This window comes from Fusarium vanettenii, assembly GCF_000151355.1.
Source record: "Fusarium vanettenii 77-13-4 chromosome 2 genomic scaffold NECHAsca_18_chr2_1_0, whole genome shotgun sequence".
NCBI classification, from domain to species: domain Eukaryota; kingdom Fungi; phylum Ascomycota; class Sordariomycetes; order Hypocreales; family Nectriaceae; genus Fusarium; species Fusarium vanettenii.
Window position 1 is genome coordinate 2,982,658 of NW_003315867.1, and position 62,046 is coordinate 3,044,703.

The 62,046-nt window shown below is 52.3% G+C and overlaps 13 protein-coding genes across 13 annotated transcripts; 7 read left to right on the forward strand and 6 right to left on the reverse strand.

The window, feature by feature from the left end:
* Positions 1-10,524: 10,524 nt before the first annotated feature.
* Positions 10,525-12,325, forward strand: NECHADRAFT_76708 (uncharacterized protein; the record flags this gene model as incomplete). Its single annotated transcript, XM_003046105.1, has 5 exons — positions 10,525-10,695; positions 10,819-10,833; positions 10,999-11,450; positions 11,493-12,010; positions 12,090-12,325. The coding sequence occupies 5 exons, from the start codon at positions 10,525-10,527 to the stop codon at positions 12,323-12,325; spliced, it is 1,392 nt and encodes a 463-aa protein (XP_003046151.1).
* Positions 12,326-13,393: 1,068 nt separating this feature from the next.
* On the forward strand, positions 13,394-15,794 carry NECHADRAFT_76709 (uncharacterized protein; the record flags this gene model as incomplete). The annotated part of the gene is made up of 6 exons (XM_003046106.1): positions 13,394-13,588; positions 13,643-13,942; positions 13,990-14,479; positions 14,541-14,868; positions 14,930-15,617; positions 15,690-15,794. The coding sequence occupies 6 exons, from the start codon at positions 13,394-13,396 to the stop codon at positions 15,792-15,794; spliced, it is 2,106 nt and encodes a 701-aa protein (XP_003046152.1).
* A 1,447-nt stretch (positions 15,795-17,241) lies between these two features.
* NECHADRAFT_76710 (uncharacterized protein) lies at positions 17,242-18,268 on the forward strand (the record flags this gene model as incomplete). Its single annotated transcript, XM_003046107.1, has 5 exons — positions 17,242-17,524; positions 17,587-17,645; positions 17,691-17,795; positions 17,882-18,185; positions 18,240-18,268. The coding sequence occupies 5 exons, from the start codon at positions 17,242-17,244 to the stop codon at positions 18,266-18,268; spliced, it is 780 nt and encodes a 259-aa protein (XP_003046153.1).
* Positions 18,269-22,779: 4,511 nt separating this feature from the next.
* NECHADRAFT_76711 (uncharacterized protein) lies at positions 22,780-23,374 on the reverse strand (the record flags this gene model as incomplete). The annotated part of the gene is made up of 3 exons (XM_003046687.1): positions 22,780-22,902; positions 22,961-23,038; positions 23,237-23,374. The coding sequence occupies 3 exons, from the start codon at positions 23,372-23,374 to the stop codon at positions 22,780-22,782; spliced, it is 339 nt and encodes a 112-aa protein (XP_003046733.1).
* Positions 23,375-24,906: 1,532 nt separating this feature from the next.
* Positions 24,907-26,033, forward strand: NECHADRAFT_76712 (uncharacterized protein; the record flags this gene model as incomplete). Its single annotated transcript, XM_003046108.1, has 3 exons — positions 24,907-25,122; positions 25,168-25,700; positions 25,898-26,033. The coding sequence occupies 3 exons, from the start codon at positions 24,907-24,909 to the stop codon at positions 26,031-26,033; spliced, it is 885 nt and encodes a 294-aa protein (XP_003046154.1).
* Positions 26,034-26,537: 504 nt separating this feature from the next.
* Positions 26,538-31,023, reverse strand: NECHADRAFT_66683 (uncharacterized protein; the record flags this gene model as incomplete). Its single annotated transcript, XM_003046688.1, has 6 exons — positions 26,538-27,156; positions 27,201-27,340; positions 27,409-28,097; positions 28,146-30,102; positions 30,172-30,353; positions 30,400-31,023. 6 exons carry the CDS (start codon positions 31,021-31,023, stop codon positions 26,681-26,683), a joined length of 4,068 nt encoding a protein of 1,355 aa, XP_003046734.1. The 3' UTR covers positions 26,538-26,680.
* Positions 31,024-37,554: 6,531 nt separating this feature from the next.
* Positions 37,555-39,388, forward strand: NECHADRAFT_99332 (uncharacterized protein). The gene is made up of 2 exons (XM_003046109.1): positions 37,555-37,741; positions 37,788-39,388. Exons 1-2 carry the CDS (start codon positions 37,582-37,584, stop codon positions 39,278-39,280), a joined length of 1,653 nt encoding a protein of 550 aa, XP_003046155.1. The 5' UTR covers positions 37,555-37,581; the 3' UTR covers positions 39,281-39,388.
* Positions 39,389-40,044: 656 nt separating this feature from the next.
* NECHADRAFT_76715 (uncharacterized protein) lies at positions 40,045-41,017 on the reverse strand (the record flags this gene model as incomplete). The annotated part of the gene is made up of 2 exons (XM_003046689.1): positions 40,045-40,807; positions 40,869-41,017. The coding sequence occupies 2 exons, from the start codon at positions 41,015-41,017 to the stop codon at positions 40,045-40,047; spliced, it is 912 nt and encodes a 303-aa protein (XP_003046735.1).
* An 871-nt stretch (positions 41,018-41,888) lies between these two features.
* Positions 41,889-42,722, reverse strand: NECHADRAFT_76716 (uncharacterized protein; the record flags this gene model as incomplete). Its single annotated transcript, XM_003046690.1, has 1 exon — positions 41,889-42,722. One exon carries the CDS (start codon positions 42,720-42,722, stop codon positions 41,889-41,891), a length of 834 nt encoding a protein of 277 aa, XP_003046736.1.
* Positions 42,723-46,684: 3,962 nt separating this feature from the next.
* NECHADRAFT_76717 (uncharacterized protein) lies at positions 46,685-47,671 on the reverse strand (the record flags this gene model as incomplete). The annotated part of the gene is made up of 2 exons (XM_003046691.1): positions 46,685-47,184; positions 47,263-47,671. 2 exons carry the CDS (start codon positions 47,669-47,671, stop codon positions 46,685-46,687), a joined length of 909 nt encoding a protein of 302 aa, XP_003046737.1.
* A 1,536-nt stretch (positions 47,672-49,207) lies between these two features.
* NECHADRAFT_76718 (uncharacterized protein) lies at positions 49,208-50,633 on the forward strand (the record flags this gene model as incomplete). Its single annotated transcript, XM_003046110.1, has 2 exons — positions 49,208-49,607; positions 49,663-50,633. 2 exons carry the CDS (start codon positions 49,208-49,210, stop codon positions 50,631-50,633), a joined length of 1,371 nt encoding a protein of 456 aa, XP_003046156.1.
* Positions 50,634-50,988: 355 nt separating this feature from the next.
* NECHADRAFT_76719 (uncharacterized protein) lies at positions 50,989-53,204 on the forward strand (the record flags this gene model as incomplete). Its single annotated transcript, XM_003046111.1, has 6 exons — positions 50,989-51,226; positions 51,297-52,219; positions 52,512-52,602; positions 52,758-52,764; positions 52,818-52,974; positions 53,055-53,204. 6 exons carry the CDS (start codon positions 50,989-50,991, stop codon positions 53,202-53,204), a joined length of 1,566 nt encoding a protein of 521 aa, XP_003046157.1.
* Positions 53,205-55,741: 2,537 nt separating this feature from the next.
* Positions 55,742-60,082, reverse strand: NECHADRAFT_91240 (uncharacterized protein; the record flags this gene model as incomplete). The annotated part of the gene is made up of 7 exons (XM_003046692.1): positions 55,742-56,437; positions 56,491-57,503; positions 57,551-57,986; positions 58,308-58,445; positions 58,508-58,790; positions 58,844-59,696; positions 60,028-60,082. 7 exons carry the CDS (start codon positions 60,080-60,082, stop codon positions 55,742-55,744), a joined length of 3,474 nt encoding a protein of 1,157 aa, XP_003046738.1.
* Between the last annotated feature and the right edge of the window lie 1,964 nt (positions 60,083-62,046).

A 62,046-nucleotide genomic window follows, 5' to 3' on the forward strand; every position in this document is an offset into this window, starting at 1 on the left:
ATAGAATGGCTCGTAAGTGGAGGTGGTTGCGGCAACTCGCTCAACAGGGGTCTCAATGATGATGGTACCGGGCTGGTCGCCGTCTGGCTGGATAGTTGAAACGGTGATGGGAGCCGTGATGATGTCCACCCCAGAGTAAGGTCGATACACCGTGATCCACGAAGGAGCAGGGCCAGATGTGGTGGTGGCAGGTGCTTGACCAGGGGTCTCGATGATGACTGTGCCGGGTTGGTCTCCCTCGGGGGCGATCGTGGTGGCGGTAACGGGACCAGTGATGGCATCGGTTCCGCTGTATGGTCGATAGATCGTGATGTACGAAGGAGCAGGGCCGGCTGTTGTCACTGGAGGAGCCTGTGGGCCTGGGGTCTCGATGATGACCGTACCAGGCTGGTCTCCAGTAGGGGCAATAGTCGTGACCGTGACCGGCTCCGTGATAACATCAGGACCAGTATGCGGCCGATATACTGTGACGTAGGACGGGGCAGGACCGGCAGAAGTGACTGGTGCGGTCTGTTCCGTTGGTGTCTCGATGATCACGGTACCAGGCTCGTCGCCCTGAGGAGGAATTGTGGTAACGGTTACAGGTGCCGTGATGACATCTTGGCCAGTGTAGGGGCGCGTAATGGTGATGTACGAAGGAGCAGGGCCAGAAGTGGTCACTGGAGGCGCCTGAGGACCTGGGGTCTCGATAATCACAGTGCCAGGCTGTCCATCCGATGGTGCAATGGTGGTAACAGTCACTGGCTCTGTGATTACGTCTGAACCCGCGTGAGGTCGGTAAACTGTAACATAGTAGTCAGCTTGAGAGGAGGTTGTTGGCACAGCCACCCTCTGAATCGGAGTCTCGATGATAATCGTTCCCGGTCCGTCATCTGTAGGGTCAATAGTCGTAATCGTAACATCACCTGTGATCTCATCCGCTGCGGTGTGAGGGCGGTAGACGGTGAGATAAGAAGCGCCGGGGCGAGAAGTGGTCAAAGGTGGGGCCGGAGCCGGAGTGGACTCGGGGTCGGTGGGGGTCTCAATGATGACTGTACCGGGTTGATCTCCGGAAGGAGGGATCGTAGTAACTGTGACCGGCGCGGTGATGACGTCGGGTCCAGTGTGTGGCCTATAGACAGTTATGTAAGTAGCACCAGGCGAAGATACCGTAGTAGGCTCATCAGCCGAAGTTGAGGGCTCGACCGGTGCGGGAGTCTCAATGATCACAGTACCAGGCTGATCCCCAGATGGCAGGATAGTGGTAACAGTGACAGGTGCAGTAATCACGTCAGGCCCAGTATGGGGTCGATAGACAGTGATGTAAGAAGCACCAGGCGAGGAGACCGTCGAGGGCTCTTCGGTTGAGGTTGGCTGAGCCTCGACGGGAGTCTCGATAATGACTGTTCCCGGTTGATCACCAGAAGGTGGGATCGTGGTGACAGTGACGGGTGCGGTAATCACATCCACGCCGGTATGAGGGCGATAGACAGTGATGTACGAGGCACCGGGCGAAGAAACTGTTGTAGGATCCGCCGCTGGTGTGCTGGTGGTAGGATCCGGCTGGACCGGGGTCTCGATGATCACGGTACCGGGTTGGCCACCAGATGGAGCGATCGTAGTGATGGTGATAGGTGCAGTAATCACATCGGCTCCAGTGTGAGGTCGGAACACAGTCACATAAGACTCCTCGGGACCAGGAGGAATCGTCACCGTGGGGTTGGGCTCAGGAGATTGAGGCTCAGGGGTCTCAATGATAACGGTGCCTGGCTGACCATTCGTAGGAGCGATAGTCGTGACGGTGACAGGAGCAGTAATAACATCAGCTCCAGTGTGAGGTCTGTAAACCGTGACATAGGTCTCCTGTGGGCCTGGAGAAAGCGTGACTGGAGGAATGTTGACCTTGTTGCCAGTCTGCAGGCCAGGGGTCTCGATGATGATAGTTCCAGGTTGGCCGTTGGTAGGCTCAATGGTGGTGACGGTGACAGGCGCAGTGATCTGGTCGGGACCCTCGTGGGGCCTGTAGACCGTGACGTATGTGTTGTCAGGGCCAGGGGGGATGGTGACCGGAGGATCAGCAGTCGGCGTAGGTGTCTCGGGGACGGGAGTCTGAATGATGATAGTCCCGGGCTGTCCACCAGAGGGCTCGATCGTAGTGACTGTGACAGGGGCCGTGATGACACCAGGGCCAGGATACGGCTGATAAACCGTCACATACGAGTTGTCAGGACCAGGAGGGATCGTCACTGGAGGTTTGCCAGAAGACTGAGTCTCGGTAGGAGTCTGAGGCACCAAGGTCTCAATAATGACCGTTCCTGGTTGTCCACCAGAGGGAGGAATGGTAGTAACCGTGATCGGCGCCGTGATGGCACTGACTCCAGTGTATGGCCTGTAGATGGTGATGTAACCCTGATCGGAAACAGTGAGAGTCGCCGACTCAGTAGGCGCAGGCGTCTGAGGCACTGGGGTTTCGATGATAACAGTGCCTGGCTGTCCACCAGAAGGAGCAATTGTTGTGACCGTAAGAGGCGCTGTGATAACTCCAGGGCCGGGATACGGTCGGTAAACTGTGACATAGCCATCATCGCCCTGAGGAACAGTGACAGGCGGAGACTGAGTCTCAGTGGGGGCCTGAGGAACTGGAGTCTCAATAATGACAGTGCCGGGTTGACCACCTGAAGGGGCGATAGTTCCAACAGTGAGAGGAGCTGTGATAGAGCCAGGGCCTGGATAAGGCCTGTAGATGGTAACATAGCCACCCTGATCAGCAGGAATCGTAACTGGTGCGGGAGCAGTCGTAGTCTCAGGCTGAGTGGGATCCACGGGAGCTGGGGTCTCAATGATCACAGTACCAGGCTGACCTCCCGAAGGAAGAATGGTAGTGACAGTAATCGGCGCCGTAATGGGAGAACCAGTATGAGGTCGATAAACAGTCACATACCCATCCTGACCCTGAGGAATGGTAACAGCCGCATCGCTAGTGGTCTGAGCCTCAGTCGACTCAACAGCAGCCGGAGTCTCGATAATCACTGTACCGGGTTGCCCGCCTGAGGGGGCGATCGTAGTGACCGTAATTGGCGCAGTGATAGGAGTTCCGGTGTGAGGTCGGTAGATGGTGATGTAGTTGTTATCATCAGCTGGGATCGTGACCGGAGGCTGGCTGGTAGGCTGGAACTTGGTAAAGACAACAGGAGTCGGGGTCTCGATGATTATAGTACCAGGCTGGCCGTTCGCGGGCGGCTGCGTCATGGTGATGGGGTGGACAATGTTACCAGGACCTGGGTAAGGTCGGTAGATGGTGACATATGGCCGATCTGAAGCAGTCGGGATGGTGAGCGTTCCACCAGGAGTCTCGGTCGTCGAAGGAGCCGCCGACACGGGAGTCTCAATGATGACGGTGCCAGGCTGTCCATTGGCAGGCTGCTGGGTGTATGTGATGGGCGCAGTAATGGTTCCAGGGCCTGGGTAAGGCCGGTAAACAGTCACGTAAAAGTCCGAAGGACTCGAGCTCTGAGGAACTGGTGTCTCGACGAGGATAGTGCCAGGCTGTTCATTCGTAGGAGACTGAGTAATGGTGATGGGCTGCGAAATCGTACCAGGGCCAGGGAAAGGCGTGTAGATGGTAACCCATCGCTCAGGATCGGTGACAGTAGCCGGACCACTCTGCTGAGGCTGGGTCGGGTCAGGAACTGGGGTCTCAATGAGAACAGTTCCGGGCTGTCCTCCTTGAGGAGGAGTGATAATAGTGATGGGCGACGAGATCTTGCCAGGTCCTGGGTAAGGAGTGTAGATCGTCACATAACCATCCGAGCCAGACACAGTGGTCGCGGGCTCTGGGGTCTCGACAGGGGCCTGGGTAGGGGTCTGCGGCACAGGCGTCTCAATCAGAACCGTTCCAGGTTGGCCATCCCGAGGGGGGGTAACGATGGTGATGGGAGTATCAATGGTTCCAGGGCCGGGGTACGGGGTGTAGATGGTGATGTAGCCATCTGAACCAGAGACCGTGGTAGGCTGCTGAGTCGAGCTCTGAGTCTGAGCCCACTTGACCGGCGGAGGAGTTTCGATATAGACGGTGCTGCCATCCGTGATGGTGATGGGAGCCGTGATAGGATCACCAGTATGCGGACGGTACACAGTGACAAGACCGCCTGAAGAGGTGGGAGTCACGGTGACCTCGGGCGCCGGAGTCTCAATGATAATAGTTCCGGGCTGTCCATTGGCCGGAGTCTGAGTAATGGTGATTGGCTCAGTAATCGGCGATCCCTCGTGAGGTCGGTAGATTGTCACGTAGGGCCTATCAGAAGCAGTCGGGATAGTGATGGGCTCAGTGTTGGCCGGGGTATTGAACCTAGTCGCTGGAGTCTCAATGATGATGGTACCCGGCTGTCCATTCGCAGGAGTCTGAGTAATGGTGATAGGCGCGGTGATGGGATCACCAGTGTGAGGTCGGTAGATGGTGATGTAAGGGTTATCGCGGCTAGGAGGGATCGTGATCTCACCATCACCAGAATCAGCAGGCTGAGAAGTCTGAACAGACCCATCAGGTCCGGTCTGGACTCCAGGTGAAGTCTGAGCGGCAGAGGGGGTCTGGGTAGTTGGAGTCTGCTGGACCTTGGTGACGGGAGTCTCGATGATGATGGTACCGGGCTGTCCGTTCGCAGGAGTCTGGGTGATAGTGATAGCAGACGTGATCGGATCACCAGGGTGAGGTCGAACGATTGTCGCCCATCCGTTATCACCACCAGCAGGAATAGTGATGGTCTCCTGACCCGGCTGAGGAGTAGACGGAGCAGGAGTCTCGATGATGACTGTTCCGGGCTGGCCGGGCGCTCCAGTGACTGTGATGGTAGTAGGGACCGTGATGGGATCACCGGCATGGGGCCGGAAGATGGTTGTGGGAGAGTCTGGGCCGCCTGTGATAGTGATGGGCTCATCAGCAGGTCGAGTTCCCGTCTGAGGGCTGCTCGGACTCGGAGTCTCGATGATGATCGTTCCGGGTTGGCCGGGCGCTCCAGTGATTGTGATGGTAGTAGGGACCGTGATGGGATCACCGGTATGCTCCCTCACAATCGTCGTCATGGAGCCGTCAGGGCCAGGGGCGATCGTGATCGGTGAACCTCGAGTTGGAGCCGGCGCGTTGGGAGTCTCAATAATGACGGTTCCCTTCTCGCCTCCACTAGGCTGAATCGTGATAGTGGTAGGTACAGTGATCGTGTCAGTTCCATCATGTCCCTGAACAATCGTGACAAACGGGCTGTTGGGGTCTGATGGAAGAGTGATGACGCTATTGCTAGGCTGAGCAATCTTGTTACCAGGATCAATGATTCCAATATCACCACTATCGGGAGTCGGAGTCTCGATAACGATAGTTCCGCCATCTCCGCCTGCGGTCGCGGGGATGAAGATGGTAACTGCGGTGGAAATGGGAGTAGCTCCGGTGTAAGGACGGAGGACGGTGGTGAAAGAGCTGTCGCCACTAGGAGGAATTGTGACGGTTTCCCCAGCACCCTGAGTTCCAGGAGGAACTTGGATGACGACAGTGCCCTGACCACCGCCAGGTGCCGTGATGGTAGTGAGGAAGGGTCTAGTAATGGAGACGGTACCAGTGTAAGTCTGGATGATGACGACGTTGGAAGTGTCTGCAGATCCTGGTGATCCAGGAGAACCTGCACCAGGAGCATCTGCACCAGGAGAACCAGCGTCTGGAGAGCCACTGCCAGGCGAACCAGAGTCGGGAGAACCAGCACCAGGGGCTCCTGAATCCGGAGATCCAGAGCCAGGTGAGCCAGCATCGGGAGAGCCAGCATCGGTTGCACCAGGAGATCCAGGTGCAGCCGTGTTTGGTGTCTCAGGCCAAGGAGTCTGAATAATGACAGTTCCAGGGTTCGTTCCTGAAGCAGAAATAGTAATCGTCCTGGGTGGCAGAGTCGTAGGTCCAGGGAAAGCCTGAATGACAGTGAACATGGGATCCTCCAACGAAGGAGGGATCGTCAGAGCGCCGGCCTGTCCAGGTGTAAAGGCCGAGTAGAGTGTGCTAGCAAGCTCTACAATAACTGTGCCGGCTCGTGTTCCGTCTGGCTCGGCAATCGTGGTGACAACATTGATGATGGTTCGCGTCCCTGTGTACGCCTTGATGATTCTCTCGTAAGGATAGTCGGTGGAAGGAGGGATCGTAATAGTAGGAGGCTGCTGGGCCACGGGTGTGTTGGGAGATGCTCCGCCAGGGGCGGACTGATCATGAGAGAAAGCAGTAGCGGGAAAGGCGTCATTGTTGTCGTCGAGGGTGCCATGACCTCCGCTCAGGGTTGTCTCGGCATGGGGGATTAGAGATACAGCAAAGATGGAACCTCGGATCTGTGTTGCGAGGTCGGGGATATCAAGTGAAGGAATGTCGTTGTTGGTGTTATCGTCTTGTGCCTTGATGGCGGTAAGGAGTGTAGAGGCTAGAAGCCCCCGTGTCAACCACATCTTGCCAACAAAGACAAGTAGTTGGAGGTTACACGAAGCTTGGATGTCAATACTGTGCAAAGTATGAAGAACTTGGACTTTTCAACGTTCCCTCGGTGGTTTATAAACACCAGGCACAGGAACACAACCATCCCCGGGCTCCCATCTTGTGGCTTCATCGGGGCATCCGCCCGTCTGCTTTCGTCGCGTTTAGAGTTCCCAATAGTCTGCGGAGAGCTCATCACCCAAGAGAGTCCTGTTCTCGCCCATCGTCCGCATTCCCTGCCCTGGGGCTCCCCACGAGGTTCTCGACGAACTTGGAATGTCGTCATTGAGCTAGGAGCTTTGAACTTGGCCGGGAAGGCGATCGTGCCTTGCCTCTTCTCAGGGCGACATTCTTCGGCCCTGGTTGGGACCTGCATGACGTGAGCCGTGATTGGGTCTTGTCGAGGACGCTTGTGTCTAAACAGCAACTCACCAGGGACTGGAACGCGCCGAGCCGATCGACCAAGGGATCGCCCCTGCAGGCCAGACTATGGCTTTGTTTAGCTACCCTTTTTGCGTTTGTCTCAATCGAAAGCGTGTCAAGCCACATTCAGCCACCCATTGTCCACGGCCATAGCCCCATGGAGAAGGACGGATATGACTCGAGGTGGTCAGGGACCATCCGCAGTCTGGACTGTCTTTCACCTCAGCCCAGATCGAGGTTTAAAGTTGTCTCTGCTTAAAGTTCTAATCTGGTCCTGAATGCCAAGGTCGAGAGGACTAGCCATTTGCGTCTTACCCGGTCCTCCCGATAGACTCCAAATGCCCTCATTCGCCGGGGAGAGCAGGCGTGATGCAACTTGGCGCGAGCGAGTGGCCAAGATTCAAGGCCAGGTACAGCTCTGTAAACTATATCTGCATGATCGCTTCAACGAGGCTGATTGATAGATTCCTCGGTTATTGTTGACATCAGACTACCAACCCGATTGTCGGTTTGCCTGCTGGGGGTACCTGATCACGGGATTATCTGCAGCGGAGCTATCCATCCATCTCATGACGTTCAAGATCGTTGATCTCACGGTTTTGGGGAAACAGAGTTGACACAGGAACGCGATCATCGTCTTACCGGCTTTGCTGGGTTGCCCAACGAAGCTTCCGTTTGTTCCACTGGTCTTGAAGCCGTCAGTGGGTCGAATAAGAAGTGTCTCAGTCCACGATCTCGACTCAATCGAATGTCTCATCCAGGTGAATCGCCTTCCAAGGTCGTTAATACGATCGATCAAGCCGCCCCACGTTGACTATCTCGTTTGCCATGTAGCTATTGACTCATGACAAATCGACTAGACGCCTTCACTAGACTTGATGTTAGCATATCTGAAGATATCTCTCAAGGAGATCAGTAGTAACATTCACCTGGGTGATTTCCATCCCTCCGAGCCGTGTGCCAGGTTTGTGGGGTGTCACGAGTGTCGAGCATTTGTTGTGGTCGTAGTGTAGCCCTCGATGCGAAGGCCCAGACCATCCCCAGGTAGACGCTATTATTCGTGAATGGCGGTCGGTTGGGAGGATTTTGGCGCGTTCAGGCACCATCCGCCGCCTTTATCGATAGTGTAACTCTGTTGGGCACCTTGGCCGACAAGAATCGGACCACTGATTGCGGAGGCAAAGATTTGAGATTTTGAGGGAGGCATAGGGTAAGAGCGTGTAAGTGGGAGAAGTGCTGGCTCTCTGCGAGAACAAGATGGACATAGGTAGAAAACGCATGAATATTGCAATTATAATTGCTGGCCTTAAATCTGATGGTAAAATGTAATTTTTGGCAAATGAGACTGCTGTTGTTGAGCGCAATGTCGAACAAACATCTTCAAAGCCTTCTTGTTTAATGATCTAATGGCGTTGAGACAAACCCGCGACTCTGGGTATTGAGGCACCAACCAGTCAAGTCCAAGACTAACAAACCATCGACGTAGGATCATGCAAGCCTCCAAGGGGAAAGAGTGTAAGTTTATCAAGGCTTTGGTAAGGAACAATAAACTTACACATGTTTAATCGGCGAGAGCACTATCAGCAAGCCGCTTCAATAGTCACTTAAGCCATTTAGCCAAGCAAGACAGGAGAAACACGTGGTGGCGATAGTGACACAAATCTTCTCGGACCAAGGGCTTGAAGAAAAATGGACAAAAAAAGTTATCCGTAGTCGCTATCATGATGAATGAATACACGAAAGAGATCATAAGTGAAAATCAAGGTATAAAAGAAAAAGAAAAAAAAACAAATCGACGTGGGCCTGATTCGAACAGACGCCTCCGAAGAGAATAGATTTCTAGTCTATCGCATTAGACCACTCTGCCACCACGCCTTTCGATAGTGAGAATGATCTAATTTCGACTCATATTCAGTCGCTGCTTCCACAAGACACTCGCGAAATGGGCAAAGGCAATCAAGGTTGTTCCCGACAACCATGGCGTTCATCAGGAATTTGATGTCGCGAAATGCCCAGGGGATATCCGGTAGTGGCTTTACTGACCGACTCTTCTCGGCGCTTAGGATTAATGGACCCTGTCTCTGACACGAAGGTAAAAAAAAACATGAACTCGAAATAGAGGGATTCCCTTTCCTGCTCAAGGGTAGATGCATCTCCTCATTGTCGGGCGGAGATGTTTAGGTCCCGTTGTTATGACAACTCCGGGCTTCCCGACACAGCTCAGCGAATGCAGGTCTAAAAGTGCTCTGCTGCCTGCCTACCATAGGGCCCCTCCTGTCTCTTGATGTTGGACCGGACGTTTAGAGACTAAACAGTGACATCCACAGCAGTCCAAGAGTGGATCCAAGGGTCTCGCGAGAGCCGACCCAGTGGCCAAAGCTTAGATGCTGGCTGCGGCGAAGAAAGATGTGGAGTAGCTGACACTGCGACATTCAAGCCGTCGATGTGGCAGGAAGGGTCATGATGCAGCTCGCATTTCATTGTCAGAGAAGAGGTCAACTCAGGCTCAGCCGGGAACTGGAGCTATCACACACGGCCCGAAGAGATGGTTGTGCCGATCGAGTGCTAGCGAGGATAAGCGTGGGGCATGATCTAAGACAAGGGTAGCTGGGCCGACGAAAAAGTGAGACACGGGGATAGACATTGGTTTATTCTCTCATAATTATAGTAAATAAAAGAAAATAAAAATAGATAAAAAATCATCTAGATTATTACATTATTTTAGGATATTTTTTATTTAATTTCTTAATATGCCTTTGAGGAGATTAGGAACCCTCTTGATCTTCTGGCGTCTCGTTTCCTTGTGAATGGCATAAAAAGACCCGCTCGGAGTTGCTCGAGTTGTGGGGTTAGTTCACGCTTGTTCCTGGCTAATGACATTGGGTGGGTGATGATCAACTGCAGAGCTCCATACCCTACCAGGTAGTCTACATGAGTTGCCAGTTGCCCCGTCTTGGCTTCACCAAGAGCTCCAAGGCTCGTAACTAGGTACTAACCCGGGTCGCCACGTGAAGGTGCCAACCTTCGCTCTGGTACCTCCGCAAAGACTCAAATAACCTTTTCATCATCGATGGGTAGTGACCCAGTGCCTCCATAGTCAGGGCTGCTTTACTGACATGGCTACCGTTAGGCTGGCCACGGCCCGATATCCACGGGTGAGGACACCTCAGTAATGTCCTTAAGCCATTGCATCACGGGCTGGTAAGCATGCCGCGAGAAGCTGGAAGGCTGCAGTGTTCCATGAAACAAATATGTGGGTCTGCTAAGCCACATGGGCTTTGGCATGCCAGGCACACAAGGGACCGTGGCTGAGTGTGGCAGGGCCCTTAGTCGTCAGGGCGCCCATCAGGAGTTGGACTGTTGATGGTACTTCACAACTTTCTACCTGCCTACGCAATCAGGAGGAATTTTGAGTCATGAAATGCTCGAGAGGCGTCTAGTGGTGGCTCCCCCGCATAATTCTTCTTGGAGCTCTAGACTAATGCTCTTTGTCCTTGACACGATGGTTTATGCACATAAGAAGAAGACATCATTTGAGGCGGAGGGGAACGATTGACCAAGGCCATGAAACCCTAAAGGAAATCACCAAGAGGGCAGCATTTTACTGATATGATACTTGAAGGAATAACATGAATGGAATTAATGAGATTTGCCAAGGCAAGCTATTCTGCCTTTATGGAGGAGTGGCTAGTATGGATCTCTTGGATAACGAGTGCCAGCTGCTGGCAGTGCCCGACAGTGTCAACACAGACTCGTGGAAAATCACCCAAAACAGACGCAGTAGAATTTCTCTGACTTCTGTCTGCTTCCAATAGAATCTAGAGGAGTTATCTTAGCCCGCTTCTAAAACAAATTCAACAAAATCATCACGTTCGCGCAACACCATCACCATCATCACCACCACCACACCACACCAGCTATAGCTACTGCAGCAGGCAGTAAGTAGCTTCATATAACCACCGTGTATTCCCTATTCATTCATGCTAACAGAAAATAGAAATGTCGCGTCGTTGGAACCACCAACCCCCCGATCTTCCTTGGATCGGCAACGCAAGTGCCCGCTCCTGACCTGACGACAGACCTCAAGCCTAACACTCCCAAAGAATGCTCCTCAGGAGTCTCGGCCTGGATCCCCGAGCAATCGCCCCTGCCCCCGCCCCCGTCCCCGGCCTCAGAACCCTCCTCCTCCGGCCTATGCCCTCCCCATCCGTGCCGCCGTCCCTCCCGTTGTTCCTTGTGAGGCACGCGCTGCACAGCCCCGCACCAAGGATGCCACGCAAAGAGACCGTCGCGAAGCGGCCATCAGAAGTGCCCAAGAGGCCGAGCAAGCCGCTCTCGAAGAACTCGAGCGCGAAGATGAAGAGCTGCGGGCTCGCGGGATACAGGGTTGGTCGCGGACCAAGAGGGGTCCCAACGGCGAGCTACTTGTTCGCTCCCAGCAACTTTTTGGGCTCGAGATTGGCTCCGAGGGCCCCAGTGAGATCAGAATCTGTATCACCCGCGTAAAGAACGGGAAGCGGGAATCCAAGACCATCGCCCTGAACGACCTACCCGAGTATGAAGCCGACGACTAGGAGGAATGGCATCAAGCGCGTAGGCCGACGCAACCCCCCGACGACCAAGACACCCGCAACATTGAGATGCTGAACGACGTCTTCTCTGCCTCTGCCCCGCATACGGATACGATCAGGATCTTTCCCAACGCCATAGGGATGTGGTGTCGTGGAGAGAACAAGCAGTGGAGACCGGAGCATATCTTCCCTGAGAAGAAAGAGAAGAGGGGCGACGTTATTGCTCCTATGTCTGTATCTGAGGAATTCCTGGTTCCTGGCGAGCAGACTGATGTGCGATCCTTGACGTCAAATGGTCACTTCATCCACCATCATCCACCTCCCGGAATCGGTCTCAGCTGGGGTGACTGGGATCTCTACACCGAGTGGCAGGCGCATGGACGGTCTGTGGACAAGAACTGGGTCCCAAGAGGAGACTGGAAGCCCAAGGTTGAGGGAGAGATTGTCTTTGTCGCTGACAACGAGGATCCCTCTGGCGAGGAGATCATCGTAGACAGGGTACCTGTGCGACCAGATTACCGGGCTACGCAGCGAAACATCGAGGGTGCAGGGGATCATCAGAGAGCTTCAAGCTGGGATGGCGCACCCGAGACGCTGTACCAGAAGTTCCACCCCGGTTCCAGGCCCGACATCCAGCGAGGGGGAGCCCAGGGATGGACACGAGGAGGCCAGGCAGCTCGAGGAGGTCGTGGAGGGCAAAGAGGTCAAGGAGGTCGAGGCCAAGGAGGTTGGGGTCGAGGTGGCCCAGACCAGATCAATCGAGGCCGGGGCCAAGGAAGAGGAGATCAACGTCGGGGTGATCGAGGAAGAGGAGGTCGAGGACGAGGAGACCTTCATCAAGTTGCCCCATGGTAGATGAATCACTACCACGACGCTCCCCGCCTACGTCTTTGCTTCGAACATACTGGGAACTGTCTAGCGGCATGCTTCTTCACACGACACTCACATCGATACAACACACAGCACTTGGAAGTTCAGTTGCTGGACAAACGACCCTGCTTCTCTACTTGTATGCCTAGCGGCATTCTTGTCGATAAGCTCCATCTTCAACTTCAACTTTGTCGGTGCCGTCATGGCGAGCAGAACTTGGTTATCTCGGATATCTGCCTAACCGTATCCTTGTTAGCCAGCTTTACTCTCATGATGTGAAGAGGTTTCTGGTTTTTGTTATATGCTTAGCGGCATTTTCTTTTTCTTTTCACAACTGTGTTCAGTACTCTTCTGTCCCTGACTCTGCAGAATGCCTCGCAGCATCCCGCTAGTATGGCCGGAATTGGTATGATTGTGTACGAGTTTGTTTACGAGCCGGCCACGTCTTAGTTAGGGGTTTCGTATGTAGTGTTCCGTTTGGAACCAGGGCTTGCGCTCTTTCTAATCAAGACAAATGGCCGCAGTTTACGTGCATGAGTATTCTGTCGTTTACTAAGATTGTTGTGGGCCTCGACTGAGTGCTGATATGCCCCCATCCAGTCATTAGTTCTTGCCTCGACACCTCTGTCATGTCTCGTTTGCACTATTGAAGCGTTGTTCTATGAAAACGTAGATATCCTGACCAACCCCTGACCGTGTGATGAACTTTAGAATGTGAGCCCCAAACCCAGATCTGGCACTGGTCATCTTGGAAAAGAGGCTCTATGATTCCCGCCCCCGTGATCGTCTGTAACTCCCAGCACTGCCGGCCAGCTGGCAGCCAGTCCTTCACCGGACAACGTCCCCTTCGGGCAGAGATCAAATGGCCTACAGGGCTTTAGTTTGATGTTCATCACGTGAATTACGGTCAATCGTTTGTTTACATTTTGTGCGCTCAAAAATTCTCGTTGAGGCAAAATCGCTGCATCACCAAGACCATCTCGCAATAACCACCACGACTAAGATCACAACCATTCTTTCTGCTCTCCCACTATTTCAGTCACCACGGTCTATTACCATGGAGTCTATGCTGTGGAACCGCATGACGGCCGAGCAGGCCATGGCGCTCGAAGACGCCACCAAAAACCCCTTTCTGCCCGGCAGCTTGCACTCTGCCGAGTACTTTGCGGACCTCAGCAGGCGCCGCGAACAATACTCGATTTGCCGCCCTGAGAACCGTCAGGAATTTCTCCGGTGCTTCCAGTCGGGAAGAGTAAGTATATCTAGTCTTGTTCCTAAGATTTACGTGCTCATATCTCATGCCTAGATCACCATCGTCGTCGGGGATACGGGCTGCGGCAAGATCACACAGCTCGTGCAGTTCATCCTTTTTGATGAATGGATGCACGACGAAAAGATTGTTGGCTGTACACAGCCTCGCGGCTCTACTGCATCCAGCGCAGCAGCTCAGGTTGCCAGCGAGATGGAGCTTCCTCTCGGCGGCATCGTTGGATGCTACACCCATAGTGGCGATTGGGATCGCAGCAGCGGTGACACCCGCCTGAAGTTCTTGACCGACAGCTTCTTGCTTCAGGAGTTTGTATCTCGCCGCGGCTTCCATGACTATGTAGGTTATGCCCCGTGCTGATTGCAGGTTGTATCTGACAACAGTAGGGATGCATTGTCATCGACCAGGCACATGAGCGAACCCTGGCGACAGATATGTTGATGGGCTTGCTCAAGGATGCTACCAGGGCTCGTGATGACTTGAAGGTTGTCATTGTCTTGGACGTCGATACCGGCCTCGACAAGTTTACCAAGTTCTTCGGGACCCGCAACGTCTTCCGTGTTGCCGAGCGAGCTAACGCCATCCAAATCCGATACCTGGAGGAGGAAACGCCTGATGCCTTGACTACCGCCTGCAGCCTTATGATCGTCAGGTCTAAGCCCAGAGGGAACATCCTCTTGTTCCTAACTTCTGACCGAGATGTCTGGGGCGCCTGTGAGAGGCTCGGCCGGGATGTCCGCACCCTCAAGACCCTCCCCTTGTCTCAAGTTCCCGCATCGCCCGATGCGCTTCAGGATGACGGAGCCCAGAAGTGTTTCGTCACTACTGGATTGGCTGAGGTCAGCGTGAAGATCCCCGAGATCACCTATGTGATCGGTACGTGATACTCGCCACAAGCCCCCCTTCCTCCTACTTGATAGACTAACTAGGATCCAAGACAAGGGCAGGTGCAGGCAATTCAGGTATAGCCCGCGTGTAGGGATGTACACTTTGATGACGGTCCCGATCCCTAAGCCTACAGCACAGCTACGAGCCGCCCAGATCAGTCGGAATCAGCAGGGTGGCATCTGCTACCGACTTTACACCAAGCAGACCTTCAACTGGATCTGCCCCCCCAATAACCATCTCGCAATCCACGCCAGCGAGATGACAAGGGAGATCTTGATGCTGAAAAGCTGTGGCTATCATGAGATCTCGAAGTTCAACTTTGTCGACCGCCCTCACACAGAGACGATTCTGCGAGCTTTGGCTGAGCTCCGCGCTTTGTAAGTAGTAGCTAGCCTAAGGTACTCATATGTGGCATGATGAACTAACATGGGAAAATAGGGGCTTCACTGATAGCGATACCAACATCACTCGAAAGGGCGAGATAGCCGTGTGCTTGCCCACCCCTATCGATCCTGCCTGGTATAACGCGTTCCTTGAGGCGGAGAAGCTCGGGTGCCTGGGCGAAATTGTCACCATCGCCTGCTTACTTAGTTCGCAGGAAGATTTATTCGTGAGGCCCTATGAGCAGCGATACAGTGTTGATGTCAAGCGGCAGTGCTTCGGTCACATTGATTCCGACCACCTGGCTCGACTCAATGCCTTCCTTGCCTACTTCCACCGCCGAGATATCTGTTCCGACGAAGCAGAGTTGTCCAACTGGTGCCAGAGCCAGGGAATCAACTTGGAGGTTGCCGAGGAGGCCAGGCTCATGCGAGGCGGACTGATGCCAGAGGTTTCGCATGGAATGCTCTATGGTGGCCCAGTGCCGACCCTAGATCCCCGGGACCCGGATTTCAGTGCAAAGATTCGCCAAAGCCTGGCAGTTGGCTTCTGCCACAAGACCGCGATCCTGAGCAGAAGGGGCGATGACAACTACAAAACGGTTCATGAGAATTACCCAGTCGCGCTTGAACCAGACAGCTGCCTCATCGGCATGGGGTGGGAGTGGGTGGTTTACCATCACATCCGTTTCGCTAGGGTCCAGTATATGCACTGCATCACAGCCATTGAACCTGAATGGATTATGGTACGTTTATGGCCTCTTGATCTCAACACAACACCCCCAGCTAACAAGTAATAGCACCTTCAACACTTCCAGGATCACAACCTGGCGCGCAAATACGACCAAGTTACGCTTAGGAACCCCGAAGTCAAGGCCTCCCTCGACCGGGCCAGAGCCAAGACTGAGTCGGAGTCTGTCTAGCGACATGCACATCCTTGTTGGAGCACGATGCGCCTAGCGGCATACATCTTCCGAAGAACAATGGGTTTACGGTACCTCTTATTCTGAAGAACGATGGACTTTACGGCATGATTATTTTTAACAGCAATGTGCTTTGCGGCACTCCTTTTTGGAACAGCGATGGTCTTTCGGCATTCTCACACTTTGAAAAACGGCGGGCCTAACGGCACCCCCTTTTCGAAGCACTACCAGCTTGACGACATCCCCATCGCGACAAGGCATTAAAGCAATCACTGCCTATCCAACCAAGATAGTTACGTCTCGCGACGTTTTCTTTCTTTCTTTTTTGACCGATATAATCTCTCTCTTGCCTCACAAGACTTCATGGCTAGCGCCATTCAGTTTTGAACGGACCATAGAGAGTTTTTCCGGTTGTCTGAGTCTTTGTTGTTGGTTTCATTTCGCTGATGATGTAAAGGCCCCTCGCGGGGCCTTTGCGGAGGCACCAGAGCGACGGCCGGCACCTTCACGCGGTGTTCTGGGTCAGTAGCCAGGAGTGTTTGGCTCCTGGTGAAGCTAAGACCGGTCAACTTACGTAGCTAGGTAGAATTCTCTGGATGATCTGTAGACCAGGGAGTCTTTCCTGATGAGCATTGGGAAGCAATGGAGCTGTTTTCTTATCGTGTGCTAGACTAAGAATCTCTCCTGTCGTGACCAGTGCCGCCCACATTCCACCTCCCTAATCATCCGTGGCCCTCATACTGCCAACGCTCTTGCGATTAGGAATGCGAGCAGCCATGGATTTGGCAGCCACTTTTAGTGTTAATCTACAACTTCTTCAAGGCGTAGAAAAATCCAGCCTGTGCCGATACCAGGCGAGATGGCAACCCTCTTGGTCCTCCTCCAAAAGCAGCCGCAGCAACCGCCCATCTAGATAGCGAGTTTGTAGCAAAATCGCCCAACTTGTTTGATTCAATGAATAGATCAACATGTGGGAATCCGTTGAAATCAATTGGGGTTGTAAACTGTTTAGGTTGGTGAATTGGATTGTTAGTTTGCAAGCTGCTGTTTGGTCACCGACGTGACGGCGCTCTGCTCCTGCCAACGGAGGACACTTCGGCCAACCGGGTTTGTCTCAATCAATCAATCAATCAATGCACGTGACTCACAGCCATGACTCCATTGGGGATATAAAATCCTCCCCTTCCTACCTTGTGAATAATCTCAATCTTTCCACAGCCGATCTATATATGAACCATTCTCTTCGCCACCGCTACCCGACGGAACACCCAGCCGGGAGATGCGAGAATAAGCCACCATCCTTGCTTTATATATACACACACGAGCATCGCACCCACACAGCAGCACTGCGACCATGGAGCCCACTCAAGCCCAGCAGAACCGGCCTGTCCCTGCTGACAGCATCAGGCGGGACTAGACGGCTGCGCAGGAGGCCGGCGCCTTGAAGATGGACGGCCCAGCCCGTCGACCATCAGCAAGCCGCATTCCTAGGCTTCACTTGAAGGCCCCGCACAGCGCAGTAACCGGCTCCCAATCTGCCAAGAAGAGGCACGCCAAGAATTTTGCGGCGCACACCAGGCCGGCTAGCTGCGGAAAGACCACTCAGGTCTCCCAGTTCATCCTGTTCGACGAGTGGGAGAGTGGCCTGCTTGTCGCCTGCACTCAAACCAGGGTGATTGCGGCAACCAGCGCAGCCCGGCGCGTGGCCCAGGAGCTCGATGTGGACCTGGGTGACGAGGTCCGCTACGCCGTTCGGTTCGACAACACCAGTAACGACCGAACGCGCCTCAAGTTCCTAACGACGGCCTCCTGCTGCAAGAGCTTCGTTCTGACAGAGAGCTTAGCAGATGTGTAAGTTGGAATCGTGTCATAGAGGAACACTGCTGACGATTACAGGCTTGCGTGATGGTGGACAAGGCCCATGAGAGGACGAAGAACACCGATCTTCTCTTGGCCCTCCTCAAGCAGACAATGGGAATGCGGCCAGACCTCAAGGTCGTGGTAATTTCGGCAACAATCGACTTGACCACCTTCACCATCCTGGGTCCAACATGTTCCACGCCCAGGGACACGCCTAACCCGTCCAGATTCAGTATCTGCGGGAGGCGACGCCTGACTACCGGAAGGCAGTGTTGGAAACGGTCGCCCACGTCGCGCAGACCAAGCCTGAGGGAAGCATCTTGGTGTTCATGACCTCCGTCCAGGAGATCGAGGAGACGTGCGGGTTGATCAGGAAGAAAGTGCCTGGTCTCCAGGTCTTGCCTCTCTACCCGTCGCTCTCGAGAGCCCAGATGGAGGGTGTCATGGACACCAAGACAGGCCGAAAGTGCATTGTGTCGACAAATGTCGCCGAGGACGGTTTGACCATTGATGGCGTCACACTCGCGATCGGTATGTCATGTCCGGCTATGTCCCACAAAATTGGCTGACCTCAACTGCCTACAGACAGGGAACGACCGATTGCAGACCATTAGGTCCGTCCTCATAAATCCTCATCAAGATCTCTTCAAATGGATTATACTATAGTAATCTCAGATTAGGAGGAGATACTCTAAAGCAAGGTAAAGTTCATAAAATTCTTTCTAGCTGTTGACTCATCTTTATGCTGAAACCAATCAAAGCTCCTCCTAAGAGACTCCCGTCGTTTATATATACCGGACTCCAGAAGCCGTACGACAACATTCAACCGGAATGAAAACGCTCCTAACGGCTCTCCTCCCGAAGGCCTCAGCTAAACAACGAGCTGGCGGTGCTGGTCGCATCCAGGACGGTATTTGCTACCGTCTTTATACCAAGGACTTTTTCGACAAGTCTCTCGTAGCAAACAAACCTCCTGGAATGCTAACCAGCGAGGTCATGGCAGAGGTCCTGGTTCTGAAGTCTTACGGCTTTCACAAAATCTCCGACTTCAACTTTGTCGATGGAACCTGGCTGCTGTTTGGCACCTGCTGGGGGATAAACCAGAGATACAGTGAAAACGCGATCACAAAAAGTCCATCGCGAGGCATTCTTTGCTACTGCAAACTCTGGGTTGAGTTTTTTTCACACTGCTCCGGGCTCTTCATGAACTCCGTGCCCTGTGAGTCTTGGACGTGGTCGTCTCTTTCACATTTTGTACTGACACATAAAGTAGGGAGTATATTGATGCCGATGCCAAGCTCACGACAAAGGGATCTATGGCAGTGGGTATGCCTGTAGACCTTGCCTGGTATAATGTGTTCCTTAAGGCCAAGCAGATGTCACCATCACGTGCCTGCTCAGCACGCAGGACGACATCATCATACGGCCCAATGCACCGCGATACGCCGCCGACGTTATACGGCAGCAATACTCCGATGCTAAGTCCGACCACTTGGCACGACTGAACGCATTCCACATGTACATCCATCGCCGAATCGAATCTGCCGGTGATGAAGACAAGCTGGCTAGATGGTGTCCAATGTCGTTCATCAACCCGAAGGTTGCAGATCAGGTCCTGAAGATGCGCAACAGCCTGATGACAAGCGTATCCAGGCGCATGCTCGACAATGAGGCCGTGCCAGCATTGGAGCCTTCTGACCCGAACTTTGATTTGAAGATCCGTCAGAGCTTGGCGGCCGGCTTTTATCACAAAGCCGCCCATCTGGACAGAAGGGGCACCTACAAGACTGTCCACGACAACCACCCAGTCGTGCCTGAGCCAGATAGCTGTCTAGTCGGCGAGAAGTATGAGTGGGTCATATGTGATCACATTTCCTTTACCGGACTCTAGTACATGAGATATGTAATAGCTATCGACTCGACCTGGATTATGGTAAGTTTTGTTTATTTGTTCCTTCAAGTAAGCCGCTAATTTGTTGCAGGACCTCGAGCATTTCCAGGATAAAAACCTGGCGTACAAGTTCGGTGGGAGAACCATGAAGAACCCATATGCCAATGCCTCCCTCGACCGGGCCCGAGCTACAAGGGCATCACGTTCTTCCTAGCTAGTATCCACGTTCCGAGAGACGATGTCTGTCCTGAAAGATAGGGCACGCCTCGCGACACTCTCATTCTGAGCCGACGACACCGATCTTGCACGTTTTGCCTTGCGGCATACTCATCCTGAGTAGACGACCTCGACTCTTACAGTTTTTGCCTTGCGACATACATCTTAGACGTTGGGACTCTTGTTGTTCCCTGGCAAAACTTCATGGCCGGCGTCATCGCAGTGATGTGTCAACCCTTTCTCTCAGTGCACGAGAAACGAATTGACTGCGGAACCCAGTCCAATCGAAAATACGTCTTGACAGACTAGGCCACCAACATGGTATTGGCCTTGCTCAAACACGCCATGGAGCACCGCGATGACTTGAAGGTTGTGGTTATGCCGGCCACTATCAACCTTGAGAAGTTCACCCGATACTTCAACAGACAGGACGTTTTCCGGGCCCCTGGGCAGGCTTTGCAGTGCAAATCCAGTACCTCAAGGAAGCCACGCCAGACTACTTGACCTGTGCCTACCGAGTGGTGAAAATGATTGTCAAGAACAAGCCCAAGGGAGATATTCTCTTGTTCTTGACCACGGGAGATCGAGGAAGCATGAGTGATGACCCGTCGCAGAGTGCCAAGTCTCCGGGTCTTAACCTTCTACTCTGCCCTCCCATCCGAGGCCCAGCGTCTTGCAATGAGCAAGTCAGCCACCCAGCAATGCATCGTCTCGACCAGCGTTGCAGAAGCTAGTGTAACGATCCCAGGGGTTGTCTATGTCATCGGCATGATTCCCTCGCCAATTGAGGATCCCAGACGCGGGGAAAGAGAAGAAGGTCAGGTATAATCTTCGTGTGGGAATGACCACCTTGCTCACGGCTCCCATCTCGAAGGCATCAGCCCGACAACGAGCTGGTCGTGACAGCCCCTACACAACGGCCTCTCGTGGAATACCCCTCTAGGCGTCAATAGAATAGTGACAAAGTGGCCGACAAGATCCTTCGACTGAAAGATCTGGGCGTCGACGAAGCGGCGCCGTTCGATTTCATCGACCCGCCAATGCCAGAGGGTTACATCCGCGGGCTCGAAGAGCTGAGAGCAGCAACAGCCATCGTCGCCAAGCCCTCGGACCTCACTCCCGAGGAGAAAGGTACAGCGGTGGACCTTCTCCGCGCGTGGACTCGTTCCTTCGGAGGCGACATGCGGCCCTCCATCCAGGTGACGGAACGAATGTACCACGACTTCTGGCAGGCAGTCTTCCAAGGATAGGATTCTTCGAGGTTTGTCAGGGTCCCGAGCAAGCCTCGCGTCCCGACCCTCGAGGACGCGTCGATTCCGGTTGGCATTGTCAGCGTCAACGCTTTCAACCGCCGCAGAATTGAGCGCGGCCAGCCCGAAGCGGTCAAGGAACGTCCCCCCTACGACGGTGAAACGGCCTATCTTGGCCTTGCCCTCAACCTTGACAACGAAACGATCAGCTGGTACAACAAGAGGGAGGGCGCAAAATGTGTCAATCACAGCATGGTGGAGTACACTCTCTACCCGGACAAGGCTAGCCTTACATGCCTGCGTCAACAACTACGACTCGAGCCAGATCGATCTCTTGGGGGGCTACAATCGGGCGTACCTCGTGGTTCTGGCACGGCGCCGTGTGGTTCAATTCGCTGCGGCCGGAACAGCGCAACCACCCGAGATTCGTGCCCAAGACCTTCCGACCAAAATGGTAACTGTCCTTCTCGCCCGCCCATATATGGCTGAAATGATCGACATCTTGCGTGGCGCTGTCGACGTTGGCCCCTTTGTCGAGCCCCCCGAAGATGCCTTTTGAGAAACGTAAGCCATAAACTCCTGCGTTTAATGAACTGCGAACTAACATCTGGCTTTAGGAACCCAATACTTGTTTTGTTGGTGCGAAGGGCTGCTCCCTAGTGGGATTCTGAAGAGTGTATCTGGCTGAGAAAAAGACATCACGCTGGAGGTAGGCCGTAAGGGCTTCATGGGGCCAATGAGACGTACTTTAGACTAAAATTAACAAATAAAGGTATAAAACAAACAAAGAATACTAAATTCTTTGTATAAAAGCCTACTATTATAATCATAAACCTTTTGTAATATGGTACAAGGTATAGATACAAAGGACAGAGTAAGGTCGTGAGGACGCAGCCCACCTTGAAGGTACAGGTCGTCGTTCCCAAACGGGACCCAAGAACCATGGGACCGATCACTGGTGAGTGATTCATTCTCAGTCCTGTGAGAAACATGCTGACCATGCATCAAGTGACTTTGAAAGAAAATCTCTGGATGTGTCATACTGCATCTCTCGATCGAGGCAGAAATGCCCCCGTTTCGACGGTACTCTTTCTTCAAGGCAGAACTGCCCCCATGCTTGCAACACCCGCCATCGCATTCAGAAACGTTCCAGTCTAGTAATGCTGGGGTTTGAGATCTGGATGGGCGATGGGAACGATGGATATGTGTATTGTTGCGACGTAGATACGTTGCAGTAGGAAAGCTATGATTCTAATTTCTCTGGTGTCTTCTGTGACTTGGTCCTTGTACTTCTGCGGCGGCCATCGCACAAAACCTTCAGTCTCGCTGCAGCGTCTGTATCACGCAAGACTTAAGCCACCTGCTCTATCGGTTGTATTCCACCTAAGTGATACTTCAAGCCAGAGAGTGCCCACAAGCCTAAAAATCCCGTGTCAACACGACAGCTACTGTTTGGGGGAGATTGGAAAGGTAAGGTTCAATCATTCACGGGTACGTTGTCAATTAACGGCCAGGTTTCGAACAAGCACTACATGTCTTAAAACTGCGCGCTCCCATGAACGACGTCTTATCCACCACGCCCTGCCCTCCCCGATCAAGAAAATACCGTCAGACGGGTGCCGTTAGGCCCGAGGGTGAGAAATTCAATACCGTACTAGACGGGCGCCGTTAGGCTCTATGATGAGAGTGAACCGAACATTGCAGGAGATGGGTTCCGTTAGGACCGAGATCGCCATTTCTTGTTGTCGGATGCTGGTTGCCGAGCGTTCTATGATGCTTGTCTCGAAGCTTGAGCAGCTCTTGCGCGATCGAAAGATTCCTTGACCTTGCGGTTACGGTAATCTCCGTGCCAGTTCCGAGGGATGTTTTCGTCGCGGAAGAACTCACGGTCCTGTAGCATGAACATTAGCACAGAACATGTGTAGAGTGAACAGCAGAAGAAGACATACTATGAGCCATTCCGGGTCGACTGCAGTTACCATGCGCAGGTACTGGACACCAGACGAACTGAAGGTCAGACAGATGGCCTATTCCCACTCCATGCCAACCAGGCAGCTATCGGGGCTAATGCCGGCAGTGTGGTGCCCGTGGTACGTCTTGTAGATGTCATCATCTACGATAAGCGCCGCTTTGTGGTAGAAGCCGGCAGCAAAAGCCTTACAGATCTTTATATCATACTCCAAATACATTGCGCTCAACGACGAAACCTTTCCTCGCCCACACACATGTATCCGAACCTGCTGGTTGAGCTGGTTGCGGATAGCCGTGACTTGGGCAGCCACACGCCCATTGATGAAGGATCTGTGGCACCGTGCATCGAGGTCTGCGGGAGCCGCTTTTGCCACGTGGAGGTACTTGTGCATGGCGTTGAGCCGTGCAATGAGATCTGACATGGGATGTCCAAACTGGCGGAGCGTCGGATCAGCTGCGTACCGGTATGTGTGCGGTCGCGAGAAAAGATCGTTTTGCGTGGTTGCAATAGCAGCAATCCCGATGATCTCGCTGAGACACCTGAGTTGGTTCGCCTCCGCAACATTGTATCACATCGCGTCAACGGAGAAGCGAGTGGCATTCCTGCCTGCCTGGGTGATGGAGCCTCTGGCATCAATATAGCCACTGAAAACAAGGGTTAGCACGTACTCCGAGACGCCATTCTCACCTTCCAGTACTCACACTCACTGCCTTCAGCTCTTCGATGCCCCGGAGGTAAGTCTCTGGCATTGGCGGGTCGATGAAGTCGAACTGCGCCACTTCTTCGACACCTAGATCCTTTAGTTAAAGAATCTAGTTGGCCACCTCGTTAGTGTGGACGCCAGGAGGGGTGTTCTGCCAGAGAACGTTGTCATGGGCCTCCTTGGTGTAGAGGCGGTAACAAATACCTGGCCCAGTCCGACCAGCACGAGCCCGCTGCCTAGCGGACGACGTTGAAATGGGCGCTGTTAGCAGCGTTTTCATCCCGGCTCGGGGGTTGTAACCCTCCTGCTTTTGCAGCCCAGTGTCTGCATGCACAGTCAGCTAAACGTTGTGGGTGATACCCTGGCATGACATACCGATGACGAATATCGTTCCACAATCTGGATCCAAGGAAAAGGGTGTGTGTGTAATCGAAGTTGATTTTCTTGAGCCCAAGAACTGGATCCCTGTTTTATTCTAGTGTACATGCAATAAACCGATCTTGCCCTTGGACCCCCAGGGAGTGCACCTGCTCCCAGTTCCTAAACAGGGAGACCAAACACAGGAAAGGTGTTGGAAGTGTTTGGCCTGAGTCTAGACCTGCCTAAGTGAATTGTGATTACCTTGACTCATACGCAACGTATTTGCTGCACGTAGAAATAAGAACTTTGTGCCATCGCAGAATTGAGATCGACTCTTTAAGATCTCCTGGGGTCTAAAGTGGGGTTTGTCCCACCATCTTCAGGGACCCTTGGCGAACAGCTACCGGCACTCCGGACCTGCGTTAGCCTGGGCCACTCCCCTGGGAGGTCAAAATAACCAAGACACAGTCAGGGCAAGGTACTCTAGCTCTTCCAAAGCCTGTTATGTAATTGTCAGATTATAAAGGCTAACCTACTAAAAATAGTAATTTTAAATGGTCATAATGATTTCTCATAATTATTAGGTATTTAAGTAATATTTTGTTAATTGTATCTACTCTCGTAGCCATCATTTGATTACCGCAGCTGAAGCGCGTTTGTACTGGTGACTTATTTTATTTGGCGGTGTGGCCGGCTGGTATGCGTGGGGCGCCTAGCCCTGTTTGAGCCCCACAAGGCGGAACCTGTCAAACGTCAAACGACCCAGAACAAAAACAAAGAACTACCTCCAACCTTCCCCTCCAAAACAACTCTCATTCAAACCTCTCCCCTTCTTTTTCGACCCTCAAACCGCCATCATCATGTCTGCTCCGGAGCCAGTGGAAGATACGCCCGCCCCCGTCCCTCTATGCGCAAGGCATATCATGGACGACCGCAACACCACCAACCAACGAGCGCCTGGAGTCCTCATCTCCAAGCCCTCCGACCTGACACCTGAGGAGAAGGCCACGGCCATCAGTCTTCTTAGCGCATGGTGCAAGAATCATAGAGGCGGCTCCGAGCCCCTCGTCTTGACCGTCAACATGTATCGGTCATTCTGGCGCGCTGTTTTCCGAGGCTAGAACTCTGGGAAAACCATCGGCCGCGATCCCGAGTTGCTCGAACAAACCGACTATGACATCTTCATCGAAGTCGGCACCGTCAACACTCGCCTCTCTGGTACACGCAAGAGAAAGCGTGACCAAGATGAAGTGTCTCAGACCCCCCTCTCCGGCCTACAGGGTGCGACCGCCTACCTAGGCTTGGAAATCGGTTATCGCTCTATCACTTGGATCGGCAAGTACAAGAGCAAGAGAAAGAACAAGGGCAAGGAAAATGGCCAGGAAGAGGGGCCTATCGACCCCTCTATGATCAACTATAATCTCCATGAGGACGAGGCTAGCGCCTTTCGAGCTTGTATTGCCAATTATGACAACAGTGAGATTCGACGCGTCGAGGCCTACAACCGCGAATACCTCCTGACTCTCGCACGGCGCCGCGTTGCTCATTTCTCGGAGAATGGTACCCGGGAGCCTCCCGTCATTCGCTCTGAGGATTATCCCACCAAGGTAGAGCCCCTTGTCCTCGCCAGCGTGGCCTTGAACGAAGTCAATACGTTCACGAGTGCCCTTGCTGTAGGTGGCCTACCTATCGGGCGCATCGAAGATGACTTCTGATGAAGGTAAGCGATTACTCCTTGACCTTGACGAACCATAAACTCACCTTGTTGATGCAGTCCGCCGTTCACTACCGGGACCCAAGAACCTAGCATTCACTACTGGGACCGTTTACTGGTAAGTATTCCATCTCCAGGACTGGGGGAAACAAGCTGATCATGGAACTTAGCAACGTCGATTTGTCTCTCCATCCCTCGATCAAGGCAGAAATGCCCCCATTTCCAGAAGTTGGTTCAACTTCTCGAAATTTGTCTCGCGACATACCGTTTTAGACATAGGAACTCTTCGTTCCTGAGTCGGCTTCATGGTTAGCGCCATACAGCTTTAACGGTCTGTGGAGAAATTTTGCGTGTCTGACGATGTTTGGAATCCTGTCCTTCTCTCTTTTTTGCCCCATGCCGATAATACAGAGGTTCTCTAAGCCTTTACGGAGGTACCAGAACGACGGTCGGCACCTTCACGCGGTGTTCTGGGTCAGTAATCAGGAGTCTCGAGGCTCTTGGTGAAGCTGAGATCGACCAACTTAGATAGCGCATGTTCATATCACTGTTCTTAAGCAAGCGACACCAAGCTGGGGCATTTGGTCGACCTTCATTTAGATAGCCCAGATGAATCATGACTTTTCTCTGAACTGAATCTTAAAAGAGTCCCACTGTGTGACAGGACTCAACGCGTCTCCATGGAGTTGAGAACAAACGGACGTTTTTATCTAATCACCACACTCCTGTGTATCAGGCAGAGCAGCAAAGAATACACTCTCTAGTCAGACATCAACTCATGGCGATAAACACTGATTTGATCAATTGGCATTCGTTCTCTATATAAGTCCCTATTCTCAGCTTTTCATTGAGATTTTCTTTTATTCATGCAAAAATGTAACATTACCTTGAACCGAAAACACCTACATGATATCATTTTTCTAACCAACCCACTTACGCGCGTTCAGGAACAGCTGGAACCAGGGACCAAACTGTCCCCATTCCTCCAGCTGGTTGTCGGGCTTCCACGAGCCCACATCCGCCATGATGGTACGCTCGGGGTGAGGCATCATGGCGACCACACGGCCGTCCTTGCTCTTCACACCGGCGATACCCTGAGGGCTGCCGTTGGGGTTGAAGGGATACTTCTCCGTGACGGAACCGTAGTTGTCGACGTAACGGAGAGGAATGAGGCCGTGGTCGTTGACGGATCCAATGTCGTTGGCCGACGAGAACTGGGCTCGGCCTTCGCCGTGGGATACGACGATGGGGAATGACGAGCCGTTCATACCGTTGAAGAAGACAGAGTTGTCCGACTTGTCGTTGATGGTGACCATAGAGAAGCGGCCCTCGAATTGAGAGCTGGCATTCTCGACAAAAGTAGGCCAGTGCTCGGCTCCGGGGATCAACTCCTTGACTACACAGTATTAGCATGATTCTGGACAGAGCGGGCATACGCACGTCGAGTCAGCATCTGGCAACCGTTGCAGACACCAAAGGAGAAGGTGTCGGGTCGCTTGAAGAAGGCCTCAAAGGTCTTGCGGGCACCATCGTGCATCAGGATGGACTGTGCCCATCCGTTACCGGCGCCGAGGACGTCACTGTCCAAGTTAGCATTCCACACTCAAGAGAAAGGCTGTCCATAGCCCTTGAGTCCCAGATTACTTACCCGTACGAGAAGCCACCGCAAGCAGCAAGACCTCGGAATCCATCCAGGGAGAACCCATCCAGGATATCAGACATGTGAACATCAACAGCATCAAAGCCAGCGGCACGGAAGGCAAAGGCCATCTCGGCGTGACCGTTGACACCCTGCTCTCGAAGGATGGCGACTCTAGGCTTGAAGACCAAGCTCTTAAGGTTGGTGAAAGTAGGGAGGCTGACATCGGCAGGGTCAAACTTGAGCTTGTAGTGCAGACCGGGATCCCTGGAGTCCTGGATAGCATCAAACTCGGCCTGTGCGCAGTCGGGGTTGTCACGCAGCTTCTGCATCTCGTACGAAGTGCTGGTCCACCACTGCTGGATCTTGGCGCGCTCGAGGTCGACAATGGTCTTGGACCTGTACTTGACAAGCAGAGACTGCTTGGAGGTAGGTCGGACGTAACCAATGGTCTTGATCAGACCGTGAGGGGGGCCGCAAGTGGCAAAGCACCTCTTGAACTTGGTCTCGTCGCCGCGACGGATCTGGAAGACGGCACCCAGCTCCTCGTTGAACAAAGTGTCGAGCACCTTGTCCTCAGACTCGGCAAGGTCATCGAGAGAGATGTCAGCACCGCATCGACCGGCAAACATCATTTCGGCGACAGTGGTGAGCAGACCACCATCGGATCGGTCGTGGTAAGCGAGAACAATATCCTCCTGCGCAAAGTTAGTAACTGGCGGACGACGGAATCGATTGCGACTTACCTGATGGAGCTGCCACAAGGCGTCAAAGAAATCACGGATGATCTGAACATCACGGACATCAGGAGCCTCGTTACCAATCTGGCCAAGGGTCTGGGCGAGAGCAGAGCCACCCATAGCACGGAAGCCCTGAGCAAGATCCACAAAGACAAGGACGGACTCGCCGACCTCCTCAACCCGACGAAGCTGAGGAGTCCACGTGCTACGGACATCCTCAACAAGACTGAAGGCGGAGATGACCAGAGACACAGGAGCGGTAACAGTCTTAGACTCGGAAGTCTCCTTGTCCTTCCAAGAAGCCTTCATGGATAGGGAGTCCTTACCAACAGGAATGGAGACACCAAGCTCAGGGCAAAGCTCCATACCGATGGCCTGGACGGCTTCGTAGAGAGCAGCACCCTCACCAGGGTGACCAACAGCGGCCATCCAGTTAGCAGAAAGCTTGACGCGCTTGAGATCACCGTTGACAGGGCCAGGCTTGATGTCGGCGGCACCCAGGTTCATCAAACTCTCAACAACAGCCATGCGAGCCGAGGCAGCGGCCGAGATGAGAGCGAGAGTAGGCTTCTCACCCATTGCCATAGCCTCTCCGCGTCGCTTCTTGTCATCGATGCTGAAGCTGGTGAGAGTCACAGCGACATCGGCCACGGGAGTCTGCCAAGGACCAACAAGCTGGTCGCGAACAGACAGGCCACCAACGGTTCGGTCGCCGATAGTGATGAGGAAGCTCTTGGAGCCAACGGAGGGAAGGTTGAAGACCAGCTCAGTAGCCTTGGTGACCATCTCAGTCAAGTCAGAGCTGCCACACTGCTCAGTGAGGCTCTTGACGGCATCGAACGGACGGAGGTTCTTCTGGACTCGCTGGACGTCCTTGGAGATTCTTCGTCCAGGAGGGAACAGAACGTCCATGGGAAGGTTGATGGGATCGATGGGAGGGCTAACTGTAGGCTCACGGTCGGTCAGGACAAGCCTGGTCACACCGCTCTCATCCTTGGTAACAGCCGATCCGACGACCGAGAAGCCACAACGCTCTCGTCGGCAGATGCTCGTGAAGCGGTTGAGGCCTTCCCGATTGACGAGAAGAACGTATCGCTCCTGAGACTCGTTGCACCAGATCTGGAGAGGGGACATGGAGTTATCGGCACTCTCGACCTGTCGAAGCTCGAACTTGCCTCCGAAACCGGCATCCTTGACAAGCTCAGGGAGAGCGTTGGAGAGACCACCAGCACCAACGTCATGGATGAAAGCGATGGGGCTCTCTGGGCCAAGAGCAACACAAGTGTTGATGACCATTTGGGCGCGTCGCTCCATCTCGGGGTTTCCACGTTGCACACTGTCAAAGTCGAGGTCGGCGGTAGCCTCAGAGCCGGTGTTAGAGGAGGCAGCACCGCCTCCAAGGCCGATCAACATGGCAGGGCCACCAAGAACGATAACGTGCGCACCCTCTTCGACGTGGGCCTCCTCCTTGAGAGCGTGCTGGGGCCGGACACTGCCGATGCCACCAGCAATCATGATGGGCTTGTGGTAGCCCCTGTACTCAGGGGCCTCAGACTCGGCCTCGTTGGTGAGCAGAGTCCTGAAGGTTCCGGTCAGAGCAGGACGTCCGAATTCGTTGTTGAACCGAGCAGAGCCAATGGGGGCTTCCAGCATAATGTCAAGACTGGAAGCGTAGTGGGAAGGTCGTCCAATATCAACCTCCCAAGGCTTCTTGCTACCAGGAATCAAGAGGTCAGACACCCAGAAACCGCAGAGACCAGCCTTGGGGGAAGAACCCCGTCCGACAGCACCCTCGTCACGAATCTCGCCACCGCTACCAGTTGCGGCACCGGGGAAGGGAGAGATGGCAGTGGGGTGGTTGTGAGTTTCAACCTTGATAAGAGGCTGGACAACCTCACGGGTGAGCTTCCAGCTTCCAGTCGAGTAGTCAGGAGCCCAGTAGTTGCCCTCATCACCAGACAAACTAAACCGAGTTAGCAATGTTTAAACCAGCCATGCCACGTAGAGGCCGTGACTTTCAGAGGCGACTTACACAGCGGCGTTGTCTGAATAAGCGCTGATGACATATTCGGGGTTCGACTTGTGGGTGTTCTTGATCATGCCAAACAAGCTGTTCTCCTGGCTGACACCATCAATGGTCCACGAAGCATTGAAAACGTGGTGTCTGCAGTGCTCAGAGTTGACTTGGGCAAACATGAAGAGCTCAACGTCGTTCTACTAAAATCAGTATTGATTTTCAAATCCGGGCTCTGAGACATACGGGCGAGCGGCCGAGAGCAGTGTACTGCTTGACCAAGTACTCCATGTTGGGTTCGTCAAGTCCAAGTCCTGCCTTCTTGTTGTGCTCCTGGAGAGCAGCCAATGGGCCTCGCTCATCCGAAAAGATATCAACCACCTCAAGGGGATGTCGGATTCCGTGAGCGAACATGGTGTCAAGGACCGGGGGCGAAAGACTGAAGAACTCAGTCATACGGTCATGGACAACATCTCGGAACACCAAATCCTGCTCTCCATTGTATGTGTCCTCGAATTCGATGTGAATGACTCGACCTCGCTCGATACGGTTGACAGTCTTAAGGTCGCACACGAGAGCGATGCTGGTGGCCTTGGAGCTCCATGGCGAGACGTTTCGGGGAGTAACGTAAATATCGACGGACTTGCCATTGCTCTCGGTCGCGGAAGCATCGGCGGGCTTCTCAATGGCTTCGAGGATCTTCTTGATGCTGGAGAGGACGGCGGCATCCTCGGTCTCGAGGTCGACGTAGTACTGCCACGAGCCCGTGAGCTTGGCGACCTTGACGGGGCTCTGATCATTGATGCGCTGCACGAGCTTCTGAACCTCAGAAGCCGTGTAGCACGACTCGCCGACCAGCACGTGGTACATGGTGAATGATGTCTGTTTGCAAAGCAGGATGCGCTTTGACGATGAACGCCGACGACCTGTAGCGGGGAGAAAAAAAATGCGGCGGGGCAGAGATCAAGAGAAGGCGGGATGTGCGGATCCGGGAAAAAGTTGCTCCGCGCCACGAAATGCGGCTTTGAGCCTGAGCAGCCGTAATTTCCCGTCAATCTGCATCTTACGATATCTCCCCAGTTAATTGAAGATTGTTATTCCTTTGAGGCATGAGAATCTTTGTTGACTTGTGATGTGATGTTTGGCACTCTCTTATCTTATCTGAGATCACGCACGTGCCATGGCGGGGCATGGCGGGGTTCGGTAGTTGGCTCAGAGGTTAGCCTGACAGGGCACAGAGGCTCACTGAAGCCTCAACACCAAGACATCCATCCCAAGAGGCACATAATGAATGGGATGTTATAAAATTTGCAGCCCGTAATAGACTAACTGAAGACCTCACATATGTTTGAGAGCTTCTAGAGCAATTTATCTAGGTTGTCAATTGGCTGTTCTTCCACTGAGTGCACCCCTGCTTTTTTGGAACCTTGGACTGGCTGGGCACACAATAACCCCTGCCCAGATCTCAAAAACTCCCGACCACAATGGATGTACTTGTAAGCCTTGAATGTCTAGTAACATGGTAAGCTCGATATGTTTCTTGAATTAAGTTGGCTCCTCTCATTTCATCGATGAAAGCCCTTTGTTCGGCACCTGGGCTGGCATGTCGATGGCCTGCAGCTACCCTAGATACGAACTGGTAAATTTTAGCAATCGCTTTGTGTCGCGATTATGAGTGCTGGTAGCTGTCTGCTGTAGCCTGGATTGAGAAGAAGGGCTCTAATATATGATCATCATATTTATCGTTGTTTAGCGATTTTAAGGAGTGCAGATGTTAAGTCCCTTCCCTCTCACAGACACTCAAGCCTCTCTTACCAGCAGGTTGCCGTGCTCACCACTGTCCATCATGGAAGCCATCTGTTGGGACCCAAAGACCCTGCTTGGGATATACATGAACTTAAATGGCCAACATATCCAGATTTCTTGTGTCGGAAGCCCTGCGGGAAACCTCGGTGAGCGATGCGGCAATGCTATCCCAGAGTCACAATCCAGAGAAGCACTACAGCTGATTGACAGGTTGTCGAAGAAGCGACTGAGAGATGCCAACTCAAGCCACTTGAACTTACTTGTCTCTCGTTGCCTTTGCCTCACTTGCCAACCACATCAGCATGAACATGTTTCGTACGCCTGGGCCAAGGCGATTCAAGCGTCCGCGAGACATCAAGACTATCTAATGACAGCTTTTGAAGGCATTCACTCATCTGTGTGTTCTAGTCTTGTGACCCAGTTGGATACAGAAAGAGAGCTGGTTGGTAAATTCAAAGAGCAACAATTTGCCGACCAGGAGGCTTTCGCTCTGCGCCAAGATGCTCTTGAAATCAGCAAGAAAAAAGCCGAGAGACTAGAGGAAAGGATTCATCTTCTTGAAATGGAGAATTATTCTCTTAAAGACAGGATGGAAGAGGAGTTGGCGGCTTCATATGAAAGCAGCTTGGTTAACAGATCCCTTGAAAGCAAGGTCAAGGCCGTCAATAACCTTCTCCTGCTCGCGCAGACAGAAGCCAACGAGCTGCGCAACAAGAAGGTTTTTCTTCTTAACAATATAGAAGGGTTCTTGCAGCAAAATGATGCCCTGAAGGAAGATCTCGAAACGGCACGCTGGGAGAGTGAAAGGCTCCGAGACTCCGAGACAGCTCTGGCACAAAGGCTCAAGTGCCAGCGCCATGCTTTGCAGAAGATTCAGTGGAAAATGCAAGACAGGACAACATTTGAGCAAGGGCTAAAGACATTGGAGGCCATTCTTAACGCAGTCGAGAAAGACATAGCGGAGCTTGTTGCTCAGAGGGAATTGGAGCTGGCTGCTGAACAGGAACTAGAGCAGCAGCTAATGATGGAACGGGAAGAGCACTATGATGAAAGACACCAGTACCAAAGAGAACGCAGAAAAGAGAGGGCTCGGAATTCGGCCCTTGTCAAACGGGTGAAGGCTTTGGAGCTTCTCGAGATTGAGATGAAGGAGGAGATGGAGGGTAATTGGATATACTGGATCTGGAAGGGGATTAAAGACCCTAGGTCTTTGTTTAGACGTAGTGGTTGACTGGACAAGTCTGGGAGAGAACCATTGGCAATTGGCGATGGCTGGCTAAAATACTGCGCGGGATTTTGGACCAGAGATTAGCTTGATATTGATACGTAAAGCAGATGACACACTGAAGTCTGGAATCATGATGGGCTTGGCGGAATTCATCGGCGGTCGAGTCGCCCGGGTCGAGACCTCTACCATGCCCTGGAAAAACAAGACAACAGAACGGAGATCCATAATAGCTTATACTTCCTTGAAGGTAGCCATGAAAGATAACTGAAAAGATCTAATATCTACATTAGACTAAGTTATTGCTTTAATATACTTATATAAATTCATCCATTTGTTTTAAGAAGAGTTAGATCTTCTTTGTCATTCTGGTGTTCCTGAACTACGTGCCAGGTGATGGATCGGAGCTGGGTTTTAGCGTTAGGGGCAAGGCTTGCAGGAACCTATTGGCAATAGCACAGGCCGTGAATGGCGAGTCCTGGAAGATGCTAGTATTCTGCTCCACTGAGAGTGATCTTGGACTGAAGATGCTTGCATGAAGTACGAGCTAGGCCTCGCAATTTGGAATTTTAACACGGAGGACGCGAACATCCATATGCCTAATCACTGGATATATATGGCGACCACCAAGTAAGCCAAACAGTATAGAGGACAACGTATATCATGCTTGCTGCCAGTGAAACCTGGGTGAGGATGAGAACTATAGAACAAGAGGATGTGATACCGGAACAGTCCCGAGTCTCCGTGGACCAGGGTGAAGATGTGACCCGTGTAAGCACCAGGGACAATGATTCAGTGCATTGACCACGTAGGACTCAGGAGAAGAAGCTAACTTGGGTTGCAAAATTTGCGTCGACGTGATGGTCATAGGGAATGTTGACATTGGAGCGTATCTCAGGGGCAGTTGGTTGAAGCCGCTGTTAACCGATGGTGTGGTAGCGGGAGTGGCTTAGACGGCGCGAATCTAGGTTAAAGCGACGTCCTCAGCACTTGCAAATTCTTTTCGTATTAGGACCGCATGATGTTGGAACTTCTGCGTTGAAAATCATCAAGTTGGTTGGACGAGTTGAGCAAAAGCCATGTCGCTTAAGGCAAGACAACATTAAAGAAACCTCGTTGTCGTGGCCAAATCTGTGCCCAAGACAAAGATTGGCCCGTGAGCCTGGCCACTTTGGGACATGGTCAAGGTTGATAATATGAATCTTGTTTACCGCGAGGTTCCTTTGAGATTATTCCGGTGACAGGGGCTGAGCAAGGACCTCGGGGTGACCATGTTCTGTCCTGAGAACGAGCAACTCTGTCGAGCATTGATCGTGAAAGATGCCGGCTTAAGGCATCCAAATTGTAGAAGAAACAGAAAGGAGGAAAGCGACACTAACAGGTCATACCTAACTATCCATGGATGTCAACCGTGGCGACTGAGCCCCGGATGCCGCGGTCATGGTTATCATGTGCCGCCAAGAACACCTTGTGAGCCTGACCTGTATTAACCTGACCAGCTGAGCCACATTACAGCCCGCGCACAGTAAGTGGGCAGACATCTAGTCGGCAAGTGAAGCAAAAGCACGTGGACATTGTCGCGGCCAAGCTCCGAAGCGTCGATGATTGTCCTGGGGAAAAGGCTGGGCACTCTGGAGCTTCAAAAGAGGCAAACGAGCTAGGTTCAGGCTTCAACACACGACGTCGGATCAAGGGAAGGCTATTCAGCGGAGCGGATGGATTCATGTTAGGTAACAGATTCATTCCCCAGATAGGGAGCGAGATCAAAGCAACGTGATCCCCAGAGTCGTAATACGGGTCCTGATGGGGCGGTGGGTAGCTATGAGACCACTCTGGTTATCTAAGATCCACGGGCCGAGTTTTTCTTTGATGGACCGTGAACATGTGTATTTGGACTTTTTAAAGTGAATGTCGAAAACGGTAAAGATATGAGAATGAAAAAGGGCGCAAAAGCGGTTGGTTATCTTGGTCGCTGATCATCGGCATCGTCTGAGATGCCGCGCCCTGGCGTTGCTCGGCAAACCCGCCAGTGCCGTCTTAGCATGCGAGTGTCCTGATAGCCAAGAAAAAGCTCGCATGAACCTTCCGAGACGGGCAAAAGAAGAAACTGAGCTGTCTGTGCAAACCAGGCCCAGGGCGCAGGGCGTAAACAACAAGCAGTAGTCAGTAGGGCGCGTCAAAAAGGCCGAGCAATTTGCGCTGGCAGAGCTGAGGAATCACTCCTTGAGCAACGACGGGAATTTTCGACGTTATTGGCTCCAGCATGCAAGGTTCTCGGGCCAACCTTTCAGCACCTGAATCAATCACCGTCTTGGCATCATCGGTCACAACGGAGGCAAAAGGCCGTTGGTATGGCGAGCTAATGCAAGACTTGCTGGAACCTTGCTGAGCCGAGAAACTTAGCGCGCCTCGTAGAAAGAATGGAAGCAAGAATGGAAAAACGGCTGAAGGAAACAAGAGATGAGGCTCAATTGCCTCGGCGTGAATGCCGTGCCGAAGAGACCCCCCTGTCGGCGGCCCGGCAGTAAGCGGCTGTGGCTTATCGCAGATTTTTCTTGGTGGTGGCTGCTTGTGACGCAGAAGGTTTGCTTTGCCACGTTTGCTTACCAACTGTCAAAACGCTCCCACATGGACCGAGCGGTGAGATTTACAAACTGTCAATCTTGATGGATCCAAGATTTCACATGGTCCAGACCTTTGAGTTATGGAGACTGACCGTGCTTGTTCGGGGCCCCAGCTGGAGGCCTGGCAGCTTTTAACACTCTGTGACAGATTGGATTCTGTCATGGCATTTTACAACCAGCAAACTACTGTAACTTGAAGCTCCGCGATCCACCTCTGTTACGTACGAGAAGAGTGCTTGTGTGTGCGGTTTGCCATGTGGTTGGTTGGGGGAATTTTACAGTAAACAGGGGCATCTCCAAGTGTCCCGTCAATAATTCCCTGTCAAGGTTAAATGGGGCAAATGGCGTGAGCAAGTGTCTCTGATGGCTTGTTTGCAAAGGGCGCAGACGACGAGGGTTGCGAGAGTCATCTCCAACACAAGGTGGCACTGCGTAGATTTGAAACGTTTCCCGACATGGAATCTCTCGGCTTGTTACCTGAAGGAGTAAATGAGCGGCAAAGGAACATGATTGAGTTTGACCTTCCTAATCTTTAACCTGAAAGAGACTTACGGATGCGGCTCCTCTGGAAAGCCCGTCATCAATCTCTTCATCGCAATCCCCCTTCTCGAACTCTGCCCCTTGCGGACTAGCCCTCACCACCATCTCGGCGTTCCCTGCAGGCACTTTACTCCATCGAGCTAGCATCGCTTGCACCACAGGTTCCCTTTCTCCACCGCGCTACGAGGTGGAGATCGGCCCCCATCCGCTGTAAGCCGTGCCATCATGGCGCTTTTGCCCTGTCGGACCGCGTTGGAGTCGTGCTCAAACTGGCCCGAGACGCCCTTGTTGACCGGCTTTTGTCGGCCTTTCTGAGATGACCCCTGGCCCTGTCTTTACCCTTGGAACGTGGGAGATGACGCTACTCCAAAAACTCCAACGTTTTAGCAGCTTTCCTGATTGATAGCATTGCTAGCTGAGATTGGAGAATGAACTTCAAACGTTGGGACTTGGGCACTGACTACACAGCTGACCACCACGGATTTTGGCCACCACAGGCGTCGGACGGTCCGGTCAGGTTACGATTCTGTGTTCAATCTCGCATGTTAAAGGTCTTGGCAATAATACCTTCGTCACAGATTGACAAGGCTTCCGTAGTCTGAAGAGTGCCATCGATACCCAGGTCCCCGTCATAGTCCCCGCACTCCGGGTCATCCCCGAGCAGACTCGCCTCGAGGCAACCGCATGGATGGATTGCTGCCCACCGTTATCAGCGGAGCTAGTCTTTGCCCAATCCTGGTGTGACTACACGTCCCATGTCATATCTTGTATCTTGATATGGAGGAACGTACTGGTGGTACCTGTCCATCCTATCTGTGGTACCGTCCGTAGGTGCAGCACTCTCTTCATAGGGCTCTCTATCGATAAGAAGAGCAGAGTGTGAATAGTATAAACATTCCCGTCACAGAGCCTCATTCGCCTCTCCAACTTCTTCTCACCCATCTCCCTCTTTCTTACCTGTGTGATCCAACCATCTCGTAAAGTCGAGACCCAGGCCTGCCCCAGGTTGCCAATACCTTCCCCCGCCTTTACCCCAAATCCCCAAGAAAGAAGGCTTGTGGGGCCTCCATCGGCGACTCCACCTGCTGTGTAGAGTTGACACCCTCCCACACGCGGACAGACCCCGAACCTGAATCCGGGGGATAAATATCACCCTCCTTCCCCCCTCTTGGGAACATTGCCCAGACACCATCAACATCTTCTTTACTCGTTACTCCTGAAAACTTGACCAAAATGGCTGAGAAGGAGCAAATCGACGCCGGCAATGGTTTCGACCTCAACCAGGAGGCGAGCCACCAAGGCGAGAACGAGAACATTGAGTACAACCTCGCCAACTCGCATGATCAGCTTGAGCGAGGTCTCAAGAGTCGACACATTCAGTTCTTGGCCCTTGGTAAGTCACTAGAACCCTCTTATGTCTAAGTCGCTAACACTTTTAGGTGGTGCTATCGGAACTGGTCTCTTCATCGGCTCGGGCAGCATCCTTACCCGTACCGGACCCGCCCCCCTCTTCATGGGATACCTTTCCATGATGGCTCTTGTCTGGATCATCATGAACGTTCTCGCCGAGATGGTGGTGTACCTTCCCATGCGCGGTATCACTGTTCCCTACTTCGTCGGCCGCTTCGTCGACCCCAGTCTCGCTTTCGCCGCCGGATGGAACTACTGGTACGCATATGCTATGCTCATCGGAGCCGAAGCCGTCGCTGCTGGTATCATTATCGAATACTGGGAGCCTCCGGTGTCTATCGCTCTCTGGATCGCCATCGTTCTCGTCGTCATGCTCCTCCTCAACATCATCGCCGTCAGCTTCTTTGGTGAAGCCGAATTCTGGTTCGCCAGTATCAAGCTCATCACCATCTGCGGTCTCATCATCCTGGGTATTGTCATCTTCTTTGGAGGTGGTCCAGACCAAGATAGCGTCCGTGGTTTCTCATACTGGAAAAACCCAGGAGCGTTTAAAGAGTTCGGTGCCAAGGGTTCGACCGGTCAATTCCTCGCTTACTGGAGCGCCTTTATCAGCGCCGGATTTGCTTTCATCACATCTCCTGAGCTGATTGCCATCGCTGCTGGTGAGACTGTCGCTCCTAGGCGCAACATCCCCAAGGCTGCTCGTCGTTTCATCTGGCGTCTGGCTATCTTCTATGGTGTCTCTTCCCTCCTCATCGGTATCCTTGTCCCCTATAACGACCCTAAGCTCCTTGGCGCCACCTCTTCCAACGCCAGTGCTTCTCCCTTTGTCATTGGGATCCAGAACGTTGGGATTCCTGTCCTCAACCACATCATCAACGCCGCTGTTCTGACCTCTGCTTGGTCTGCCGGTAACTCGTTTCTCTACTCCGGCAGCCGTGTCCTTTACTCCATGGCTCTTAACAACCAGGCTCCCAAGTGGTTCCGCATCACCAACAAGCGCGGTGTGCCATGGGTTGCTGTCCTATTCACCTGGTCGTTTGGTCTTCTTGCCTTCCTCAACGTCTCCAACTCTGGCGCGACTGTCTTCAACTGGTTCGTCAACATCTCGACCATCTCTGGTTTCATCGCCTGGATTGTCGTCATGATTACCTACCTCCGCTTCCGCAAGGCCCTCATCTTCAACAACATGCTCGATGCCCTCCCCTACAGGACTCCCCTCCAGCCTTACGCCACCTGGTTCGTCCTCCTCGTCATCTCTCTCCTCACCCTCACCAATGGCTTCGCCATCTTCCTCAAGGGTAACTGGGACGTCAAGAGCTTCATCGCTGCCTACATTACTATCCCCCTGTTCCTCGTCCTCTACCTTGGCCACAAGATCTGGTTCCGTACTCCCATTTGCATCCGCCTCCAGAACATCGATGTCATTACTGGAAAGAGGGAGATGGATGAGCTCGCTGCCCAGGATGTGCCCCCTGTTCCCAAGAACTTGCTGGAGAAGATCTGGTTCTGGCTGGCTTAAGCGTGTGTTGCATGTTAGATAGATATGAAGAGCCTTGATGGCGTAGAGCGTTGATTTGATACCCTCAGATGTACATAATGAGATGAAGAATTATCTAACCTTGTCCACATGTCCATTGTCGTGCCCGTGATAATATTATAGGCTCACAGAGAGCTTCTTTTTTCCCATCTTGTCGCATGGTTGAGGAAATCTCTAACGATTCCCAATCTATTGATGACAGTTTCCTTTTTATTAGTTGGGATAAGGTGCTTCTCCATGTTTTTCCTTTCTTTTTTCAATTGCCTCCCCCTCTCTTCTACGCTGGGATATGAGGGACATGGCATGGAGAATCAAGTTATTATTTGCAATCACCGACGCTTCTTGGGTCTGACGTTTTGACATTTTGACGTTTTGACTGCGCCCTCGTCAAAGATCTATCAATTTATCCTCTAATACTCATCAGCAATCATCATAAAAAGATCCAAGGCGGAATAAAAGTATTACAATCATCATATGAAGATTTAGCTAGCTCTCTTCTGTTTGTATAACACCCTCTGTGGCGAGATAGAAAGAGAAAATTGCTCCATGATCCCATGCGACGAGAGGAAAAAAAAAGCATTCCATAGTCCCATTCATCCGAGAAAGAAAAGTGCCATCTTTTGATTGGGAATAGTTAGATTACCTCAACCATGGGGGGTGAAAAAACGACGAAATCGGAAGCACTTCATGCCCCAGTAATGGAGAAAGAAAATAGCAATGTTGGGATTGGGAGTCGCTAGATTACCTCAATCAAGTCGTGGCGAACCAAGGCGACCAAGCGAAAAGAAGGGAAAAACCGAGCGCCGAATGTGAAGAGCGTCATGTCGAATGGGGCTCGTTAAAGAGGTCCAGGTCCATGTCACCGTAGTACCCACGAAGTAGTCGGATTTGCTTTCGCGTCTGCTCAAGCATCTGTGGCCCGCCAGGTTTGGCTTGAAGAGACGGTCGCCTAACTGGTGCTCGGCGGCGATCGTAGGAACATGTCCTGGGCCACTCCCGTGCTTCGCGAAGGGCACAATCCGGTTGCGACCCAGGGCGATGAGCAATCTTTTGTTGAATTCATCCGCTCGAGCTGCTTCAGCCTGGTCGAGAACCCGCATGAGCTGGATCTGGGCGCTCTCATAGGTCATGCCTGGGTGATAGTCGACCTTGACCTTGTTCTGGGACACCATTCGCAGGTTGTGGTGGCGGAAATCGAACTTGACGACCTCTGGGTTTTGGGTCGACACCGCTAACCGGGCGGGGGCACCAAGTCTGCGAGCCTTGGCCTCCTTTACCGCTGACTCGTCTTTGCCCTCTCTCTTTCGCTTTCTCTCCTCGGCAACCGGTTCTGGGGCGTCGTTTGCCCACGTCCCAATATGGACCGACATCGCACGCTTGTCTCTGTTTAGCGGTTCCTTGGGGATTTCGGGTGCGAGGTCTGTGCTGTCCCACATCTTGAAAACCATCTTGAAGTAGTTCTCAAACATCTCCGTGGTTACTACCTTTTCTTTGCCGTCCCCCTCGATCCTCGCCCCATGATAAAGCAAGGTCAGCGAACACGAAGATCTCAAAACTGGTAAGGTCATACGCCTTAGCGATGACCTGTTCCAGGGCTCTAGACGACGCTGCCACAAGGTCCAGCTGTTCGATGACTGGATTCAACTTGGGCTCAGCTCCGGCCGATTCGTTCTGGGACTCCTTGGGCTCCATTTCGTCTGTTCTGATGTGAGTATGCATGTTAGGCTGAAACCTTCTGTATAGCGGATGGAGTGGGCATACCGAGAGGAGAGGAGGGGTCGGCTACACCGTTGAAGAGGTGAGCTTCTTGATAGCAGCTTTCACCCTTGCAGTGGCTAAGGTTGGAAGCGAGGGGAAAGCCGTGATCTCTCTGAAGGAAGGCCGACTGAAGGGATATGATTGCTGTTGTTGGTTGTCGAAGAGTATAGTGAGTAATAAGGGTACTCTATGCAAGTTGGTCGGTCTTAGCTTCACCAAGAGCCTTGAGGCTCCTGGTTACTAACCCAGAACACCGCGTGAAGGTGCCGACCATTGTTCTGGTACCTCCGCGCAGGCTTAGAGAGCCTTTGCATCATTGGCAAGACTTATACATGATTCCAAATGCCGCCAGACACGCAAAACTTCTCTAATCCGTCAAAGATGGATGGCGCTAGCCGTGAAGCCCAACCTAGGGGCTGGTGTTCCTGTATCTAAGACGGAGTGCCGCGAGGCACATTTCGAGAAGTAGAGCCGTCTCCGGCGAATGGGATATCATCAGGGGTATCCTTGGTTGGAATCTGCAAAAAATAGGGTCGGCATAAACACGGCGTGTTGTCGGGTTCGAAGCGCTTGACCGCAAAGTCTAGTGTCGTTCTCGAAACAAAAGGAGGACAAGAAAGGAAATGATACCGCTAGGCCAAATGTTGGAGAGGTCGAAACGCCGCGGAAAGAGAACTGTCGTCGGGGTTTGTTGAGGATCTGGTTTCTAAGGCTAGTTATTGGTTCTGAAATGGAAATAGCTCATGACTTACTTGCCGCGGTGATGGTATCCTTCATGGGCGACTGAACATCAAGCCGCCTCGCATATCCTCCTGGAGCGACTCTTGGCCGATTAAGAGCTTCCATTGCTGGGCTTGTCGAGGAGCTTGCCGAGAAACCCCCACTCTTCGTTGATGGCATCGCGTGTCAGCCTCAAGGGCACAAAGAGCTTTTCGATGCAGTCATCGCGATCGATTTCCGGAAGACTCTCGTCGTCGCCGACATTGCCAGACTCGGCGAATCTGCAGATGCGCTTGCGAGCTGTGGCGAGTACTAGTCGCCTGTTGAAGCTGTTCACCCGGTCCTTCTCACCCAGGTCGTAGATGGTGATGCATCGTTTCTTGGCCTTGAATTCTGACATGCCAGGGTTGTAAACAACGACCTTGTTCTTTGGAGCCGCTCGGAAGGATGTATTACGGAACAAGTACTTGTGGCCGCCTTCTTTGAAGATGGTAAGCGTTAGCCACGCGTCTGCGCCTTGCTTGCGAGCAGAAGGCTTTTTCTTCTGGGGCTCCTCGGCGTCTTCGGTCTGCTTCCTCTTCGAACCCACAGTCTCAGCACGTGAGGGTAGAAGATCTTCTTCCCAAGTCCCTACAAGGATTCCCGAATCTTCTTTCTTTCGGCCTGGTTCTTTAGGAATGGCTGGTTCGCCTTCTGTACTGTTCCATTCATCAAAGACGGCCTTCAGCAAGTATGGTAAGCACTCGGATGTCGGTGGGTGCTGGAATGAGGACTCGGTCTTGCCGATCCTCACCCAGTATCTGGCAAGGTCGACGAGTGACAGAGCCACGGCCTTGGTAAGGCCTCCGGAATCCAGAATAGGAGTTCCGGGAGCCCGGGACTCCACGAACTTCAAGCCCAGGGTCTGGCGCTGGGAGGGCTGGGCGTTGTCTGTCGCGGCGTCCATGGTAGAAGGTCCTAAAGAGGCTGGAGTTAGGTTACATCACTCGAGATGGCCGAAATGACATGGGTACTTACAACGAGGGGAGAAACAAGTAGTTTGTGAAGAAGAGGAGGAGTAGGGGGTTTCGCAGGAGAAGACAAGAGTTGGCGGTGGTGATGGTGAAGAGGAGAAAGCAGGATCAATCCGCGGGTTACTTTCTTTTGATCGTGCTGAAAACAAAAATCGCAAACCTCGTTGCCCACGGAATTCTGCTGTTATGATTCCTCACTTCTCATCAGTGCTTAGCAGTGCTAGGCACTGACGACACTGGCTGCCCGGACCTCGCTACGGGCGATGCCCTGCGATCTGCAATGTGCCCTCTGAGCTTCTAAAAAATGGATGTTTTAGTTGAATGGATCTTTTTCTGAAGGCGAGGGCCCGTAGCTATATACTGCCCGAAGTTGAAATAGGCTTGAGCAGAGCAGGCTACTTGTAGTGCTCAAAAGAGGGCAAAGCACACTGACAAACAATACGACTCAAGGCACTCTCGAAATCTCAAAGATCTTTATGTCTTGATTGTTCTCTGCCAACATGCGATAGGTAGATCTTAAGAAAATACCACTTACAGACGAGTAAGTGATTTTTCCTTCACAGACACCCCAGACTTACATGTCTAACTCAAGAATAGACGAACCAGACTCCGAACTCCGCTCTTCCCAGAAATCCTGCCCGTCGAACTTGAAACCCGCGAAAGCGAAGCCGTCTTATGGAACCTCTACGAGAAAGAAGGGGATGAGGATGTTACGGCCAGTCAGCCAGCCCAACCCAAGAAGCGAGCCAGGCTCGAGGATGACGAGACCGATAAAACTGCGATCAAACACCACGGCATCTATTACCTCGTCGCCACCGATGACCCTGACCGTCTGCGTTTCCAGGAACGCATAAGATCCCTGATTGACATCCCCTCCGAAGAAGATATGACGACAGCTCAATGGATGAAGCTCCCGCGATTCCGAAGAGCCATGACTCGGGGCTTTCGAAACATGCTCATGGAGAGCGATGTCGAGGAACTGGCTAGAACTATTCTATAAAGGATCCCCCACAATCACAACAGATACTACGCCGCCAGAACCTTAAACCTGTTGACCTCTTGGATCTACCAAGGGTCTCCAAGAACTTGCCCTACCTCATCTAGATATCGCCATCAACAACGAAGACAACGAAGACAACGAAGACAACGAAGACAACGAAGACAACGAAGACAACGAAGACAACGAAGAATTGCTCTAGCGGGCTACTTTGTCCTCTCGTCCTTTTCAACATCGCCCCAACAAAAGGGCCAAGTTTGAGGGCTACGAAACGGATGAAACCGTGGAGGACTGGATCAAATACCGCAATACCCACTATCCAGCCCCTGCCAAGGATCCTGACCGACGACGCTTCCGGGCCAGCATCGAAAGCGTGATCAAGAAACTGATTGACTAGTCCCCTTCCAGCGGCGAGATGTCTATATCTTACCGGATGAAGCTCCCTAGAATGGGACGCGCCATGACTCGTGGCTACAGGAACTTCCTCATGCAAAGTGATGCAGCATAAATAGCCAGCACCATCCTCAACCACATCCCCCATGAGCCTCAACAGCTCCTTGGCCGACAAGAAGTCCAGCCTATCCATCTCTTGTATTTACCCCGGGTACCCAGCGAGTTCCTCCGCTGCCTCACCTATGTCGATATCGCGGTCAACGCTGGCCCTTCAAATGTACGATGATGCCGACTCTATTGCATCCAAGTACCGCAGCCAAGGCTACCAGCTCCGGGGTCCAGATCCAGCCCACCATGGATACAAAGCTTTACATTCGCTCGGACTTGACTGATAGAGGCGGGTATACCCGCCTCCAAATTCACAAAAAGGAACATCGCGGCACGCCTGGGACAAGTGGCATGCACTACGGGCTTACTCGTCAAATTGGGGTAGTTCCAAACTACCTACCCAGTTGTCGGAGTCTGGAGCAACCCCAACAGACTCCGATCAGACGGCCAAGTAGTTCAAAACTTCAAAAGGTGGCTGCCGGTGTTCTTTGGAGATCTTCTCATGGTCAACCTTGGCACTTATCATGTCACTTACAAGTCAATCATAATGCAACAGGCCGACATATCCTCCGAAACATCATACGAGCTGGCGGATAAGCCGAGGTCCGGCCTTGGTCTTTCCGACGAGGAGAACGGCATGCAGCTCAAGGAGGAAACTCGACGACGGGGTGTCATTAGATTACACTATCCTAAGAGTCGCTAGGAAATCATTGTAAGAACATCATAAGATTATGAATTAATGAGTCAAGACATGGGTAAACTTAGGAGAAATTTAGGGTTTGGAACATGTCCAGACGTTGCCCAAGCTCTAAGGCATAGTTACCTTGACCCTAGCTCCGACCGAACAACGCGCCGGATTACCTCACATAGGCCTCGTCATTCTGATCGCCAGTCTCGAAGTACCACTTGCCCGAGAAGTTTTTCGCCGTGTGTGAGCAGTTACCATTCTTGCACTTCCTGGTATCTGGAATATGCCTGGCCTTGGGCATAAAGTCCTTCCGCTTCGGCCGGTTAGCTTTCGCTCGCTGCCAATTGGTGGCCCAACAGACAACGCAGAACCGGTCACCCAGATCCTCGTCACGGCAAAGGGTGTTCAAGACGATCGCCTTGTGTTTCTTGCAATGATTGTTCGCACAGGCTCGGGGGCTGCACATCCCACATCTGAATCCTTCATCGAGAGTAGATTCCCAGTCTGTAAACGTGACAAAGAGACCGCACGAACTACAGCTTGTCGCGTTAAAGCGGTGATGAGGTGGCTCAGCGGCTGCGATAAGTTCATTTGGGGTAAGATCGCGTTGGAGGCCGCAAGGCGCTTCCTGTCCAAAGACGGAGTAGCTCTAGTCGCATATGTGACAGCGCCAGATGTTCTTGGAAATATCTTCGATGTAGAAAGCCATATTTTTGAGCCTGGCTCCGGTCGAACAACACGCCGGATGGCGCATGCGAGGACAGTCTCAAGGTGTGAATCCGGAGTGATATTGTCGATGCCAGATCCACAGCAACGTGCAGTGTTGCATCCGTCGCAAAGCATCTCTTAATCCCAGGGATGGACTATTGATGTTGGTCGATGTCATTCATCGCACACGCTAGGTTCGCTCAAAAGTTTCGGCCGAGCGTCCTTGGCTGGTGACCATTCAGCCTTGGCGGCTTTGGCGAACTCATGGCATCGTTGGCAGCGGATTCCGTTCATCAGGCCATAGAGCTTGGCCCCCTTCGGAATCCTGACACCACAAGCCGAGTTCATGCACCTGGGAGAGTTGCCTCGTTTAAACCATTCCTGGTTAATGGTATCACGCTTGTTGCCCAGCTCACGAAGCCAAAAGCCGTTCGAGGTACCTTCTCGGGCCCGCATCGACCTCCGTATTCCTTGGCATATTTGAGGCAGCCCGAGCAAAGGCGTGGCGAGAGGTGCCCCGCTAGGAGAAGGAGCTGGGTGGCTCCAATGAAATCAGGTGAAGCGACTGTTGGCGGAAGAGTAGAAATGGTAGATTGTCTTTGGCACTCTGGGTTGGCGCATCTATTGACCTTCGCCATGCCACCACTGACACCCTGCATTAGAGGCCATGCATGGTTGAGAGAGTGTAGGTGGAGGTCGGGAAGGTCGAGGCCAAACCATACCTCCGAAATATGGCGCCGCAAAGGACAAGATGATGAGAACGGTCGCGAGAGTAGTTGCGAGCAAAGGGAAATGCTGAAGACCGATTGCCGAGTGCTGGGAACCAACGTTCAACCAAAAGATGCCAAGATAATAAAATGGCACAATAAGCCCTCCAGAACCCTTTTTGTGGTTGAAGACGCCGGAAAAGGGGGAGAAAGAAGCCCGCGAGATAAAGTCTCCGTTGTTGTTGATGAGGATGAAAAGGTTGAGAAGATGAACCAGCTCTCTAAAGCAAGTCTTCATGGTTGTTGCTGATCGCTAGACAAAGAGGATGAGGGGCTTGCACAGGGCAACTCTTTCGAGCTACCCTTGAAGACCCTGTCAAAGAGCTGCTCTCTCCAGTTATCTCCGTAGATCCTGGGAAAGAGGACATCTTCCCAGTTGTCCCCGAAGACACCAGTAAAGCGCTCAACATGCTCCACCGTGTCCTTGATCAGATGCTGCTTCACGTATTTTCGCTCGGCGAAGCGGTTGTTAATCAAGTGCTTTGGGTTCACCGCGGGAACGGGCTTGTCCTTGGAATACCCATTCTTCGAGAAGTCCACAAGGCGCATGCGGGCCAAAGAGGTGAGGACGTTCTTGTTGTATGTATCCACCCGCATGATCTCAGCCTGATCGAAGAGATGGATAATTTGAACCTCGGCCTTCTTCTGTGTCATGCCAGGGAGGTATTTGATCCCCGTGCTCGCGGCCATTTGAAACTTGCTGTCGAAGGTGCCGAACTTGAGCGGATCCGAGCCTTTGGCGGAAAGAGCGACTTAAGCTTCTCCGCCGGATTTGCGGAATTTTGCAGGTTTCACCTCCGACTCGTCTTTACCCTCTTTCTTGCGCTTGAGTTTGGCGGCACGCGACTCTTCGAGGTCTTTCGACCATTCTCCGACGATTATGCCTTTCTCATCTCTTTGGATCGTTGGCTTCCTCTTGATAGGAGCCACCGCGCAGCCGCTGTCCCACTTATTGAAAACTGTCTTGAAGAAGCTGGCCATCACCTCCTTCGTCGGCAGCACCGATTCTCCACTGCCTTCTTCGATCTTTGCCCACTCTCGGGTAATGTCACTGAAGAGGAGAATCTCATGGGCCGCAAGTTGATCGGCCTTGGTGAGCTTTATTTCGGATTCGCGAGACTCCGCAGGTTGAAAGTCCAGCTTCTCCAAGTAGCACACCGTCGTGGACCTGTTGCTAGTCGGTGACGGGGAATCGTCTTGGGCCTTTGTCTCGGCTTCCATCTTGACTTATCTAAGGCGGGAATGTTTGTTAAGTTGGGAACTCTATGTGACGACTGCAGTGGGCATACCTGGAGTGGAGGGGGCTGGCACGGCGTTGGAGGACAATGATTCTTTTGTGCCTTCACCCACTAAGCTGGCTGGGGCTTGGAAGTGTAACAGACGAAGGGGGCGGGAATGGGTAGGAGGGCCATAGGCCTTGAAGGTGAGAGACGCCAGAGGGGGCGGAGTTGTGTAGGCTGGTGGTTAGGCCGGAGTGGGTGAAAAGAAGAAGAGGAGGGGAACAGCAAGGAATTCGCGATTTCCATCTTGTCAGTGAAAAACAGGCGTTTCGCCTTGTTATGCAAATCGCGGGTCGGTTTCTTTCTTGATCAGAGGGTTTCATGGGCGACTTAGGAATTTGTTTGGGGGAGATTTGGAAGACCGCGCCGGAGAATCTGGTCGGGCTCTGGTGGAGGTCTTTCCCGGAGAAACACTTCCTTGTCGCATTTCTAAGGCAGGCGCGAGGGCCGCCGCTGGCTTCCCAAACAACAACACTGCAAACAACTACGCAAACAGAAAAAAACGCCATGGATTTCATGCAGCTTCAACTACGCCGAACAGACCTAAACTTTTAACGACAGAACCGAGGTTTCAATCAGGAGGCACCATCATCCCAGAAACCTCTGTGGTGCTGCTGAGCTGCCAAAGCTCCTGCTTGACGATGGTGATTCCTTCGACCCTTACTTCATAACTATGAAATGACCGGAGAGCAGAAATCGAGGCCAGCAACACTGCAAGACATCGAGACGTTGAGGAGCACAGGCATATGGGCAACCTCTTCGGTCTTCAATACCCCAACCTATCTCAGCCCAGCTGCCTTCAAGAGAACCGGTCCCCGATGCATCCCAAGCCAAGTTGAGCCTAAGAAGCCGATATACTTCTTAAGGATAACCAGAGTACTGAACTGGCCGCAAATTCAACAGATGCACCGGAAATACGCCGTGGTTATTCCACTTACGCCTCTTTATCGAACTCTCGTCGATTCCTGCGACCTCCAGCGCGTCGCTGAAATCCGCCAGTTTAGATAATAATTAGATAAGTTTTGCTCAAAGTAATAAGATCTTAATGAAATATCTTCCTAATTTTATCTAATACTAATATGATGATAGTCTTACTGCCTTTTAATTATCATCTAAACTGTCCTTTTGTCATTCTTCTTTGACCGTGACAGCATAGGGGCAAACTTGACGGACGAAAAATCTCTACTCCTCGCAAACTCCGATGCGTGGAATACCATCTGCATGAACCCGCTTCTCTACAAGTGGTGGTCGCAAGCATTTTTCGGCCTCAAATGCCTAGGTAGCATACATGTGTTGAATGAAAGTTCACGCATGCAGCTCGCGCAAAGGGCATTTGAGGTTTCTCCCACTCTCGACTTTTCAGCGCCTCATCTTTCATCTTTCAACTCTCCATCTCTCTTTTTTTCTTTCCCACTCTCCACATTCTCAACCCTCGACCAAGACTTCCTCCAGATTCCATCTCTCATTTAAAGCGACAATGAGTCTGAATCCAGGTGATGACGAGAGCCGGATTGACCGACTGCATCGTCTTTTGGACGAACTTCATGAGAGGACACCGAGGCGCGAACTGGCCCTTCAGATGCTTAAGAAGTCGCTGAAAGCAAACCCGCCATTCGAAGAACCCAAGACTTTGTTGCCCGTCGAGGAGGCTGAGATCCGACGTGACTTTGCTATCAAGCTAGAGGCTGAGATCCGCACCAACCCGTTGCTGGCGCACTTCAGGCTCAATGCTATGCAAGTCGCTACGATCTTATCCGTACCTATATCCACACTTAGGCCAGGTGGTTACCTCTCACTTCGAGACTCTGGTGGACAACAGAACAGTGAGGAGACTTTGTTCCAACGGCTAGAGGGCATAAGACTGCTTGTCAGGCACTGTGAGTGTTGACTTTCCCCTCTTTGTGGTACCTGAACTAATGATGCATGTCATAGTCTTGAGGCCAAATCAGGGCAAGGAACTCCTCAACAACACGCTCTCTGAGCTCTTCTCCACCCCTCGCAGCCTTCGTACGCCCCGAAACAAGCGAACCCAATCACCCGCCTCTCTTCCTTCCAGCAAGAAGTCGAAGCGATCATCGAAAACCCGTCAAAAATGCGATGATCCAGATGCGGAGTACCTGCCCAAGGAGGAGGGGCGAGACAAAGACGAGAGGGATAAGTGCTTCGAGAGAGATGGAAAAGCATGCGTTTTGATGAGGACAGTGGATCCCCATGTTTGCCACATCATTCCCTTCTCGTGGAACAACAAGGAACTCAACATCAGGAAGACAGGGCTCGTCTTCGGGCACGCTGAGGCCTTCCTTGGACAGGACTGGAGGAGGAAATACCAGACATATCTTCAGAACCCTGTATGCCCAGGTGGCTCCGATAAGGCCTGGAACATGATTTGTCTGGACATGCAGATGCAAACTTGGTGGAGCAAAGCCCGGTTTGGGTTGAAATGCTTAGGCCTTCGCACTACTACCAAGGACGAGTCTGTTGTCACTCTCCAGTTCAACTGGATGCCCCAATCCGCCATGAAACCCACAGACCAGATGACTTTGCAAGGGCGGGATAATGACTTTGATCGGATGGTGAAGAGTGCTAGGGCTTTCTACGAAGGCGGAAGCTTTCCCTCACCTCAAGAGTTTGGCACGATGGCTGCACTATCTGCTGCGTCCGCGTCCGCGGCCCCAATCCTATCTGGAGACTTGGTTGAAGTTAAGATGTTGAGCTCTGAAACTCATCTTTTCAAGGCCATGATCGAATTCCAGTGGGCCATGATTGTTGTGGCTGCCTTCAGTGGTGCTGGGGAGCCAGAGCTCCTGCTTGGCGATGGCGATGGTGATTCCGATTCCGATCAGCCTGACTTGAGAACTATGAAGTGGGTTGAAGATCAGCAATCCCAGCAAGCAACATGTTGAGACGCCCAGATATCGGGGGGCATACCCCCGCCCCGGGTCGCCAGGATTCCGCCAGTTTAGACGATAATCTGATGAGTTTTGCTCAAGGTAATAAGATTTTATTTAATTTTCTTCCTAATTTTATCTCATAATGATATAATAATGGTCCTAATCTCTTCTCATTATTATCTAAACTGTCGTTTTGATGGATGATTCACAGCCTTAAGTTAGGTTTCACGCACGTTTTCACAAGCACCTCAAAACCTTCTACAAAACAAAAACAAAAAAGGAGATTCCTGGTTTATAATCTTCTCGTTTCTTTCACTTTCCTTCTTTCATCACCCATTTTCGTCATTTCTATCTCCCCAATATTACCATGGCAGACCCACAAGATGAGGAGGTCGCAATCAGAACCAAGTACGCATTGAAGATCCAGAATGACATTCAGCGACAAGTGCCAGGGGCCAAGGATTTCCGCCTCAACAATGTCCATCTCGCCATGTTTGCTAGCGCTCCTCTATCGATCCTTCAGCCTGATGGTATGTTGGGAGGTGCGATGCCAATTGACATGGTGCACCATTACCTCGAGATCTTCCCTCCGCTGGTAAAGCACTGTGAGTACCGTATCTATGCCCTTTGATCCATCAATATTCTGGGAAAAGAAACTAATGTATGCGATAATAGTCCTGGCGCGATGGTCTGATAAAGCTTATAACAAACATTTAACATCGCGTCCCAACACACCCGCCGTTCCCAGTAAAACCCTCAAAGCGACCCGAGGGAGCGCCAGGGAAAGCAGTGCCAAAGCGCTGGAGAAGATCCGCGAGCAGTTCCAGCAGCTGGAGCTTGAAGGGCCCGAGGAAGATGAGATCGAGGACGAGGAAGATGATATCGCCGACATGACATTTGCCCTCGACGAAAAAAAGGGGAGGAACAGCTCTGCTATCTCGGGCTGCAAAAAACGCGATAGCAACAAATGCGTCCTAACAAGCGCCAGCGACCCCGAAGTCTGCCATATCGTTCCATTCTCGTGGAACTCGACGAGAGCCAACATCAAGAAGACACAGTGTGTCTACTCAGCCAGCGCCATCTTAATGGGGGTAGACTGGACAAGCGACAATTTGATACTCCTCGCAAACCCCGATGCGCCTGGCGGTTCAGACCATGTCTGGAATACCATCTGCATGAACCCGCTTCTTCACAAGTGGTGGGCGCAAGCATTTTTCGGCCTCAAGTGCCTGGGGATACTTGAGGGTAAGGATACATCCATCGTCGAAGTTCAGTTCCGATGGATGCCTCGAAGCAAAAAGAACCCCATGGCCTCATGTTGTTTGACGGAGAACAACATGAACTTGATGTTAAATGAGGTCAAAGCTCTCACTGACGGTGGGAACCTTCCAGCCACACCAAAGCATGGCAAGATCGGCACGTCTCAAGTTAACCTGAGGTCTGGATACACCTTTCGCGTCGAAATGCCACCCGAGGACGCCGGGCGATTCAAAGATATGCTGGATCTTCAGTGGGCGTGCATCGTCATCGCAGCTCTCTCTGGTGCCGCAAGATATCCACATCTCCTTCCCGATCACCCAAGATGGGGGGATTCAGACGTACGTACTCTGGCATGGGTTGAACAACAGATATGGATGCTTGAAGAAGAACATGTGGGCCAGCCACCCAACAGTTGACCTCCAGTGTCGTCTCCACAGGATCGTGTATTCATGATGAACAAGGTCTTTCAATCCATGCCGGCCTGTGTATGCAAACCTGGCAGAGGCCCTGGCACTCGCTATCACTGCGGTTAACTTCTGATCGGGCCTTCGCCCTTGCAACTATGCCGCCCAACAACAGATGATGCTATACCATTTATGCTCCTGTCACCGGTATTAGGTGCCTCTTTAGATAATCGACTACCCTTATCACCACCCACCAGACATCGGCTTTCTGGTCCGTGACTTTGGTCAACGTTTCTGGGCCCAAGGACACCCGTCTGGTAGGGTACTCGATCATGCATACTTATTTCTATCTCTCGACGGCCGCAAAGGCACAGAGGATGAGCGCGTCGAGGTCTAGAAAACGAGACTCTAGTCCCACGTCAGATTATCCTCCTCTAAGGATAGCGAGTACATTATGATAAAGATGTCATAGGAAGAGAGTAAGTTACGCTAGAATATTCCATTTCTTAGGATAACTCTTTGACTATTTTAGGACGTCTCTGAAGATTCTTGTTCCATTCCCCACGCCGGCCGCCGACCCTGAGACACCTGAGAACCGCGCCCCCGGCAATGTCATCGAGGAGTCCGCGACCTCACTTATGGCGAGAAACAATCGATTCTCGGCCTATTCACGACGCTGTGCAAATGCCGTGCGCAGGCGGCGGAGCAACTCGAAGTCACGTCGGAGTTTAACCACTCGGCTTGGAGGGTGGTCTTTTTAGGAGGCTAGGATCCCTCCGATACTGCCAACTTCAACCCCAGGATTCGCAGCAAGAAGAGCACCGAGACGTCAGTTGAAGTCGGTAAGATTGACGGCGAGCTCGACGATTTCCACAAGAAGCAGCGCACAAACGTCAGCGGAACGCTGAAGAGTCGCTAAGGCCAACCCACCTTTTTTGTCGCTTTCGCTCAGCTCTGAGCGATACTCGATCACATGGTATTGGAAGGACCAGTCGCCATCCGTCTCACCAAGTATGAGACCATGACGAAAGCATACTTCGATTGTATCCGGAACTATGACAACAACGAGATCGATCGTGTCGCCTCGTACAACCAAGCTCTCGTTCTGGCGGCTGCTTGACGCCGGGTCGTCAAGTTCACGCAGCGCGGCACGGACGGTACGCCTATTATCGACTCTGAAGACCGGGTTGACCGGGTCGAGCCCCTTGTCCTTGCGAGTGACCTCGTGCCGGCGATGGATACCTAGACGGAACTCGCCCGTTCCACCCGAACAAGGCGCGAGATCCAGTTCTTCTGCTAAGTACCAAGTTAGCCGTGGCCCGTATGAATCTAGGGAGATAACTAATAAGGCGAGCAGACCGACTTACGCCCCCCTTTTCCGCAGTTTGTGTCCCCCGAAGAATAGTTTGCCAAACTTGAAGATACCAGTTTTCATGCTTCTTCTAAGCACCAAGGCGGCCATGGCATGTATAGACCTGAGTCAATAAGTCAACAGGCGAACGGGTGAACAGCATCTAAGTTGACAATCGGGACGATATCTCTTCTCTCTATTTCAGCTGCCGACCTCTCGCTGGGCTTGGTGTATAGGTATATATTGCATAATTTAAAACCTGTGTTGATTCAGAAATAAAATGCCGATTAAAAGAGCGTGGGCATGATTTCTTTACTCCTTCAATATTCGAACCGTGGCTGTTGTGTTCAGGCAGCTTGCGCCAACCGGCCTGTCATTTGACTGCAGGCAATGAAAGCTTGTGAATATGCCCCTTTATCCCAAGAATATCATCAACAACAATATTACGCCCCATCGGTTCCAACAAAGACCACCAACACGGCTGCATAGGCAGCCGTGGCAGCTAGGACATCCTTAGGTGCAGCATCCTTCATAAACCATGCCAGAGCGACAGCAACTCCGACCACAAATAGCGACGTCGTCAGAAGGCCGGTGAGCTTGGAGGGGCGGAGAGACATGATGAGCATGGGCACAACGAGCGCTGCGCCTCCGAATATGGCCATTGTCAACCGGGCAAGGAAGCCCAGTCTGGCCTTTGACTCCTCCTCGGTGCGCACACCAGCCGGGCTGAACTTGGCTCCATTGACAAGAACATGGGCAATCTTAGCCTCGAATGAGGAGATGTCTGCTTCAGAGTCTACCGTCTTAGAATTAGATTCTTGGGCTGCTTTGAGCCGAGACCTCTTATCGTCAAGCTCAGTAAGCATCCCAGCAAGGAACATCATGTGATCATCTCTATCAATCTCTCCAGGCTCCTTGCGAAAGGTTCTGTATGCGTCCATAGCACTTGCTGCCGAGACGTGTCAGCCAACATGAGGTGCCATGGTAGAAACTCCAAAAATGCTCACAGTAATCCCCTAGTGCCTGCCTGATATCGTCGATCCTTCGGAAGCTTGTGCTCTCTGTGGGTTCGGCCCCAATCTCGGACGTGAGATTATGAACCACGGGGCGCAGTTCGAGGAACAACTGATACAGTTTGGCCCGTGAAAAGAGAAGGTTGTGTCGAAACAAAGCATCGAGTATTGTTATCGGGTTGCGTTGTCTGAGAACTTCGAGGTGCTTTTCCACTTTTTTGTAGTCATCGTCTTTCAGTTCGACATCACTAGGTAGAAGTTCATCCTCTATCGGAAGTGAGATGAGCCTGCCATTGACACCCCTAAGCCTGCGACTGACAACCCTAGATCTGAGCGGTGCTGGAATGGGCCTCCTGGTCGACGAATGTTGACCTTGTCGTGGAGTAAGTCGGGTCGAGATTCCACTGAAGGCCGCCTCTACGGGCACAATACGAGGCCATCCCCTATTTTTTGAGAGATCATCGGTGTCAGGAGAGACTTGGTTGTGTTCTCTAGTAGTGCCTGTTGCCAACGCCGCCTCATGAAATGAGGGGTTAACCTCCGTAGAAGCCATCTCGAGGTCGATATCCAGCCGATCGACTGCTGGGTCCCTCGCTGGGACCGAAATTTGGACATGGGTGTTTTTTTCATGTTCCCCACCATCTAGTCTCAATTGTAGGGATGGGTTTGAGGCTGAACTGATGGTATGCAGAACCGAAGACATGACCAGACAGGGACGCAATGTTAATACGATACGAAATCAAGAGAAGTTATCAGGTATTAAGTAACTGCTCAGTTGTAACCCAGCAAGGCAGATTTTGCCTAAGCACTTATCTACCGCCTCTAGTTTGGGGCAGGGCTATGTCGAATTTGAGGCTCGCAGATTGGTGCACATTGTTCAGCTCTAAACGCCAAAAACTTGGCGATATCTGTGCTGGCCACTCACAGTTTGAAAGCCTAGAAGTAAGGAAGAGTATTGGTCAAACCGTTGTATTTTCCTGCTGCTGCCTAAAATACAGCCTCAGTAATTCTTCAAGGAATAATAACATAAACAGACAAGTCCAAAAGATATTAGTGCACAAGATACAATAGTAACAAACAACACTCAAGACTCTAATCCAAGGCCTGGGCTTCGCACATCTTGCGATAGAGACCACCGGTCGCAATCAGCTCCTCATGCGTTCCCATCTCCTCAATCTTCCCCTTATGGAACACACAGATGGCATCCGCGTCTTTGACGGTGCTGAGACGATGCGCGACAGCAATAGTAATCCTATCACTGTCTTTGGCAGCTTCAGCTAGCGCAGCTTGTACGACCTTTTCGCTCTTCGTGTCAAGAGCACTCGTCGCTTCGTCAAGGAGCAGAATCTTTGGGTTGCGAATCAATGCTCTTGCAATGGCGATACGTTGTCGTTGGCCACCAGAAAGCTGTGTGCCCCCTGAACCAGCAGACGTGGAAAGGCCTTCGGGGAGGGAACAGACGAACTCCCAGGCGTTGGCGGCACGGAGAGCGGACTCGATCTTCTCGTCGGAGACGTGAGGCGCTTCAACAGAGGGCGAAGTGTTGACTACGGGATCATCAATGCCGAGGGCAATGTTCTCGCGGATCGATCCTTGAAAGAGGACTGGCTCTTGTTGCACGAGGCCGACCAATTTTCGATAAAGCCTTGGGTTAAGAGACACGAGGGGTGACTTGTCGATGTTGATGGAGCCAGTTGAAGGATCGTAGAATCGCTCAAGGAGGGCAATCATGGTGGACTTTCCGCAGCCAGAAGCACCAACAAACGCCACAAACTGACCCTTCTTGATCTAGACAATCCATTGTTAGTATCGACGACCATCGCGGATGGAGAACTGCTTACCGAGAGATTGAGACCCCTGAGAACTGGGATGCTGGGTCGGAGAGGGTAGGAAAACCGGACCTCATCGAGATCAACTGATGTACCTCCAGAGCTCGGTCCGTTCTTTCGATTCTCGTCAGTCTCTTGAATCGTTGGTTGTAGTCCCTTGAGCCAAAAGACATAGTTGGCAGCATTGATGCCTTTAGTGATACTCGTCGAGTATTGGAAAAGCTGAGCCGCCGATTGTCCAGCAAAGAAGACGCCAAGAAAGGCGACGAAAAACTCATAGATGGTGATCTTGTCGAAGGACAACAAGCGACAACCATACCAAAAGCCCAAAGCCATGAACCAATACTCGATGGCTTGCGTAAAGGCAAAGCACACCATCATGGTGAACAGCGGGCGTCTGCAATCAGCTACAGCGTGATCCAATTCAGCACTATACCTTTTGAGCACGACTTCCTCGATGGCAAGAGAAGACACGGTTCGAATGGCCGAGATAGCTTCCGAGGCAATGGAGGCGCTGGACCCATCGCGTTCAGATATATCGCGGCCGATCTTGGCATCCCATCGAATCTTCAGGTAGCCGGCACCAACCAGAGGAGGAAGACCAGCGCAAACAACGACCAACCCGAGATTCCAGCTGTGAACGATAGCGAGGATGCTGCAGGCAGTCACGTTCAAGGCACACACGAGGATCAGGCTGACGTTGTAGCCCATGAGCTCAAGAATCGATTGCGGGTTGGAATCCACACGGCTGACGAGCGCCCCTGTGGTGTTTTCGTCTCGATCGAAGAACTGGAGGTCTTGTCGGAGCATGTCATCAAGACTTTGCTTGCGCAGCTTGTGGCTTAGCTGATGGGCGATCATGTTGGTTGCGTAGCCGATGGCGAAATAGGCGAAAAGACAGCCACCGCCGAGAACGATGAACATCTTGGCGTAAAAGTTGCCTTGACGTTCCATCTCGGAGCCTGTGAGGGTAAAGATGTCAATGACATTGGCCAGGAGGATGGCTTGACCCGGGAACATTGCGCCTATAAGGGTTAGCAGCGGCATCAAACACTCAGACGTATAAACTTACCACCCAGGAGACATCCAGCCAGCGTGAAGAAGTACGGCCAAAGGAGTTCCGGAGTGTCTCGAACAAGGCGTGCCAGGACATACAAAATACCCCGTTGCTTGTGAAGAGCATAGTTGTCCCGATCTTGGTCGGTACTGGTGCCCAAAGCTGAATGGTTCGTCAAGGTCTTCGAGATCTCGAGAGTATCTCCTCTGGTGTTGCCAGCAACGTTGGTTTCATCTGTTGAAGATACGGATTCATCATCATCGACGGATAGGTCCTGAATCTTGACAAGCCTTGAGTACACACCATCAGCCTGGATTAGAGACTCGTGAGTGCCTTGTTCCACGATGCGCCCATCCGTCATGACAACAATGTTATCAGCCTTCTGGATAGTAGCAAGTTTATGCGCAACAACGATGGTGGTGCGACCCTTGGATGCCTTATCAAGGGCCTGCTGAACAATGCTTTCAGCGTATGGGTCAAGCGCACTAGTAGCCTCGTCCAAAAGCAAGATCTTCGGCTGGGAGATGACGCTACGCGCGATAGCAATGCGTTGTTTCTGGCCACCGGAGAGAAGCCCGCCGCGCTGCCCAATCTGGGTATCGTAGCCATTGGGAAGATCAGAGATAAATTCGTGAGCGAAAGCCATCCCGGCAGCTTCATGAACGAGCTTCTCTTTTTCTTGCCTGGGTATGTCCTCCCACTGCGTGCCGATAAGGCCCTGTTGGATGTTCTCGAAGATGGTGCCATTGAACAAGACGGGTTCTTGCTGGACGAGGCGGACGTGCTTTCGAAGCCAGTGGAGATTCAGATCATCGATAGGTCGGCCGTCGATTTTGATGCTGCCGGAGTGAGGGTTGTACCATCGTTCGAGAAGGCCAATGATGGTACTCTTGCCGGAGCCTGATGGACCCTATAGAGAGATCAGCATGGTCGAATGTAACTTGTGCAGCTGCTGCTGCTTTCTCAACTTACCACGAGGGCGGTGACCTTTCCAGCAGGAACCTTGAGGGAGAAATCATCCAGGACAGTGACACCCGGACGCGTAGGGTATGAAAAGGTGATGTTGTTCAGCTCGACTTCTCCGATGATGCTTTCGGAAGGCTGCTCTCCAGTGCTCGCCAAAGGGTCAATGCGGGAGTTTCGATCGATCAACACGAATAGCTTGGCGGCCGCGGTCGCGGCTCGGGTAAAGTCGATCGAATACGGGGCGAGCATCGTCAAGTTGGTGGCGGCAATGATTACCGACAGGAGAACCCTGGAATGCTCTGGTCAGCGATGCCTTATCCATGCGTCATGTTTGTTACTCACGTAAAGATCTCTCCTGGTTCGTCAATCTCTCCTCTCGCAAGCATCCGAACGCCTTGCCAGAAAGCGAGTCCATAACCCAAATAGATGATACAATACTCGGTGGAAAGAAGAAGACCGAAAAGGGGCGAAATCTTCTTACCAACGGCATGAGCATCGGCAAGGTATTGGTCAAACTTGGAGACAAGAGGGCCTCTCATCCCAAACGCGTGGATAGTTCGCACGCTAGATAGAATGCCCTCGGCGAAGGAATTGGCTTGGGCATGGAAGGTCAGGATCTGGGTCTCATAGCCAGCCATTATCCCTGCGGCAGCTCCATTAACCAGAAGAGTAGCCGGAGCAATACAGAGACAGATGAGTGTGAGTTTCCACTGAACAACAAAGGCAATGATAAAGGCTGTAACAAAGGCAGAGAGTCCTTGAAAAGTCAGAGCTAACTTTTCGCTGATGCCACCATGTATCAGACGACCGTTCGAGGTAGCTTGAGTTGCGACGGAACCGCCAGTACCGAGATCGAAGAATGCAACCTCCTGCCTCAACGCCGCTGCAAGGTACTCGCGACGAATGTTTCGAGTAATGCAGTGTGCGGCATATGTCAAAAGTGAATTGTAGATGTACGACAAGAAGAACCTGCCAACTCCGAGGTAGACAAAGTAGAGGGCCAGCCGAGCGGCATCATCGCGGAACTCGGCAGGGGACAGACGGTCGGTTGAAAACTTGGTGACGGTGGTGATGAAGTCACCAAAGATGAGATTCTGGAGGGCTATGCCGGCACCAGAAGCGACGGCAGCGAAGATGGCGATGATCTGCAGCGAGTATTCCGAGGGTTTGGCATATCGGAAGATGCGTGCGTAGGCTGCCCCGGCGGAAAGCTCCTCAGGATCAGAGCTCTCGATGCGCTCAGTGCTTTGGGTCTCGCTCTCTGTCGTCTTCTCCGTCCCCATTCTGCTGGTAGGCCTTCGGCCCCTGGATTCCAACACTGCGGGAGATTGAAGCGTTGGAGCAGGGGATCAGGAATAGACAAATTGTTTAAAAGATGATAAGAAGTAAAAATACGGATCAGAGATGTACTTGATCAGCAAGGAGCGACAGAAAACGAATGGGTTTGTTAGAACAGAGATGTTATTGGAGAAGAATACCACACGAGTAGTTATATGTCAAGGAACCTCAGCAACCCCCTTAGATACAAACAACGGGCAGCAAGTGACTCACCCGGGGGAGAATTCTCTGCCGAGATGTCATTCCTCGGCGTACCCGTATGGGAAGGCAAAAAATTGTCACAGATGCCACGATCTGCGGGCCTTCGTCCAGTGTTGAGCCCGTTCCCCTTGAACTATCAGCCGTGTAAGTCGGGCCAGCGCCCCCGCTGAAGTCGAGAAGCGCCAATCATATTGCTCGAGCCATGCCCTCGCGAGCCGGAACCTGCGGCCGCCGAGCGTTACTCATCTCCCGGTGGCCGACTTCATTCACCTCCGAGAGCCCCACATCGCCGGCTGCTTTACTTCTCGGGGGCCGACTTCACCTTTCCCGAGGTCACAGCATCCTAATTTCTACGGCCGTCCTCCCCCGAACAATCATCGCCGTCGCCGAAACCCACTCTTCGACGTGATGCCAATTTTCCGCTCCTAATGGTCAACACTTCTCGAGCCTTGGTCTCATTGTCCCTGTGGAGATTTGGCCGGATAGTTCGAGGTCGGGCTCTAGAGTACCTTGGACAAACGTCGCAACCCCAACGTTGGTCGTAGTTCTGGTAAACAATTACAGTGAGAGTGGCTAGAGAGTGCAGAAAAAGCGAGAAATCGCCACCAAAAACGGCCTTCCAACAGAGTTACTGGCCCTCGTGTTTCTTGGACCAGAAGGATGGTCAATTGCCTGAGGATGTTGTCGGCTTGGTCGTAGCCTAGTGAGCGTGCCTGGGGCTGTTGTTCGTCAGTTGTCACAGAGACTTTTGGAGCCCGCGTCGGCCATGTCTTCGCCTGCTGCACAGCATGACGGAGGTTTGGACTGCCACACAACGAACGCTAGGGAGTTCCCTTTGGATCTTTCACGGATCTGCTCGATTAACAGCTTGCGTCTTGCGAGTAGACGATGCAGGATACAAACAGACACGTCTCATCACTACCAGGTCGAACCAGCGCCGCATCACCACATTAAGGGACCAGCACTATGGAACCATCGCACCACTATCATGGCAAGTTCATCCACATCCGCCAGCGAGGGTAGATCCAGGCGAGGACAAGATTTTTCAAGGGCATCGCCTTTTTGCGTAACGTATCGCGCATCCCCCTGTTGCTCCGGCCTCTCTTCCCATGAAGCCTTAACTTCTTATCCCTACTCCAGTTCTCCTACGATGTCAAATCGCCATTCGAACCGCGCTGAAGAGGTTCTAGAGCAATATAACATCCTAGAAGATGAGTCCGATATCGACGTCTTTGTGCGACAAGTTCCCGGGCAGCCCAACACCGCCATACCGCTAGCAAGCCAGAGAGTACAACTCGGGCCTTCAGATGCAAACGTCGCCAAAGAAAAGATGTCTGTTCAAGAGAAAGCAGAGGAGCTGGCTTTTTTTTTTATCAAGGCGACTACATTCTTCGTAACATCCTTACAGCGTCCGGCTCAAAGCGCGGGACACCAGGCAACCATCGCCTCGGCAGGCCTTTGATCAGATTCCCAGCTTCCCGGCAAGGGAACAAAGCTCCACCAAAGGTTCAGGTTTGCTGTTTGTCTTGCTGGAGCGCAGAACCCATAGAGTACCAACCGATCTAGGAGCTTCAAGGCGAACGTCCTCTTGGGGGCACATCAACATAAAGACAGTAAGTCATTAGAGGAGCTTTTATTTATTCTCTACTCTTTTTATCCTAGTTTTACTCTTCTTCTACTAATACTCTATTTTAATTATGGTAAAGCCTATAAAGAATTTATGAAGAAACCTACCAAGACCAGCGTCATTTGTATGCCTCATAGCGGGATAGATGCGCCAAGGACAGACCCTCCACTCAAAAGAGCATTCCCTTCTGCATAAGTGACATAAAGTCCACATGAAGCGCAGCTGGTTATGTTATTCCGATGGTACGAAATTGGGACGGAAGCAGCTACGATATCTTCTGGGATAGTTTCCTCTTGGGGGGCGTTAGGCACTTCTTGATTAAGCACGGAGACGCTCCAGTCGCAGATCAAGCATCTCCAAATGTCGCAAACGATATCCT

Excerpts from the sequence above, each read along its gene's own strand:
- NECHADRAFT_99332 (XM_003046109.1), top strand. The coding sequence starts at position 37,582 with ATGGCTGAGAAGGAGCAAATCGACGCCGGCAATGGTTTCGACCTCAAC. Across the intron at positions 37,742-37,787 it reads CATTCAGTTCTTGGCCCTTG|GTGGTGCTATCGGAACTGGT; the intron begins GTAAGTCACTAG and ends TAACACTTTTAG.